The sequence below is a fragment of the Anguilla rostrata genome, chromosome 13 (genome assembly GCF_018555375.3).
Source record: "Anguilla rostrata isolate EN2019 chromosome 13, ASM1855537v3, whole genome shotgun sequence".
Classification (NCBI taxonomy): Eukaryota; Metazoa; Chordata; class Actinopteri; order Anguilliformes; family Anguillidae; genus Anguilla; species Anguilla rostrata.
The window spans coordinates 7,775,198-7,846,103 of NC_057945.1; the positions used below are offsets into that span (position 1 = coordinate 7,775,198).

Consider the following 70,906-nt stretch of genomic DNA (forward strand, 5'->3'; position numbering starts at 1 on the left):
AGCGCAGGGAAATTTAAACGTTCCCAGTGACTCGTTTTTCACGCCACACGCCAGCAGACTGACACATTCGCCCTGTGCATTGTGTGTTATGAGCGAGCTTTAAGACAGCTCACTCATAACTCTCCAAGTTTCAGTTCCCTCTCGCGCCTCTTGTGACATGGGGATGGACACGTCGAAAATTAAAGCTCAGGAGAGCTGCGGTCTTATTGAGCAACAGCCTTGGGCACCAAAACTCAGCAAACTGTTCTTCCTGCCTTAGCATCAGGACACCATGTTTTACCCCCCTCCATATTTCTTTGGGTTTCCTTTTGAATGATGTTGTAGGCATAGCTTTGCAACAGGTTATTTTACTAACCCTTAGCAGTGCACTGAAAGGTCGATGCATCACAATGCAAACGTCACGATACAGCTGCATCGATGTGACGCGTATCAATCGATTCGTATCGCGACAAGTCGCTAATTCTCATGGCAAACTTATCTAGGCAGATTAAGGCACTGAAAGTAACAGCTGCTAACACTGAAGATTATACTGTTACTGCAACGGTCTCTTGAGTGTTCGGTGGGGTGGGGGGGGGGGGGGAATCGGTCAAATGTACTGTTTCACTTTGCACCTAATCGCATCGCGATTACTCACATCATTATGAACTTGCATCATTGCTCAGAGTATCACTGTCATGTCATAGCATGATCAAGTTGCACCATTGCACTTCTCCTAATCGAAACTTTCGTTACAATACAAACTGCTGCGTTAGGTTTACACTTACTTATGATAAGTGGGCCTCTGTGCTTCTTGGCGATACTTAATTCTTGTGTTCCTGAGGGCAACACCGATGTTCTCGCTCTGGCGAAGAGCATCTACCGAATGACTACGATGTAATGCCTGAGGGCGTGCTGGATACTCTATTCAAAATGTCTAACTCATGTGATCCCCCCCCCCCATTCACCAAACTTTTTTTCCCCTTCTCTTTTAAACCCATTTTTTTATTACATTACAAAACAAGTGCTGCTGATAAAGAACAGAACTTTATTTAAAAATGAACTAGAAATTCTAAAATAATTTATATTACATTAACATTTAAAAAATGCTCTGTACAACGCCTTTAAAGCCCCCCCCCCCCCAAAAACAAAAAAGGAAATAAAAATAAAAACCTAGCTGAGGTAGACAACACATGCATTAAACAAACGAAATCTGACTTTCCTGACAGGGTACCTGAGACCACACAAATTTAACAGTTAACTGGTTTATAAAATCGGCCTCATAATATACTCAAATTAAAACAGTACAAAACAGAACGCAGGTCAACCTTAAGACACCTGAATCCTTATTTCTTCTGTTATAATGTGAAGCTGAAATATACTCAACATCAGCCCACGTACAAGTCAGCATACAACTTAATAATGAACATATAAAAAAAATAAAATAAGAAAAACACATCCTCTGAGAACTCTTTCGAACAAGCCTTCGTCAGGTTAACTGTGCAATGATTGATGGACGTAAATCAAGACCCTTAATTAGGATACAAACTTTGGGTCCAGCCCAAAACAAAGTCCCGGCAAACATGCATGTGTTGCAGAAAAAAAAATTAAAATATAATAATAATAACAATAATGATAATCAAACAGAATTTTAACCGTGTACATAGGAAACAAACAGAGGAATGTGTAAGGACCATACAGGGCCTCTGCTTTTCAACCCCAGAAAAGAAAAATTAATCTCCTGAACTATTCGTGTTTTTTTCTGAAGCGATTAATAAACAAACGTGGCATATTTACAGAAGACCTGTTTTTCTAGATGGGTCTTTGGCCGACCGCTAAGACTTGACGACGCTATACAGTGTGCGGGCTGGGAGCCGATGGGACGAGCTACGGGGGGCGGGGGAAGGAGGTACCGCCCCCGCCGAAACCTTACGCAGAAAGAGAGGCTGAAACGGAGGCGCGTGAAAGTCTGCGCTCCGGGGCACGAGTCCGTACAGCGCTCCCGCGTTGGACAGACAGGAGGAAGAGGAGGATTAGGCCGCTCCGGCAGAGTGTGAGTTCGGGCCGCTTCCTCCCCAGCGGGGGGGGAAGGAGGGAAGGGGAGAGGGGGGCTCCAGACTACCTGCGGAGCTGCTCGAGTCGGGCCTTGAGCCGGTCCTGCCGCCGGCGGAGACTGTCGCGCTTGGCGGCCAGCCGGAGCCCGGCCGCCTCCAGGCCGCGGATGCCGTCCCGGGCCTTCTTCAGGATGAGCACCTTGGAGGCCTTGTCGTTGTGGGACAGCTCGGGCACGTGGTCCCGCAGGCGCAGGAAGCAGTTCTTCAGCTCGTTGCGCCGCTGCCGCTCCATCACGTTGTGCGTCCTCCGCCGCTCCTCCTCGTCCTCGCCGTCGCCGCCGCCGCTGGCGGCGGCCGCCGCGTTCTGGCGGGAGCGCTGCTGGGGCTCGCCGCGGTCGCCGCGGGCCCGCTTGTGGGCGTCGGCCCGGCGCGGGGAGGCGGGGCGGGGCGCGGCGTAGTTGTGCTGGAGCTGGATGTCGTGCTGCTGGATCTCCAGGTGGCAGCGCTTGGCCGAGGGGCGGGGCTGTCTGGGGACCTCCCCCTGGTGCGCCGTCTGACCCCGCCTCTTCACCGTCACCACGTCAATCTCCTCCTCTGCAGACACACAGGAATCTCGTCAGGGGGTCACCCGAAATCCCACATCACTATCCTGCTCACACACTGCTGGTTCACACAAGCTCAGTCTCCTGTTTTAGCCTGTACTGCGGATTATCACTGTGCCTTCTCTGCTTCTGAATACAGTTTCATCTATTCTGCTCTCAATTTTACCATTTCCATTTGTATATTACATGTAAATATGCAACTACACATCTGTGGAACACTTAAAGCAATTGTATTAAAAGTGCTAGACAGTCAATGTTAGAATCGTGATTATAAAACGTAACTGATGATGCTCTTAACAGAGTTTCTACAAATTAGTTTAATGCACAAATTTACCACCGACATAAATTTAATGCACCGGTATAAAGATTCGAGACGCAAATATACGACATTAACAATGACTCATCTTGTTCTGCGGTCTATTTTATTGCCGATACTACATTTGCTGCACAACACGCATATAAAGACGGGGAAACAGATCTCACTATTGACTAGGATTAAGCAATACGGTTAGGCTACTGAAGTGCGAGATTGCACACACTCACCGGAGTCGCTGGCCGAAGAGTCGCTAGCTGCAGAGAGGGAGCTGGAATCCGAAGATTCGTTCTGTTGGGACGACAAGTCCTCATTCTGGCACACCAGCGCCGCGCTGTGGCAGTCGAGCGTAGAACCGGCGATCTCCTCGAAAATGCTCGTGTCAATGTCCGAAAGCAGGGGGCCGGAGAGTACCGACGAGAGCTTCTCCTCCGGGAATTTGTCACCGAGGCAATGCCACAAACAGTCGTCGGACACTTCTGGTCGCTGGTCCTTGATGCTGTCCGTTTCCGCTCGGCAGTCTTTGCGAAGCAGGTCGCAGTTCCAGTTGAGCTGTAGAAAGTCCTGTTCCTCCAGCAGCAGCTCCGAAACGAACTCCAGCTGGTCCACCTTGGACAGGGGCTTCTCCAGACCGGTCTTCATAGGAGGAGACTGCGGCGGCGTGGGCAGCGTGTGCAGATCCTTCATCAGGATCTGGCAGATTTCTTCGTCAAACAACAGCGGCTCGGTCTCATAGTCCCAGCAACGGGACGGAGAAAAACTCTGAAGCATTTTTGCAGATTAATCTGGATTAAAAAATAAAGAGAAAATAGTATCCAATTTCTAAATTCTGAATGAAAGAACTGGACAGACTGCGCTTTACGCAGCCACAGTAATATCGGATAGTAGATCCAATGCCGGTGTCAGCAGAGTTGGCGCCGGTAACCAGTCAAAACCCCACTCCCCTCCTGTAGTCAACCTTTTATACATGTTTACACTCCGGGCCCCGCCCCTGCGCCCCTTCTTTCCCCTAAAATATGACGTCATGCGAACAGCTGGAAAGTTCTACCCATGCTGGCTAAATTTGGTTCGGCGCCCCGTAAAGTACACATTTCGGTGTTGGTTGGAGTTTGCCATGGAAATTGAGTGATTATAACAAACAATGGTGTTCTCGGTGATCGCGCTAAATAGGACCCGCAGTCAGCTAGAATTGCCGGTATCCCCACGCTACTTCACGCCATCTACGTGGCTTACCTTAAACGACTGCACTGTACAGCCTATTAAAAAGTCTTCGCCTACTACCGTTACACATGCAAGGCAGACAGACACCTTAAACTTGAGTTTATTTTGAAAACAGATAAAGTAACTGCAAGCTCACTGACCAAGTCCCTCTCCCGTCCACGATCGTAGCCAAGTGAAGTAAAGACAGATAATTATCTTTGGTAATTAACGAGACGAACACAATCTAGCCTAAACAAAACGTACCACTGGTTAGTTCATACTCAAGTAATCTTAGCAAGTAAATGCATTTGAATATGTACAACTTGGTTATATCTGTGTGATACCGCTATAACTAAAGGTGAAGAGGGTAGTTACACGTGTTCGCTTTTTAGCCAGTTCAGTGCAGCATATGCGTGCAGCATATGTTAGACAGCCACTACCTAGCAACCAATGCACATTCCATACAAAACCACTGTGCTCCAGCTACAGAACGACTTAAGTAGCCCTGCTAAATCATGTGGTAGTCATTTTCCACTCAAATATTTTTCTAAGAGACAATTTGTTGATCGAAATAGTACCGCTTCCTTTACAATAAAACTAAAGTTTTTTTCACCTTTAAATGATTATTTCTTACCTTCAAAACGGCGAGGTAGCCACATATAATTTCAGAAGTCACACACTAAATTGCCAAAATTTTTGACAATTGTCTGTCTTTCTGGTTTTCTCCGATATAGTGATCAGGCTATTTAATAAAGCAAGACGTGCACAGACAGCTGGACAGCACTGTCGCATACCGCAGAAACAATACCACGGCTCAGTAGGTGTGGCAGCTCTGACCATTTACATGTACGCGACCACATCACGACGTATCCTTACACGCCGCAAAATCGCGCCAAAACTTAGTGAAAACTGAAAGAAGATAAATATTGAAAATATTACTATATCTAATTAATCTTTATAGTCGGTCGTTTGATATGATGGCGCTCGCAAAATACAGCAAGCGGCAGTGTCACAGAAAATTTGACAGAAGTGCGCGTATAGTCCCTCTGCGCGGATGCATCGCAAGCAAAGAAAAGGATAGTAGGATTTCCCAGAAAGCGTAGGCGGGTACAAAGACCCACGTGTGGTGTCTATATACCGGCTGCCTTCGAGCGAGAGGCAATGAATGCAGCAGAGCTGTTTTTGCATAGGGCTCGTATAAGAGGAGGGGGCAAACACTTCAGGTCACGTTGTTTGACTCCTGATGTTATGTTAACATACCGGTAAGGCTCTGGTCATTTCTGAGCTAAGATAAAGCCTTTGATGATTAGGCTCTGGTTATATACTTATGCACAGCTAACATCGACTCAAGCACATGACTGCATGTTAATTATAGATTAGCTTAACTGGCGAATAATTTGTCCGCTAGACCTGTTCAGTGACTCAGAATGACTCCTGCGGTCATTGCTGCTCATTTTATAACGAGGTTAACATCCGCATAAAAGTAGGGAAATTTAATATGTTCCACTAGGCTAAGGCGTGGGGTGATTTGGACAGAAGTTACATAACAAAGACAACTGAGCCGGTGCAAGTGCATCCGGTACTGCACGTGCTGAGGCATTCCCCAATCACGGCGCGAGGACGTGTTCCACTATGGTTCCACTATAAAAGGCAGTCCCGGTTCACGTGAACAGCGCAACACAAACTGGCGCGAGGCGTAGTGACCCCGTATTCCCCTTGACCGAGAACCATTTAGACATTTTGGTTAAACGGGTTAAAAAAAGCTTACTGTTTACAGAATAAATAAATAAAAAAATAAAAAAATGTGAATTCAGGCAGACATTAAAATGTTTACAGTTATTTTCGCAATGCTTGATTATTACTTCACAAGTCTGTAATCGTAATAGAAATATGAAAACAGAAAGTGGAACTAAGAGAAACCTTGAAGCTATATTATTCATGTGAAGTATTTACATTTTTAAAAACGATTTTAATAATTAGATCAAATTCTTACATATTATAATTATTTAAATTCATGGTTCATTAGCTATTGAGCCTGGTAGTATGCCAGAATATTGTAAACAGGCTATGCTCATTGTTCGCATTAGTTAGCAAGCTCCAAAACTGCAACAGATGCTAAAAGCTTTATTGAAATCCTTGTCTGTGTTAAGATAGCAGTCCTCCTGTTACAGAAATGAGTAGAAACAGGACTGCTCTCAAGCAATGGTAATTTATTGCTGGTAAAATATTCTGGTTAACAGGGGATGACCACATAAAGGCTTGTTCAGTGACACCAACTGATTTTTCGAACCTACGGAGGAGGATATGGCAGTATATGGTATCAAAGGCAGCACTCTGGTCAAGCAGGACAAGAACAGAGATGCATCCACAATCAACAGAGAGAAACAGATCACTCAATACTCGGGCTAGGGCTGTCTCAGTACTATGATTCTTTCTAAAACCAGACTGAAACCTCTCATACACGTCGTCATGCACAAGTATTTCATTGTATTTTTAATACACATGACAATAAAGTTGAACTCGAACTTGAACTTATCCTGTAAGAAAGAAGATAGTTGTTGTGCTACACGTTTTTCAAAAATCTTTGATAGAAATGGGAGATTTGAAATAATGAGCCAGGTCTGTTTGATCCAAATTTGATCTCTTGAGCAGTGGCTTGATTTCTGCCTTCTTAAACGATACAGGAACATAGCCAGATAACAGTGAAGAATTAATTAGATGAAAAATCGGTTTCTAAGAACAGGCAATAGCTCCTTCAGTGTGATAGAACCCTTGTAGCATTTCTGCCACATTCCATTCTACTGCCACTTTACACCAGGCTGGCCAGTGGAAGATGGGCTTCCCCTCTATAGCCAGGTTCCTCTCAAGATTTTTTCCCAGCTGTTGAATGAGGTGTGCTTGGTTAGGGTTGGAGTGAAAACCTACAGGATGATAGATCTCCAGGAATACGGAGGACAGCCCTGCATTATGGTCTGCAACCATAACCTTTATCTAGAGAAAATCCATGTTCAAAAAGTAATTATTTTGTCCCAATCGCCTGGGTTTGCTAATTAGCACAATTCTTCAGTCAGGAGGTGGGGAGCTAATTAGCAAAATCAGCTGGCTGAGTTCATGGGTGGAAGAATAACGGAAGGACTTTTATTTTCTGAACTCTGGGCTTTACACCTCTGTCTTTATCCGGTGATTTGCTCTTAATATGAAGTTTTGTGAACTTGGGGAACCCAATGAGCATGTATTGTGATGCTTGGTTCCCATTGTGGGCAGCCCCTCCGATACACCAGACGGCTCGTCGGGGTCACCAACAGTAAGAATTCAAAACTTGTCTCATGCAGGTCACCAACTGTAAGAAACTCCTCTGCAAACCAAACAGCGGAAGTATCTGAGTGGCGAAGGAACGTGTGTGGTCTTAACCGGTGCTGCTGGAACAGGAATAATTTAACGTCATCTTGATTATCTTTACATTACATTAGAGGCATTTAGCAGACGCTCTTATCCAGAGCGACTTACACAACGTTTTACATAGCACTTTACATTGTATCCATTTATACAGCTGGATATATACTGAAGCAATGCAGGTTAAGTACCTTGCTCAAGGGTACAACGGCAGTGTCCTTACCCGGGAATCGAACCTACGACCTTTCGGTTACAAGCGCAGTTCCTTACCCACTGTGCCACACTCCGTCCTACAGTATCTTACTCCAAAATACTGTTTTAACATTTCCTCAGTGCTAAAAGTTATACATAGATGGAGGAGACTGCTGTCGGCCAGTAGTGTGGTTCTATACGGGTCACTATCTAACTTGGTAGATGTGGACATGTCTCTGGCTTGCGTAGCCTGCATAAATACAATTGTGTATCCTGCTACAACGCTAGTGTATAGGCAAGTGGCTACGGGGTTCAGAGTTCTGTGTGTATGTTAGGACCATAAACTGCTAGGTGTGCAGTGTTAAGAGGCAAGGAGGAATGAAGGAATGAAGTTAAAATGAATGCAGTTTAGTGTTCAGTAATAATGATAGTATACAGCGGTTCAAAATATGAGTGTGAAATGACTATACGCATAAGATGTGTAGGAGACTGTGTTGACGAGTTTCCCCGAACTGTTGCACTACCCTCCTTATATAAAAAAACCCCCAAGTCATCAAATAAAGACAAAAATCATGACAAAACAGTACAACAATTTATCCTGCTTGCGCCACCTCTGTAAGTATATCACACCGGGTTAATCGATGTAGGCCTAACTGAGACATCAAATTGTTCCCCATGACATCGGCTTTCCAACAATACAAAACAATGATTACACTGTTTTATGGAGAACCAAAGGTTTACATAATGCTGATCCAGTCGGATGTTTTGCAACTGCGCACTGTCTCTTAATCACACTTGCTGACTCCCTGTCAGCACAGTAAACTGTTTCCTTTTGGAGTCTGGTAAGAGGCAGACTTCTGTGAACTGGCCTACTCCATTGGGACTTCAGTTGTGGTGTTGGCGTAAAGCAGGGGTGGCCAACTCCGGTCCTGGGGAGCCGCAGGGTCTGCGGGTTTTTGTTTTGACCTTAAATACAACAACCACTTACACAAAATAAACCAGGTGAGGTGAGTTAATTATGTAATCAACTGCTTTAATTGATCAATTAAGTGCAGAGTAAAAACAAAAGCCAGCAGACCCTGCGGCTCTCCAGGACCTGGGTTGGCCACCCCTGGCGTAAAGGCTCACAAACACAAGCACGTGTCCTTTGCCTCGCTCTTGGGCTGCCTCCGTTTCTGATTCACGTCATGGCGTTTAGTGTGACGTTTAAAGCAGGTGTGGACAAGGATAGCTGTATCCATTTTTGGATGTCATGCCAACTTCTGTTCTTGGCTATTTAATTATCCCAATCATTTATTGATATTTTAGTCACGTGAATGCAGAATTCCTGTGTCATAACTAACATCTTATTGCGGCCAAATTTATGGTTACATGGGCATAAGTATATTCAGCTAATTGGCTAATTTGTCCAGTGTAATTGGTGACAATGAAATCCGGACATCCTCACCAGTCTTGCAGGAAAGGAATTGCTCACCCCTGGTTTGAAGATTTGTCCAGTGATTTCCATTCCTGGTCGTGGCGGGCTGCAGGGTCTGCTGGTTTTTTATTTACGCCTTAATATCAGCAAGCAGTTCAGACCCAAGAAACCAGGTGAGGTGAGTTCACTGTGTAATTGACTACTTTATTTGATCAATTAATGCCGAGTAACAACAAAAAACCAGCAGATCTTGCGGCCTGCCAGGTGCAGGAATGAAGATCAGTGCTGTGGTACAAACAAGCTATTAAAAGGCACAGTTAGCAACATAAACTAACCCTTGTTGATTTGGAATATTTCTAGGAAGAACTTGGATAATAGATCAATTATTCTGTTTAAAGTTCTGCTGTAATTATGAAATAAAATTAAACTATTGCCCGTGTGGAAATGTATGCTCACATAAAACAGAAATTGAGCTTGGAAAGTCATACTTTCCTAAAACAAAAATTGTTTCAAAATCAAGCTTTCTTCAAGTTTTCATTGTGATAAGCACTGTACTGATACTGCTACAGTAAGTCAATTTTATGAAATCCGTCGAAAGAATTTCAGAGAAATGTTCTGAATGGCCGGTTGGTTTTGCTGGCAGCTGTTGAACTGAGATCAACTCTGAACTAACCCAAAGGAGAAGCGCTTATGAAAGAGCGCTGCTCTTCGTTCCGTGTCTACAGCAAGATGCTCGCTGAAAAGAGCTTTTCATCACAAATTCCTGCATTTTTACTGCCTCCAGCTCAGCAGCCATAAATGGTGCGTCGCTTTGGATAAAAGCGTCTGCCAAATAAATGTAGTGTAAAAATGTAATGGTGCTTTGCTGCTGATAGGAAATCCACCTAGATTGCTCCTGTGATATGTCTCATGAAGGAATCGTCTTTTAACTCGACCGCCAGTGAAGTTGTCATGCTCCAAAACCTTGGGTTATGGGCGACGACAAAATGCAGAGACAATATTAAAAAGTAGAAGACTCAGTGAGGTCAGTGAAGATGAATGCCTCTTCACTATAAATTGATTGAAATGTTTTAATGTCATGTGGGAAGACGTCTTGATTGATACCATTTCAGTCTCAGATTTCGGCTGCTGACGGTCTCAATCTGTGACTGGTTAAGGCCAGTTGCACACCTGCTGGCGATTTCATCTGCAAGATTTAAAAAATAAAAAAAGTTCAAAACATTCCAAAGAACCTGATGTAGCTGTGATAAAGGACAACACGTTTTCAGATCTCCTTAACCTGTCTCATGCTTGTCACTTTTGTCAGCTGGAAAGTTGAGTGTAAAATATGGATAAGACTTCTTATTTTATGAGTCTGTCAGTCTGCTACTCTTCACAGCTGGACAATTTAAACTACAAAAATGATTCCCTCTGCTAACTTCCATCATAATATGCTTGTAGCTAATCAAATCAAGGCAATTTAATGAGCAACCAATGAATGCTGTAACCTACTGATGGCCTTTTAGGAATGCTGTACTCTGGACTGTTCAGTCTTTAGTGCTTGTTGAAGGTTTAAGCATAGATGCTGAAACTGCTCATTATAATGTACTATGAACCAATGTAAACTGGAGATTAGTTGGAGAGTCACAGTGCCCCTGTTATTCTATCTTAAAATGCACCTCGGGCAATTCTGTGTGGAACTAAAAACCAGGGAAAATATTTGGTTGTTTAAATTCAGCCTTATATGCAACTTAATGCTTGTTTCTTGCTTGGTGCAACAAACTAAAACTCCTTAAAATTACAATTTTAGATAAACATTTCAGTATATGATACACATAATATTCAGTACTGAAAGCTGTGAGCTATAAAAAAATGTTTTATTTTTTGATGAAAAGAAAATGGCTAAGATATTGGACATATGGATTGACGCCATATTCAGCAGTGTTTATACAGTAAAGCCAGTTTTAATCAGGATGAAATTAGGGGCCATATCAAGTATTAATTAAAATAATATTACTTACAATATTTGAAAATACTCATGTTCAGACGTAGGCTGCTTGAATAGCATGCTGAAATGTTACTTCCCTTTTTAGTGGGTTTATTTTTTTAATAAAACAGTTAATTAAATGCTCATAGGCTTAAGGATGGGAGAAAATTGAATATTTTTTGCATTTATTTAAATGCCAAGCAAAATAGTTTCTGCCATTGCTATGTTGGTTACAGTACACGCAAGACTTAATGTTTAATTTACCCTGTCCATAGTGTAAACTGTAATCTCAGTTTACTGGAGGACATTTTGTGCCTTTTGGAAAGTGCTGGTGCTCACTTTAATGTACTATGCTGCTGTGCTATCCTAAAAGAAACCAGAGAGGAGAGACTCAAATTCAGCTCCCCGTCCCCAAAAACGACCAGGCTGGTTCCCCCGTGCCACGAGCAGGAGCCTGGGAGGAGTGCTCCGAAACTCAGCGCCCCCCAGGCCAGGCTGGTTCCCCCTGGGCCACGGCAGGATAGCATGCCCAGGTCACAGAGACGGACCCAGGTCACTGCCGACTGGAGCAAGCCAATCAAATACCCCGATTTGTTTTGCCATTCTGAGTGCAAGCTTTGATGGGCGAGTGACACAGCTATCCAGGCCCTTAAAAACGCAAGTCCGGATTCTGCTATCATTTTTCCAACTTTGAGCTATAAAAAATGCTAATTTATTGTAAAAAATGTAACCATTTTTCTTCCTGAATTTGCAAACCTATGTTTGTCCCAGAGAAAACTAATACTTGAATTTATTTATTCATTTATACAAGTTAGAATTCAGAAAAAAACTACGCTTATTGAAACCAGGTCAAAGCCTATTGTGCTAAAGTGCTCACCTGAATCTGAAGTACTTTAGGTGGACAGACGGACGTGTGTTTGTGGGTGTGGTGACAGGATGGGGTCAGCAGGACCTAGCAGGGGTGGCCTGGCAAAGGGGTGCTTTTCGTTATTAGCGTTCAGGAATGAAACGGTGCATCGGAGACGACAGAGTAGGAGCAGGAGGCGAAACGCTCACTGCGCAGGCATGCGGGGTCCACTGCTACTGGAGTGAGTACAGCAAATGCTGGGTTTGTCTTAGCATAAATCGCTACGAGGGGGAGGAAAAAAACTGTCGGTTTGTGCTGGTTTTGGCACACGACGGTAGGGCAGGCCCGGGAAGAGGAGGAGGAGGAGGGTGGCTGCTCTCTGTCTGGGTTTCCTGGAGAGCTCCCCAGAGCTGCTGTGTCATGTTCTAGAGTAGAAGGGAGTTCGAATCTCCACGGCACGATTTCACAAATTCTGGGTTTAACGTAGCCCTCGCACATCTCCCTGGTGAACTCTGATAACCCCACCCCAACGTGACACAATGAGTGGGCCAGAGGGGACGGAGGGATGGGGGCAGGTGGAAGGTCCAGATTAAAACCAACGGTTAACGTCCTCTCCTTTTTAAGAAATTTGGCATTTCAACACCAGCATCCTAACGTTCTTCTTGGGAGTTTGCGGCAGGGGTAGGGGAAGGGAGGGGGTGGTGGTGGTGGTGGGGTGGGGGGGGGGGGTTCCATTGCCTGGGCTTTCTGATAGGGGGAGGGGGGGGGGGTTTCAGAAACACAGTTTCCCTCAGGAGTGATTCACAGAGAATGGCTGCAGAGATTACTGCCCAGGATTCTCTTATCTCCTCTTCTGTAGCGACCAACTGGTTTCTTCCCAGGAAAGGGATGGGAAGTGTGGTTTTTCCTGGAAATGAAAACAGCCCTCTGTGCCTCTCCCATGTAACGGAGGCAGAGACACCTCCGCACCGTAAGCAAAGGCAACCCACCGCTTCACTGTGCTAGTCCCAGGCCAGGGGTGCTCAGATGTGGCCCTCGGGGGCCAGCAGTACTGCTGGTATTCATTCCTCCCTAATCAGGGACTGATTTAAACCTGATGCATGAGTTTAATCTCTGGCCAATCAGTGACCTTATTTTGATTATGGACTATGGACTATGCCGCTTCACTGCATGTACGGTGCTCATGACACTCATAATACTAATTACTACGGCATTTGCAGGTTTATCCAGAGCGCTACAACGTCATGGTCACGGTGTAGGTGCAAAGAACACACTAGAATACTCGACTCTACTCACTTTTGGTACCAGGTACTTCATTTTTCCACTGCAGATAGTACCCCCGTCAATGTAGCTGGTCATCATAGCGACGTCGCATGAAACGCGTTGCTCTGACCAATCAGTGGTCTGCAGTGTTTTCACGTCACCTTTTGGTATCGCCTCGGCTCGCTTGGAACCTCAACGGAGGTGATACCGAAAAAAGTGCCAGGTACCAGGTACTATCCACAACTTTTGCCCGATGGAAATCCGAAAAGTTGAATAGAGTCGAGTCCAGTTGAGCCGGTACCATGCGGTGGAAGAGCGACTTATAAGGCAGAAGATAAAACCAGCAGTATTCCTGTCCTTGGGGGCCTCTCATAAAGCCTCATCCTGGGCTGCAGTGCTCAAGAACCAGAACCCAGTCACGAGCACTTTTTCTTGTCTTGGTCGCGCTTGGAACTTGCTTGAGCGATTTTTATTTGTCTTGGAATCGGCCTCGGATGATGAAAACTGCAGACTAGCATTAATTCTTATTGGAGGGCACAAAACAAATATTTTTACTTGCATTCAATGCCGATGAAGGTCTGAGACTGAAATGTTCGTTCTTGTTTTGTCAGCAAGTGAGAATTTTTTACGTCTAAATACTAATGGTGGCCCAACACTTTTCAGCTAAGATTGCACGGGAAGTAGGAGAAATAGAAGTTGAAATGTATATGATTACCCTGAAACAAACTGCCGCGGGTCTGGCTCAGTATGAGAAAGAGCAGATTTACGCATGTAGAAATGATGTCATTCGCATTTCCTATGGTCAGCATAGTGTTGCCCTTTGAAAGACACAGCTTGGTCTTGAGCTGCAATCAAACAGCCCTGATCTTGCCCTAGACTCAGACTCAACTACAGGCCTGCAGGCAGAATTATATTTTACCATATAAATCCGGCTCTATTATTCACTGCTACAGAAGTCTCCAGATTAACACCTTTTTTCAAATAATGAAAATTAGCATCAGTATTATGCTAATAAATTATCATCAGTAACAACTTTACATTTCCTGGCAGTATGAAAATTGTGGGTTTTTTTTCCAATTGAATATTCATAAATTTGAAAACTATGAAGCTGCAGCCTGCACCCCCGCCCACCTCCCCCCCCGGCTGGTGGGGCCCTTCGGCCTAATTAGTGGACGAGGCCAGGGGAGCAGCCTTACCGAAACTCAAAACCGTTTCCGAAAAGTGGTCACTTTTATCAGAAGTGCATTCATGAATCGGTCGCCAGGAGGAAGTGGGGCCCAACGTTTTTCCTGTGGTACATTTAGTTCCATAAAATGCGCGTGGAACATCTCAGAAGAGCGATGAAACTCTCACTTCCCTTTTTTTTTTCTCTCTCTCTAAACGTGCGACCCGCGGACCTCTCCCTTTTATCGGGCCCTTCCACGCGTGTGATCTGCTGCGTTTCGCAAGACGCTCTTTTTGCCTCCTGCGTATTACAGTAACATCCATTCAGCAGCTCCTCTTATCTGGCGACACTCTTTCGCTGCCCGCTGCGTATTACAGTGCATTCATTCAACAGCTCCTCTTATCTGGAGCCACTTGCAGTGTGGGACAGTCATTCGTCCGGTCACCGTATTCTTCTGCACGTTTCGTAACGGAAATGCCAGTTCGCCTCAAGGGTGCCTCTGAAGGGCGATTTTGGGAAGGAGCCCTTCAAGGCAGGGGTTCTCAAACTTGGTCCTGGGGACCCCTGTGTATGCTGGCTTTCGTTGAAACCACAATTGCAATACCAAAATTTTAACAAACTGTTCATTTTTCTTAACAAAGCACTTAATTTTTATGTTTTGAGAGATTATTCAGAGATTATTCACCACTTAAAGTACATTATGTCAGAAATAGCTATGCAACGCATGAAGAATAGTCCCATGTTATTATTACATTACATGTTCATTACATGTACACATTGTGTTTATGGCGCTATACTGCAAATGATTACATAAAGTTTAATTGTTCTAGCAGATCAAATTAAAGCCTGAGGTGAATCAAACGGGTCAGAATGAGTGCAAGTGTGGACACCTGGCCACTGAAACTAAGCGTAGATGAAGAATTCAAAGACAATGCAAATAACAAGGAACCAAAACCGGAATTTTGTTAACAAGTTCAAGGCAGAAAAAAAATAAGCAAGAGATTGGCTGTAGGAAAAGCCAGCAAACACAGGGGTCCCCCGGACCAAGGTTGAGAACCTCTGCACTTCATTGAGCTTTACAGAAATATGCCGTGTTTAAATTTGTTCCGTGCAGAGGTTTCCACTTAGAAAATGAACAAAACATCAGGAGTGCCCAAACTCAGGCACATTCAGAATCACAGAGCCCAAAGCCTTCTGAGAGATGGAAGAATTGGGATTGACGGTATTCCGGTTCATCCTTGTATACTTCCCAAAAAACTGTAGGCTGCAATGATGACTTAATCACAGGAAAGTAACCTCGCTGTTGGGGAGTGTTTGCACTGTTATTTTCACACAGGTGCACGTGGGTACCTTAGAGTACCTGTGAGGACACCTTACACCTGTAAGGACTGTGCTATGAGATAATACACCAGTGCTAAAGTGCTAATTTGTGTCAGTGACTTGGCAGGTGAAGTTGGATTGATGTGATTGGTCCATAATGTTGTAGGCTACTGTTTGGGGGGGGTTCGGGGCTACAAGGAAAGACAGACTCCAGCTTTCAGCCTTACAACTGCCACACGCATGCATACAGGGGAACACACAGTCACGCACACAGAGATACCAACATGGTCATACACACACGTACCCACGCAGACACCGACGTACGAACACAGGAACACCTATACACGTAACACACGAAGAGCACACGTGTACGCACTGCACACGCAGGCCCTGGCAAGCACACACGCACGTACACACGCTGCACATTCCTGCACACGTATGCACACACCAAAAATGAACACACACGTCCATACTACACAGTGCTTCCCCCCCCTCTCTCCCCCCCCCCTCCCAGACACATCTGTCTAGATAGCCCTGGCACTCCATCTCTCCCGGCAGAGCTGAGTCTTAATGTAAATCTTCCCCGCTTCTCAGGGACGAGGGAGGAGGGAGGAGCCGGGAGAACCTGAGCTGAGGTCACAGTCCCGCGAACACATGCGCCGCATTTCTGGAACATTCTGTGCAGGCAGGCAGTTTCAGACAGGCCGGCCTTCTGTCGCACGCAGCACGCGAAGCGCTGGCCTGGAAGACTACGCGCACGTTTCGCGCGCACGCGGTGAGGCTCCTGAAGAAAAACGCGAACGCGCAGAGCGCGTCGGAAGCGTCAGTCTTTCCCTGCGGCTGGCGCGCCCGTGCATTCGAGTGTTTATGCGCGCGTGTGCGCTTGCATTTGTGCGTGTATGCGCACACACACGCGTACTTGCACGCTTCAGTGCGTGTGCGTGTTGTGCATTTTGGAAAGGCATCTGTAATCACATGGATCCCACATGTGTGCAGTCGGGGAGAACCTCTTGGAACCGCAGGAGAAGTTTCTAGGAACTGTGTAATGGAGTGTCTCTGCACAGGGGAGGGGGGAGGGGGGAGGGCTGGGGGGGCTCTATTTATAGGGCCGCCGGTGTGAATGAGAGGGGCCGTCCTGTCAGCGCGCACTCCTGTCCCAGCCAATCGCGCGGCTCCTGTCCCATGTTGGGTGGCGGTCTGACCCGCTGGCCTCAGGCAGCTGGGGCCCACACTTGACCTGAAACCGTACACCAGTAACCCCCACCCCACCCCCCCCCGAGACCCTCATTGATTCATTAGATTTCCCAGAACCACCCCCCCCCCCCCACACACACACACACACACATGCTGACACACGCTCACACACGTGGGCTCGGCGGAGTCCAGCTGCTGCGGCCCCTGTCACTCTATACCCCGCCCACTGAACCACACCCACCCACTCAACCTCCACCCTGCCTCCTGCCCAGCCCCGCCCACTCAGTCTATGCCCCGCCCACTCGCTGCACACCTACACAACAAATGTGTCTCGCTGCACCTAAAACCCAAGTACTGATTTGCAGAGTTGTGATTAAAGGGGAAAGCAGTGGACTTTACCTTTTGCACATTGAGCTCTCACATTTGGGGGCGACATAGTTCAGGAGGTAAGACCGATTGTCTGGCAGTCGGAGGGTTGCCGGTTCAAACCCCGCCCTGGGCGTGTCGAAGTGCCCTTGAGCAAGACACCTAATCCCTAACTGCTCTGGCAAATGAGAGGCATCAATTGTAAAGCGCTTTGGATAAAAGCGCTATATAAATGCAGTCCATTTACCATTTACCGTTTGTGCAGCTTGCTGGATTTTAACGTCTGATGGAAATTGCAAGCTTACATCGGCTTTGGGGGGTCAATTCCATTTCAATTCAATTAGGGATTTAAAAAAATGCTCGTAACGTTCAATCACAAGGATGCCAAAACCGTGGTCCTCCAAGGCCTTCACGCTGGCCTGTAACAGGATAGATTATTTAAAAATAAATGATCTTAAAAAGTGATGCAAATGCAAAAAAATATCACACAAAATGCTAAAAAATAAGCACTATTCAAAACACGATTAAAAACAAGAGTAAAACAAGTCATATACATCAAGGAACTTTGCACCATCAACCCCGTCTGAATACTTCATATTGGGTCAGTGCTCCATATTATCAAGCAGAAATTGTGAAATGGTTGAGTTTCACAAGCGAGCGCGTGACTTCCACGGCGGATAAATATAAATACGGCCGTGGGTCGCGAAACGCGCCGTCCTGCAGTTTCCACGCGCGATTCTCATGAGTGAGTCTTCTCTCATTACTCACGACCCACTGAACTCAGACGTATCAAAGCCCCTCACACTGTCAGTGTGATGATTTATAATCGTGTCCTAGGGTGCGTACTGCCGTGGAAACACAGGACCAGTGCGTGTGTGACCACAGGTCATTTACACTCGCTTTGGATCACAGGCTTGAGAGGCCTTCGAATTTAACCTTCAAATCTTTTTACCCTCATTCTGATTTGTGGCTTATCTGATATTTTGAGTTTTTTCCTAATTTAAAAAAAAAATCATTTTTTAAATCATTTAAAACTCTTATGATAATTATTACATAAAACAGCTGAGAGACTATCCATTAAATTACGATACATTACATAACACACAATTGCATTAAAATCGCTCAGCGGGCACTTGGAGAGAATTAGTTGCACCAAGAAAGCACAAGGCTCGTTTACAATCAATAGTGTTAGCGTAATGTTAGCATAACGAACAACAATTTGTATTGTAACAAAAGAACGTTTGACTTGACCGATAAACTCTTGTACAGCTATATGTGTAACAGTATCCAGAAGGGATTTACCTTCAAACGCAGACTAAAGACTCATCTCTTCAGGCTGCACCTCTCCCCACCCCTCCCTAGCCTATAGTTTAGCTCAATGTACCTAGTTAGGCTAATATGATTACGTTAGTTTATTTGGCAGGATTGTTTTTGTCTGATTAGGCGAATGTGATTTCAGTGCTAGTTTGTACTTGGTAGGATTGTTGTTTGCTGAACAGGTTACTCTACAGGGTTGGAGTCCTGATCGATGTGGTCACTGCTGGCACTACGATCTTTACTTCACTCTAGTGTGATTCTTTTGCACCTCTGCACCTTGAACTAATGCACTTGTTGTACGTCGCTCTGCATAAGAGCGTCTGCTAAATGCCTGTAATGTAAAAAATGTAATGTAATCCAGAGAAAGAAAGAGAAAGGCTATCTGGAGGGAGGTCGGGGAAACCCCGGGGCGCTCTGTTGGTGTGAATTTTTGGTCGGCGTAGGAAGACGTCCCAGCTGACTGCGGTGCTGCGCCGCGAAAGAGCAGCTTTCGGTGGGCCTGCTTTGAGTCTCTGCGACTCCCCCCGAACGACCAGGAGCGGTTCCCCCCCCCCCCCCGCGCCGGCCAGTCCCAGCCAACGTTCGGATCAACGGGCGCGTTGGATGTGCCGTCGGTCCCACCTCCCCACCGCCGGGGAGGCTTTTAACGCCCCTTTATTCCCCCGGCGTTCCACACCCGGCCGCAGGCGTTCACGGCCGCCGGTCAGGACTGCCACCGGCGGCCCCGTGGAGGCGAGCTCCTTTTGGGACGAGCGCCGCCCCGCCCTCCCGCCGGGTGGAGAGCCCCGAAGCCCGCGCCATTCCTGAGGGCTTGCGGCAAACGCGGCGGATTAAATCTGCGAAAGGGGTCGAGGGCGCCGGCCCGTGGATTAAAACTAAAGCGACCCATTAATCTGGGTAAAATTCACCCAATTCCTGCCGGTAGCGAGCGTGGGCGCGGATTGCCCCGTGACGGGTTTTGGGAGCGGTGGGGTTCAGACCCGGCACCCCGGCTGTCCCTATGCGGCCCGTTTGGGTCCGGCTGTGCTTTCCCGCCTGTCCAGTTTGGAGTGCAGGAAGGCTCGATGGGACAGTCAGGTTTGAGCGGGGCCTGGGCGGGAGGGGGGGGGGGGGGGGGGGCAGGTCAGTGTGTATGGTTTTCGGAGTGATCACAGCCAGTCCAGTTTGGAGTGCAGGAGGGCTCGATGGGACAGTCAGGTTTGAGCGGGGCCTGGGCGGGAGGGGGGCGGGGGAGTGGGGGGGGGGGTGGCTCGGTCAGTGTGTGTGGTTTCCACGGTGATCGCAGCCAGTCCTGTTTGGACTGCAGGAGTGCTCGATGGGACAGTGAGGTATGAGCGAGGCATGGGCAGGGGGGGAGTGGCTCAGTGTCAGTGTGTGTGGTTTCCACGGCGATCCCAGCCGTCGCCGGCAGGGATAAAGCCTTTGTGATGTAATCATGCCCTTCCTGTACCGGCAGCCTGGCTGCAGCTCCCGCCAATTTTAGCCAGCGGCTAATCCGCGCGAGTTCAGATCCAGACAGAGGAACTCTCTGACCCCCTTTTATGCGGCTGATCCCTCCCTCTTCCCCCCCCCCCCCGCCCCGTCCTCTTCCTCTTCCTCCCACGTGACGGCTTATCATGCGGCTACCCCGGTGACGGAGGCCTGCTTAGTCTCGGACAGAGAACATCCAAAATTATCAAAGCCTTTTTTTCTTCTTCTTTCCTTTGTTCTTCGGAATTATTTTTTTCTTCATTTTTTAAAAATTTAATTTCCCTCCTGTGAGCGGTACAGGCGGCCGGCAGGATGGGGGGAAATCCGGGCTGTTGCTCCCGGTAACAGAGACAGAGAAGGAATCCCGGAGGGCTCCAGAGCGGAAAAGCGCATTCAAAACGACGGTACACTCACGCTCTGGAATGCAGAAACCTTTCTCTCCCTGCACATTTCTCACTTGTGCCACAACCCGCACGAAGGAAATTGCTCACGACGATGCACATTTTTCCATCGCGCATGATTATCGTATTTTAAACTTCCTTCTCTTTTTTTTTTAAATCGCCGGGCTTGTGTCAGTTCCGCCACGGCAGCCTTGTTTGAAAGGGCTTGGGGTGCCCCCTAGTGGAGACGAGAGGAGCAGCACGCTTCCCCAGTCCCACGGCCAGGGGAGGCAGGAACCGCACCAGCAGATTCTCAGCTCCCCAGTTGGCGTGACGCGGCGTTATTTCCGTACAAAGAGAGGCACTGTGCGCGCTGCGCTCAGAGGAAGTCACTGGGGTTGTCACATGCGGTGCTACGCTAATAGCGGGTTCACCGAGATCGCGGACAGCGATTCCCCTCACGGGGGGGTCCCACGTTGCCTGAGCAACCGATCCGTGCAGCGGGCGTTCGGCACAGAGCACACGCTCACAGGGCCGAGGCCGATTCGCTCACTTGGAATTGGACCAACTCCGCGAAGGGAAACAAACACTGAACACACATTTCTTTTACAAGTGAACGTACACAAGAGATGAAGTGCTGAAGGATTCATTTGTTTCCCAAAATAATTAGCAAACACAAAAATAGTTCAGTGAGGTAAGCGTGTATAAAAATGCTCAGTGTTTGTGACTAGATATCCTCTTAAAGCAGGGATCTCAAACTCCACCTGCAGCATCTGCAGGTTTAACTCCAGTCCTGGAGGGCTGCAGTGTCTGCAGGTTTAACTCCAGTCCTGGAGGGCCGCAGCGTCTGCAGGTTTAACTCCAGTCCCGGAGGGCCGCAGTGCCTGCAGGTTTAACTCCAGTCCTGGAGGGCCGCAGTGACTGCAGGTTTAACTCCAGTCCTGGAGGGCCGCAGTGTCTGCGGGTTTAACTCCAGTCCTGGAGAGCTGTCCTTCAGTGGTGAAATACCAACTCCGTCAGACTTAATCAGCTATAAGCTACCAGTTTAAACTGGTATTAAAAAAAATTTAAACAAAGTTACAAATCTTTACAAGAGAATTTCAGTTTGCTTTTTTAAAACAGTTGTTGTTACATTCCATCCTAGTGATGGAAAAATCCTGGTCCTAGAAAGCAGGCATATATGTAAGTTTCCAATAGCATTATCATCAAAAATAAAAACAGTACCGATTGTTTTTTTTTCACATTTATTTAATCATTTTAGAAACGTAAATTAAAACATATGTACATCTCTTCCACACACCTGTGTATAGCCCTTACCTGAGCCAGCCACACCTCCAGACAACACACACACCCCCTGTTCCAGACTGGGGCTCTTCGGGTGCCATAAACACAACAGAAATAACAAACAGGACCACACAGCGACACCTGCCCCCAGCCCCCCTCCCCCCCCCCTCTCCCTGTGCAATGTGGGTTACCTTTGACTTAATGAAAGGTACCAGTGATACTCATAATCATGCAGAATTGCGGACTGCAGTCACTGTAATGAACGACGTAAGCTGCACACTCTTAATTATGGTTTTGAGAATTAAGGACAAAGCGTATTGTGGTTCAACCGAACCCAGACGTGACCCCGTCTTCCCAACGACTCGAAAACACACAGCTTCCAATTATGTCCCAACACCCGCCAAAACCCCCCGCCCCTCCGGGACACGTCCTCCCTCCTCGCGTCTCCAAAACCCTCAATTCGAGACACCGGTGCGGAAAAGGGGCGCACACGCTGATTCGCTGAAACTGAAACGAAAACCCGATCAGCGCAGGAACAAAAAAAATAAGGGCATCGGGATTACATTTCCAGAAGAGAAAAAAAAACGTAACGGAAAAATGTTCAATAAGCCCATCAGGACCGGGAAAGCTGGGGCGATTTCTGGAAAACGAGGAACGGTGTTTTCCGTTAAACCCACGGGTGCACGTGTCCGTGTCTGCAGATGAAACCGGGGCGACGCCTCTGAAGTCGTGGGCACCTCGCGATCCGGCCTTACAGCAGGGGGCGACAGAGAGGCGGGGGCCGTGTCCGTTAGCTCGGCGCCGTCCGTCAAGTTTGGTCTGTGGGTGGGGAAGCTGGGAATCGATCTGTCCATCCGTGTGTCCGTCCGTCCGTGTGTCAGTGTGCCTCTCGGGGGGCGCTTCGTGGAGGCCGCGAGGTAGCGCCCGGGTTCTCTGCGGCGGCTGACGGTCCGGCTCCTCCCCCCTAAGAAGCTTTCCCCAGCTCGATCTTCTTCTGGATGGCCCGCGCCGAATGGTATATCAACGAGTCGATGAGCCCGGCCACTGTGGAGAGAGCACAGAGCACAGAGACGCGTTACAGAGACAGAAGCGTATTCACCTGTACCTGTGACATCACTGTGACATCACTGTGGACAGGGCACAGAGACGGAGGACCCGTCACAGAGTCGTATTCACCTGTACCTGTGACATCACTGTGACATCACTGTGGACAGGGCACAGAGACGCGTTACAGAGACAGAAGCGTATTCACCTGTACCTGTGACATCACTGTGGACAGGGCACAGAGACGCGTTACAGAGACAGAAGCGTATTCACCTGTACCTGTGACATCACTGTGACATCACTGTGGACAGGGCACAGAGACGCGTTACAGAGACAGAGGCGTATTCACCTGTACCTGTGACATCACTGTGACACCACTGCGGCTCACCTTAAACCATCTGCCTCTTATACCAACATTCCCTAACACAAATAGATAAATAGAATATACTACAATATCTGAACTTTATGAATATGTTTAACAGCAGCGCATTAAAAAAAAAAAATTATATACATATGACTAAAAGTATCTGGACACCCCTTGGTCTGGGGCTGTTTTTCACGGTTTGGGCTAGGCCCCTTAGTTCCAGTGAAGGCTGATATTAACGCTACAGCATACAATCGTATTCTAGAGGACTCTGTGCTTCCCCAACAGTTATTGTATCTTATTGCATTTGTATCTTACAAAGTCACCCTAATATGTACATAAAGAGTGCCGTGTCAGTACTGAAGCAAATAACACGCAAGGGACAGACATACCTGTGAATACTCCCCCTATGATGGCACACACTCCTGTAAGGAAATGGGTGAAGGACCTAAAAAAGAGACAACAAGAATCAGAGACCACTCTCTCGCCAGGCAGATACTAAATAATCACACACACATCTCTCACCAGGAAAGCCCTAAAGAATCACAGACATAAAATATTTAAAATAATCTCTGACAGAGGAAGTGTACCTGTTTTTCTCTGTGAACTTGACCATCATGGGGGAGAGTTCATACAGCACAAACACTCCTGGCAACCCCTGGTCCCCAATCAGCCCATTGGCCACTTTCTCATGCCGAGTTACAGAGAACTGATTGGTTTTGACCACCTGTCAATCATACACAGAACATAAGACAGAGAAGATGCTCCCAAAGTCAGGAATGTACAGACAGACAAGGCACAAAGAGGTTATGAACTATGAAAAAGTGAACCTCTCAACCACATTCACACAATCTATCTCAAAAACCTGATGCACGCTATCTCAGTCAAGTATTCTGAGCTCAAGAAGTGGGGGTGAAATATATCACCACAAATATAACTCTGAGCTCAAATAAACATTAATGATATTTTTGAATTATGAAGGTGGAAGATAAACGTTAGTGCATTTTCCCACTGTGAGAAAACTCATAAACAAAATTATTACACGTTACCTTAGCAGTCTACTCACCTCTCCATCTCCTTTTACATAGATGGTTGGTACAATCTTCACAAAATACTGGTACATCATGGAAGCTAAAAGGAGACAGAGTTCAATGAAGGTCTCAGAGAACGCAAGGCAGGCCAGCCAGGTTATGCTAAAGCTCAGCTACAAGAGCTAGTCCCTACAGCTTCAAGCCAAGGCTAGTTGGCTTGTCCATTCATGGAACCTAAAGATGCCAACCTCATATTAATTCCTTCCCATACAATGCCCCCTTGGTGTTAACATCACACTCAAATTTGAAGCTGCCAACTTCTTGCTGCATGCTATAACCACACCTGTTTACCCTGACCACACCCCCTTTACTCTGACTGGCCCAATGAGAGACCAAGGGAATAAAGTGTGATGGAAGCAATGCCAAAAGCCCAGAATTGCCATGGAAAAGCAACAAGCACTTGCAGTAGAGATGGTAGAGGCCTTGACAATATATAATGCAAGTAAATGGCAAATGGTCTCCATAAGCTGTAATTAGATTGCAATCCCTCTAGGAACTTAATGGACGTGTGCTGCGACTGTACAATCTTAAAGCTGCAGCATGTAAATACATCACCTCCCCTCCCCTCCCCTCAGCTCTCCCTCCAAACACATGCACACACACAGCCTGACATCTGCGTATTGGAGAGAGATGACAATTTTCGCTGGTTTTCATTCCAACTTCAACTGCAATCCCAGAATTTTAACAGACTGTTAATTTTTCTTAATTAGGTGCTTTTCATGTTTTAGAGCTGGGGTCCCCAGTCTTATCCGGAAAGGGCCAGTGTGGGTGCACACACCTGAGTCTACTAATCAACCACTAGTCTTTGCTAAGCACATTGATAAGTAGAATCAGGTGTGTTTAAAAAAAAACTTCCTAGATATCAGTAAATCATCATTCAAAAAATATTGCTTATTTATTCTGTAAGCAAAACAGCAACTAAACAAAACAGCACAATGATGCAGTTGTGAACAGAATGCGTAACCAAGGACTATTGATGGTCAATCTCTCCCCGCTGTGGAATTTACCGTTTGTAATTATTCACTGCCGCTTAGCACCAAGCAGAGGGCGCTCCAATAAAACCTGTCGGTTTCCCAGTGCACCCCAACCACGTGATAGGGGTGTAAGTCAACAAGCCACTTCCTTCACGACATGGAGTCCTGCTAAACTGAGCTTTGTTCTTGCGCGAGTGTGTAAATAGTCCAGGTTGAATAAGTGTTGCGTCGAAGGGAGCGGAAAGGAATCTCTAACATTTAGGAAGACAAGGTAAGATTTTGAACTCATAATAGTGGGTGCAAAATAATCGAAAGCGGAGCCGTAACTGGAGTTGTTGTTTTCAAGGCCAGAGCGAGGTGACATGCCTGCTAATGTCGGTAGAAAGCTAATACTAATATACTAGTATATACACGGAATATTCATGAGTCATAAAGGAGTGAACATAACGTTACGCTCGTAAACAAAGCATTCCTGAATTGTATGCGGTGTAAATACATTTAGCACGCTTCCTGTCAATGAAATCGACTTTGAAACTGTTAGCAGACTGGCTAGCTATCTTGCTAACACGTACGTCTACACGCTAATTAGGTATACCAAGATTATAGCTAGTGTTATGAAGTAGTGGGCTTTCTAACCATAATGGAAAGGATCGTGATTAACTCCTTAGGACAATGACACGTAGATGACCGAGCATGCAATTATTTAAATACGCTGATTTATGGCATTTGAGCTTTTGGATTTTGAGAGAATACAATTTGTGCCCTCGCAAACTTCATGCATTTCAGAACGACCAGAGTTGCCGTAATGAATAGTTATGTTCGTTCCCACAGATGCCGGTGGCAGTAGGACCGTACGGACAGGCTCAGCCCAACTGCTTTGACAGAGTTAAGATGGGCTTCATGATGGGATTCGCTGTAGGGATGGCGGCAGGTGCCATGTTCGGGACTTTCTCCTGTCTGAGGTGAGATTTTACTGCGCATTTCTCGCGCCTGCTCATCTGGAAACGAGGCTATAACAGCATAAGCGTCACTGCTACGGTTCACCCAGGTAGACTTGGTTAAAAAACGTAACCAGCCAAATACAGGCAGTTCAGCACGCAAAATTAAAAGCGCTGTATACCTAGCTGGATTGGAAACTGGTTGCAGGATTTCCTTTGCTTTGCTGTTCGCACAGTTCAAGGTCCAAACTCACAGACTGCAAGCTGCCCACTGTGTCAGTGGTGCTGTTAGTCAGCTGCTTCTTCCTTTACTGAAACCTGCTGAACCCACTGTTTCATTACATCACAATTATTTTGCAGATGCTTTTATCTAAAGTGATGTACAATGAGTTTAACTTATGGCCAATGTCAGAATACTTGTAGACTGGCAAAACCCAAAGCGAGCTGTTGCTTTTAAGGCTGTTTAACGTGTGTGGGGTTGACTGTGTGGTCATGTTGAACGTGTGCAGGGAGTGTGTGGCTTTAACTGTGCAGTCTTTTTGAACGTGCGTGGGGAGTGTGTGGGTTTGACTGTGTGGGTTCGAATGTATGGTCTTGTCGAATGCCAGTGGTTGGGCCAGCCTGCAGTGCTGTTGAACGTGTGTGTGGGGAGCGTGAGCGCTTGACAGTGTGGTCGTGTTGAACAGAAGCGCGCGGGTCTGAGCGCGGTCTCATTGAGCGTGCGGCCTTGCCTTTCCCCACAGGATCGGCATGAGGGGCAGGGAGCTGATGGGAGGAGTCGGAAAGACCATGATGCAAAGCGGCGGCACCTTCGGCACCTTCATGGCCATCGGGATGGGCATCCGGTGCTGATGTTACCCCTTCCCAAACCCCCACAGCATGCAAGACTCTGGCACTGCCCTGCACCACACACCACCCTGCAATACTCTCTGTACATGATTGTGGTTTTTGGGAAAAAATCGATCCAATAAACGCTCTGACAAATCGCTTATAAAACAAATATATATACATCATTCACAGGGCTTCGAGCCCTGCTTGGGCCACCCAGCTCTTTTCTAAGGGGGTTAGTAATGTCCCTAATTTCAGATGTCCAAATACAGCGACTCCGTTTAGCGTCAGGGTTCGACCACGCTAATATCATAGCATCCGCTTGGTTTCGGTAGAAAGAGGGGGAGGAAAAAGACGAGTGCAAACCTTGAGGCGCGGCGACGTTTGTCCCGTCCAGGGGGTTGACGATCCCGGGGTAGTCCTGCCCGAAGGACAGGTGCCTGATGAAGTGGGTCATGTTGATCTGCCGGAGACGAGAAGCACATCAGTTAGCCCGCCAAACCGCCTTCGGACCGACCGTACCGTCGGGCGAAATGAAAGTGCGCGTTTTGCGTAGCTACTTACGTTGTCGAGACCGAAACTCTGCAGGTCGTGAACTGCAAAGAAACACAAGCCGTTTCAGTGACGATGTCAATGGTCATTCACGGATCTGTGCTTTCAGGAGTTCAGGAGCAACGAAAGCAAACGTCACGTTTAGTTTTTTTTTGTCCATTGCGAAACGATATCGCTGTCGAATTAAAAACGCAAACTGTGCCGTCGGGCTGAATTGAAATTGGGTGCAAGTGGTGCAGAGAGAATAGGATTTGCCAAGTGTGAAACAGTAGAAAGAGGGTTTTAGTGCTTTTGATTTGTGCTTCTTCACCAAATAAATGTGAACTGCAGGTGAAATCAAACAGTCACAAGCTGATTATTTTGCTAAAGACAAATTTTAAAAGCAACAGAATGCTCAAACAGTTTAGTGGTGTCTTTTTCACAGTTAAGTAACAGGGTAAATGCAGACTTGGTCAGAATGGCATTAAATAATTAAGTACTTTTTGAGTTTTATTTTTTTGAAGTGACTGACAATAATTTGCGGGGGATATTATGGGTTTTTACAAATAATTCTTTTAAAAATGGGAAAAAAATAGATCAACTTACTTTCCACAGCGTGCACTGCGGAAAGAAGAGAAATAAGGTCACTATGAGGCGCACGGCATGGGGAAAACAGAAACCCCCCGCCCAGGAGCACAGTGGGTCAGTCCTGTTTTTACTGAGAATCCCACTGCAAAGGATCCGCCATCATGGCCTGTTCCAATGCAGAGCTGGGGGGGGGGGGGGGCTCAGTAAAATCAGGTCTCTTTATGTCTTCAAGGGCAGCGGGAAGTTTAAGGGGGGCAGAGTGGGGGGGGGTCCAGATTAAAGCTGTGGAAACAGACCATTCCCCTGTTAGCTTTTTGGCAGTCTGCACAAGGCTAGCTTCTCAGAAGAACGGGGAGGTCACCACACACTGGTTAAGCCAGCGTCCGCTCAGACCACGACGGGTATGATGGGTCCACCAGGCTACTGAGTCCGAACTGCAACTCTGTACACTTCGGTGCTTTTGCAGACCAGTTGCTCACTTCAAGCCTTCAGCTTGCAACAGAGTGGACTGTGTATACCTTGTTACTTAATTCAACATTGATTTGAGTGACCCTAATGATTATCTGCAGCAGCCCTTTAAAAAGAAAAGAAAAAAAGAAACCGCACCGTCACATCACAGAGCAGATTCACAAATGAGTAACTCGGCTGGAAGTGGAATCGGATCTGAGGATTTGTGAATAGGATTCAACTTCACTTCTGTCTCTAATTCTGGGGCCCCCAGCCCTGGCCCAGGAGAGCCGCAGGTTCTGTTGGGGCCTCCAGCCCTGGTCCCAGAGAGCCACAGGTACTGCTGGGTTTTACTTCCACATTAAAATCAGACAAACCAAGCCTTAATACAAAGTTGTCCTCCTTTGTGAATCTGCCACTAAGTGACTCATTTACTGAGGCCAGTCAGCATTGTAACAGATTGTAGATTTTAGCCTCTTGTGTTTAAAAGCAGGTAGCTACAAGCTTAAATATAAACACAGTGTTAGGTAGCCCTTTAACTTTAGTGTTGTGTGACGGAAACATGCAGGAGAATCGTTTATTGCACCCTATTAATTTGCGGCGCTGGAATCTACCACAATCTGATTGGACGAACAGCAGAATGTTAGAGAAGCGGATAGGAAGAAGGGTTAAATAAGATTCCTGGGTACTTCAGATATGAACGTGCGGCTTTTCCTAAGATTAATGCTTTCTATCTATGGTGTGTGCGAGAACAGGGCAGTCCACTTACCGCTCCAGAGGAGGGGGGGGGGTTTGTTGCAAACTTTCACACGGCCCGTACCAACGGCCGGTCTGAGCCACGCTTCGCAAGTTAAAGCAAACCTAGTGATGTCATACCCTGAGGCCCAGTGACCAAAACCGCCTAAAGAAGTACTTGAGCCCTCACATAGTTGAAGCCCGCCTGTGCCTTTAGAACACATTTGGGGGGGAGGGAGTCAGATAGCTGGCCTCCCAGTACACTCAGGAATGTACTCTTGAAGGGCCATCAGCCAGGGGGGAGCTCAATAAGTCTAATTTCCCTGGAGAGGATAACCAAGGACACTGAACTTTAGCTAAATTTAAGCTAATGTAGGCTAAGCTAATGTTACGGTAAGCTATGCTAGCGCTATGCTATGCAGGACTTACCATGAACATGAGACTGCTGGAAACTCTTTCCAGGAGCAAAGTGGAAATTTCCTGCGACCTGCCAGATAAAAGTAACCTGTTAGGCAGAACATCTACGTAATATAGCATGTTAACATTTCTAAGTTCCAGCAGACTTGTCCAAAATGACTTTCACAGATCACATTTTTACAAACAATCCATTTACACAACTGGATATTTACTGGGGTTTAGTGCCTTACTCTAGAGCACAACAGCAGTTTCCCATCTAGGAATCAAACCATAAAACCAGTTGCCATGTTTCCTAACCACTCTGCAACACTGCTAATGTAATTATACTAAAATATTATATTTAAGGTAAATGTATATGTACACAGGCAAGTTCACATTACAAGACCAGAAGGGCAAGGTTTAGACAGAAGCACTGACGTGTATAGAAGGACCTAGCCTCTGTTAAACATGCATGTTTAGCATGTTTAACAGACTGGGTCATTTAAGTGCTGCGTGCGTATGGGCTATACCATGACAGTATCCTGTATGATAAACATGCGTGCACAAGCGGTACTTTAAGATGGCTGAAACCGTGTTGAATAGGAGCCAGCGTGTTAGACAGGAGACAGCGTTTCTGCTTGTGGTACCTTGTTCACCTCCAGGAAGCCGTAGACCTGGCAGCCCTCGTTCTTCTGCTCCTGCATCTTCTGGCTGAAGCCCTCCCTTTTGCACTGCTCAATGGTGTCGGGGTTCTTAAAGGCCCAGCCCCTGCGCCTGTACGCCTCCCGCACGTCCTCACAGGAGTTACAGCACCTGCAGAGCACACCAGCACTGCTCAAACCTCCACCCTGAGACTCCTCTAACCTTCACCGTGAGACTCCTGAAACCTCCACCCTGAGAATCCTCAAACCTCCACCCTGAGACACACTTTTCAAACCTCCACCCTGAGACTCCTCTAACCTCCACCCTGAGACTCCTCAAACCTCGACCCTGAGACACACTCCTCAAACCTGCACCCTGAGACACACTCCTCAAACCTGCACCCTGAGGCACACTCCTCAAACCTCCACCCTGAGACACACTCCTCAAACCTGCACCCTGAGCCACACTCCTCAAACCTCCACCCTGAGACTCCTCTAACCTCCACCCTGAGACTCTTCAAACCTCCACCATGAGAATCCTCAAACTTCCACCCTGAGACACACTCTTCAAACCTCCACCCTGAGACTCCTCAAACCTCCACCCTGAGAATCCTCAAACCTCCACCCTGAGAATCCTCAAACTTCCACCCTGAGACACACTCCTCAAACCTCCACCCTCACACACTCCTTAAACTTCCACCCCAACAGACACAATCCTCAAACCTCCAGGTTTTATTTTATAAAAAACAAATATTTTCCACAAACATTTTTAAGGGCTGGACCCACTGCTCTACCACTCCATGTTTTGCAGTGACAAATGCCTCAGGCTGAACTGAACAGACCACTCTATTTCCCCAGTGCAACAGTGGAGCAGGAAGTGAAGTTCCCTTCAAGTCTATCTCCTCTGCCCTACAGCAATGACCAGGGCCAAGTTAATGAAGCATCTCAGTCCAGGAGAGCTGATCTAGGACCAGGTCTCCACGGTCCATGTCCCAACCGTTCTCCACGATGAGCCCAAAGATCTAACAGCTCCTGGATCAGCAATCTCACGCTCCCACAGGCTGCCCCGCAGACAGGACACTCACTTCAGATCCTCGGTTTCAGCTCCATAGCAACTCTCGCAGCGTTCCGGATCCAGCTTGCTGGGATCGAACACTTCCCCATCCTCCTCCTTCCCCAGGACTGCAAGAACACAGGAGCCTCAGAAGTGTCCAACATCTCTGCAGGCAGTGTCTGCCAATTACAGCATCTGCTAATAAGAGTGTCTGCTAAATGCCCAAAAATAATGCCAACGGTGAAAACAAAAAAGTCAGAGTGAGGCCAAGGGCAGGGCTACCGTACACTGCCAATCAAAAGCCACTGCCCTTCGCTCTGATTGGCTAAAATCAGCAAATGGCCAACAGGACAAAATGGTTCAACCTATTCTGTGATTCAAAGAGCCGCAACAATAAATAGATCATTTTAAGTATGAAACATTACAAGATCATAATGTGTAGTAGGGAGAAACTCTAAACTGGGGGGTTTTCAAGACCAGGCTTGATATGGTGCTTGATACTATCTAGTTTGCAGGTAAACTAGGCACACTTTAGTGGTGGGAAAATGGCAAAAATTGTTGGACTGCTCTCATCATTATGTTATGTTATGTAACGTTATGTTAGAAATTTTGGTCAAAAGCATGATCAAGCATTTGCAGACTTTTACAAGACAGCTTACAGTCCATAGTTTCAACAATAGAAAAACTGTAAACCTTAAATCTAGAAATGGCAATTACATTAATGAAAGTAAATCTTTCATGATATCTTATGCATTATTGTTTTATGTGAAGAACTTCCGGCTGCAAATGAGTCTTATGAAAAATGTTGTTTAAATACATTTTACAATTTTAATATGAATAATAATCATCATCATCATCATGCTTCTCTCCCTACTGAACCCCATAAATCACTGTGCTTCTCTCCCTACTGAACCCCATAAATCACTGTGCTTCTCTCCCTACTGGACCCCATAAATCACCGTGCTTCTCTCCCTACTGAACCCCATAAATCACCGTGCTTCTCTCCCTACTGAACCCCATAAATCACTGTGCTTCTCTCCCTACTGAACCCCATAAATCACCGTGCTTCTCTCCCTACTGAACCCCATAAATCACCATGCTTCTCTCCCTACTGAACCCCATAAATCACTGTGCTTCTCTCCGTACTAAACCCCATAAATCACCGTGCTTCTCTCCCTACTGGACCCCATAAATCACCATGCTTCTCGGCCTCGGAGGTGACGGGTTTCCCGTCCTTATCCAGCCTCTGCTTGAGCAGGTTGTGCTCCACGTCCAGCTGCTGCTCTCCCGCCACATCCATGGCGTCAATGCTTAGGTCTGCCAGACAAACAAAATGCAAACATTTTACACCGGCATTATAATATTGACCCAGCGAGACTAGCCTCCACTGAGAAGTCAAACACACAAGCACACGTAAAACACTGAGAAAGTTTTTGGATTCTGCAGGATTCACACAGTCAACATATGACCGTTCAAACAGGGTTTCCTCCCTAACCAGTTCCACGCTTACTTGGACTGTGTGTTTTTGGGTGTAGGGCTACAAAGTCAGGTTATGTTTTCATTGACATCGCTGCAAAAACATGTAATGCTTACATGCGCAAGGCATATGGGGGAATATGACATCAACATTGATTTTCAGCTTATCTCCACGTGATGTGTCCACATACAATTCTGGATGGACCTACAAAAATAAAAAAACAACATAATCAGCATTGACTATGGTAGATTGAATTTTTACCACCACAAAGTGTCCCAAGTTCCCTACATGCGTACACATTCAAATATAGATAAACTACCTGCGTTTACGTTAACCTAAATCCACAGCTCTGAGAAGTGCAAGTCTTGTTCGTGTGAAACTCAGTAGCTTACGATCACCAGGACAATCTTTTAGTTTGACATTACATCCATGTGAGCTAAGCGATCAAACTTCTCTAGCTACATACATAACTTAGTGTTGGGTGTGCAGCTATGTCTGTGGTAATTTTGATTATCAGACGATCAGGTTTCAATGCGATGTTCATATTCTATATAGGGCTAAAGCTGTGTTCACATGCAGTCCAAACACAGTGACATTATAATACACGAATTATTAACTGTCCACGCTAAGCATGCTACCTGACAACGACCTACCTCCTTCGTGAGATAATACTGCAGCTCCGAGAAAAACAGGAACAACATGATTAGCCCGCTAATGATGGTTACTGAAAAACAGGAAAACATGTATCAGCTTATTGCTCATAAGTTCATTCATAAATAGCGTCATATTTGGGTCTCAATAACTGGTAGGTAGCGATGATGTTGATGGTTAATTCTCTCCGCACTAGCCTGATAGCTCTACACACACTGCAGTGTTGCAATGATAAAACACCGGGTAACCTAACAACCCATTGGCTCACCCGTGGCTCCACCGCATGTTTTGATCCTGAAATCCTCCAGAGTTTTGGGGTAAGCGTCAAACTGTTTAAGCTTATTCAACGCCTCCATCTTTCCCCTGTTTCACACAGCTTGGAAGAAACCCGGAAGCATGACCGATCTCACTTTCGCACTTCCGGCATTGAATAAGCCAATGAACTACCACCGCGTATGAGGTCAACTTCGACCGTGGTCCTTTTCCGTATGAACGCAAAGCGACCAGCTGTTAATGTTTGGTTATAAGTTGTAGGATATGACATAATAAATTATTAGCCTGACTGTTATTTGAAACCAGGCCATAAAACTACAGCTATACTTGTTTCTTATCCTCGGAAAATACCCTCGCCCTTGCCATTGGGTGACCTAGATATTCAGGACTTATTTTAAGCAGTTAAGCGAGGTCACGGAACTCTCATTTCATTCATGTTCAGTACAAGAGGGGCAGTGCATTAGGTTTATAATGTTATTTTTATAATGTTTATAATGTTGTCATGTAAAGCACGAAGATACGGTTGCTGACATAACGCGTTCCGGGAGAGCGCACGCTTGTCTCTGCTCTCCGGAATCCTGAGATCGCGATGAGTGGCACAAGTTTCACCACCGAGTGAAATTCAATGCATAAAATACACGTTTTATACGTCTGGTTTGCAGGTAAATGATGAGCCAAAACTGACTGAATGACCAATTCTCACAATTACGCGTTCTTATCTTCTCATGTTGAACTCTGAATAAGACGTTCTAGATGGGTTAATAGCGTTTTCCACATTATGCATTCTTATGTTCTAGATGTGTGGAATGGCCAGTAGTGCTTTATCTGCAAGGCATAAGAGCATGTTTTTTTTTTAAGGGCAATAGATGGACAGTCCCATTGGCTAGAATCCTGTTACAGCCTAATTTGTCAAACCAGTGCCTTCAATAAGTGTTACCTTGTGCCTGCTGTAAAAATAGCTAAACTGAATTTCAGTACACCCCAGTGAAGTTAATTCTTGAAGTGAAGATATCGTTTCGTATGTACCCTCTTACCCTCATAACTAGAGCAGTCTGTAATTCATGTGACAAAACCAAATCTGCCAGGCCATTTGAAGTGATGTCATTGGGATTCAGGCAGCTCCTCCTCTTCTTATCACTGAATAATTGGAGAACACTGTGAAGTCACAATCACAACATTTAAGAAATAGCGGAAGGTTCAGAGTGTTATTTTAGCTAAATCTGAGCTGCAGCCTCCACTAAATTTTCTGAATATTTTATTTACAAATTGACTCTCCTCTTCCCATGCGATACTTGTGAGTCAGGTCTGAAGAATCGTTTATGCAGGACTTCCCTCACCACCTGCTCTACACAGCTCCTCGTTCAGGTATTGGAGCTCTCAATCCTAGGCTATTTTGGGCCAGGACCATAAACCCAGGCCAGATCCCCCCTGCTTTGCAAACTTGCGGTGTCTGACTCCGCCTTCCTAACAAAGGTCACTTCTTCCAGGTAGCATCCGAATCAGCGCATTTGCCTACAAAATATAAAAGTTGCACACTGAATAGTATGCAAGCTTGCTGATTCGGACACTGCCCAGTCATGATGCCGGTGTACTGGCTCCCCCTGATGGTGGAATTAAGTTCCCCATGGAAATTCAGACAGTAGAAACACCAGACATTATCTAATATCATGCTTTATGATTTCACATGAATGTCAGATATATTAATTCATTATTTGTATTATGGTTCCATGTTTGCTTAAGTTCACTTCAATTTTGTGCTTTAATGATGTTGCACTTGCTAGCTTTATGTTATTACGCAGGTCAGGCACCGGTGGATGCACATGCATTCTATTTTACTGTGGAGAAGAGCATCCGCTAAATTAATATAAACAAATGCAATGTCAATGTGAGATTGAACTGGCTCACTCTAGCCGAGTGAAACCCCAACGGAAGTAATTTCAGGAAGGCTGGGTTAAATTATGTCTTTATTAGGTATACCACTGTATATTAAATATTTACACAAGTGAACTCAAGAAAGGACAGTTCACGGACTCAGGAAGATTGCATTGACTCGAGTTACCCTCAACAGAACAGATGCCGCCTACTGACAATGTCGAATGGTTGTCTTTTGATGATTCATTTGCTTTACAGTGAAACAAGTACGCCGTTGCCAGTAATGCTTCCTCCCCCCCCCCCCAGCAGAGAAGAACGTGGTCTGGAGAGACACCCTGACGCTCAAAACCGCTACTCATTCAATGTGCACAAAGACCAATAAAATACTCCAGGAGCTGAAAGGCGTGGGCGAGCGTGGCTGCTCTATTTGGGCGGTCTGTAGGCGATCTTGCGGCTCTTCAGCACGGACCACCGGTGCCTCTTCATGTAGTAGACCAGTGGGGTCAGGATGGCAGCACCCAGGATCAGCTGGGTAGAGGAGACATGGGTTTAAAGGGCGATGAGTCACTGAACACACCTGTTTCTACTGCACCCGTGATCAGTCACTGAACACACGTGTTTCTACTGTGCCTGTCATAGTGATCAGTCACTGAACACACCTATTTCTACTGCACCTTTCACCGTGATCAGTCACTGAACACACCTGTCTCTACTGAACCTGTCACAGTGATCAGTCACTGAACACACCTGTTTCTACTGTGTTTGTCATAGTGATCAGTCACTGAACACACCTGTTTCTACTGCACCCGTGATCAGTCACTGAACACACACTTTTCTACCGTACCTGTCATAGTGATCAGTCACTGAACACACCTGTCTGTACTGCACCTGTGATCAGTCACTGAACACACACGTTTCTGCCGTACCCGTCATAGTGACGAGTCACTGAACACACCTGTTTCTACTGCACCCGTGATCAGTCACTGAACACACATTTTTCTACCGTACCCGTCATAGTGACGAGTCACTGAACTCGCCTGTTCCTACTGCAGCGCTCATGGAAATCTCACACTGAGCACGCTCTCACCTTCAGGCCCATGCGCTTGCGCTGGTCGTGCTCCGGCTCGGCTGCCCAGCGTAGGAAGGTGCACACATCCTTGGCCACCTGGCTCATGGTGGCCGGAGTCCCTGCGGGAAACACAGCGCCATGTGACTGCAGCCGCAGCCGAACGGCCCAATAGCACGCTTATAACCCAGGATCCCCCCTCCCGCCCCCCCCGCAGACCCCCGCCGCGCACGCTCACCATCGTCGTACTCCAGAACCTCGTTGTAGATGGGGGGGCCCATGCCGATGGCCTGGCCCGGGAAGTAAGGGTTGTAATAGAGCCCCTCCCTGACCTGAACTCCTGCGGGGGGGTCGCAGTACCCCGTCAACAAGGAGAAGACGTAGTCCTCCCCCCCGTGCCTGCAGGGAGCCCGTCAGAAACAACAGCGTGAGTAATAATAATAACAAAAAATAATAACAATAGTAATAAAAATGTTATTAACAACGCACTGTTTATACATTTCTTTCACTCTTCAGACAAAGCGCCTTCCAAATAAACAAAGAAAGCAATAAGGAGACGTATGGAGACGTGGAGGACGCGGACACTCGAGCCGAGTAGCGTATTTAGCGAGCGCAGCACCTGGCGTTGACGATGTAGCTGAGGTCCGGCGGCAGGGCCCCGTTGTTGGCCGCGCGGGCGGCCTCGCTGTTGGGGTACGGTTTGGGGAAGTAATCCGACAGCTTCCCTGGGCGGGTGAACATCTCTCCGGTGTCATCCGGACCATCCACCACTTCGATCTGAGAGGAGCACGGTACAGAGACTGAACAGCAATCTCCCGGACGTACTAACTGTAACTGAGCAGCACAGAGACTGAATAGCAAAGCTCAGCTCAGCCCAGCCCAGCCCAGTCCAGCCCAACCCAGCTCAGCCCAGCCCAGCCCAGCTCAGTCCAGCCCAACCCAGCCCAGCCCAGCCCAGCCCAGCCCAGCCCAGCCCAGCCAGCCCAGCCCAGCCCAGCCCAACCCAGCTCAGCCCAGCCCAGCTCAGTCCAGCCCAACCCAGCTCAGCCCAGCCCAGCCCAGCTCTGCTCAGCCTGGCCCACTGTAGCTTCACAATTCAAATCCTGGTCAACAAAGTAATGGAAATTGCACTCAGTAAGACCAGCATCTAATTGGAACAGTTCGGATATTATGTCGTTTTTTTCTGTTGCATAGACTGCTGTAATCTTCTGGGTTACAAAACAAAATGGCCCTAGAATTTAATTCAGCGAAGTGCCAGAATGAAACAGTGCTTCTGATATCGCCATACTAATCTGTACCAACACCCCAATTCAGACCTGACAATCTTTGTTTTTTTTTTACGCATTTGATGGCATCGCAGCTCACAGTACAAAACTGAAGACGCAAATTCTATTCAGTCCTGTGAAAATGCGCAGCTCTTTAAAAAGAGAACTCTAAACAATGCCAGTGAACCTATGGAGGACAGAATCAGTGAGCAGGCACTGATATCAAAGACAGACAAATGAGATCACGTCGCTTTGCAAACCATTTGCAAAATCTTAAATCTCCAGAACTTATGCTGAAGAATACTGAAGAATCACTGCCCTTATTTGTATACACTGCAGGATGTTGTTAACGACAAAGACAGAATCACACCACTTCTAAAATTGCAAGGACGTAAGCCGTCTGTAGTCCATCCGCAGTCCAAATATACTGTAAAGTCTAAACTACAATGGCGGTACGAGGTTTAAAATGGACACTCTATTTGATATATGAAGGACTCTCTTCCTGCCTGTTCAATTGACTCCGCCCATTCTATGTCCCCCCCACCCCATTGGTCGAGTTGAACAGAACCCAACTCCATCACGAGGAGGAGTGGCCAGAGGCCGGTCCGGCGCTTACCTCTTCGGCCAGGGTCTTGACCTCGGCCTCTGTGTGCGACACGCCCACCAGGTTGCGGAAGGCCAGGTACTCCATGCTGTGACAGGCCGAGCACACCTGCTTGTACACCTGGTACCCTCGGCGAATGCTGGCAGGCGAAGAGGAGCACAGGTATTACCGTCGGGGGTTTCTGCTGATGTCTCTGAACAGACAGCGTGAGTCCAGAAAAGGCTCCGTAGAGCTTTACTCTGGACGTTTGGCTGGTGGGGTAAGTCCGGGTCGATTCAATACGCTTTTGGGCCGCGTCGTCACAAATTTGAATGAGATTTGGCAGGTCGGTTTGGTCTCTCAAGAAACCCCTGGAACGGAAATCGCACTCGTCGCGGATCTTTAATCGGGGAGATATCGTCTAACGAAGTTTGGGCTAATTAGCGCGAATCCCGTGACTTTGACTCGCCATACCTACATCACTGTAGGTCACAGAGCAATGGCCGGTAAAAATGGGTTCAGATGACTATGAGTAGTCTACATTTTGAGCATGACACCACTAAATATACAGCGTGAACAACACATGAAATGTGTCGACTCTGATGCGTTCGGCCCACCATAACATTATCGGGGGCCCACCGCATCAGTTATCATCTTAGCATCAAGCCAATACCGATAAATTTGTCTTAAAGTATTATCGGCCAGTGCTGCTGCAATACCGATATTATTCTTCACCCTTCATTTACAGCTATTCAAAAATAAGGCCACTCTAACTATATACTCCAATCGATAAAGTTTTCAGATTTTGTCACCATTTTGCATCACTAGCAAAGTTAGGAATACGTTAGTGTTCAGGCCGACCTCCATTCCCCAAAGCGATCACATGACGGCGGTTCTAGTGTAGCTGCGTGCGTTGCGAGGAAGGAGGGGCTACCTGGCGTGGTCCAGGGATGACAGGATGCCCGCGTGGCTCCACGGGTACGAGGGCGGGTGCAGCTCCAGGTCCGAGGCTTTCACGGACTGCTGCAGTGCCAGGGCCAGACCAGCGCCCCCTGCTGCCAACACCCCCAGGGTGGACAGGGCCACCTTCTTTCCCCGAGACAGACTGGAAAACGACATGCTGGCCTGCGCAAGACAGAGACCCCACATGAGTTAGTTCCCCATGGTAACCAACAGGGTTTACTACAGCAGTAAAACAAAACCAAAAGCACTAAAGGAAAGAAAAGGATTAATTAAAAAGCCTTCATTATAATGTCAAATTGTAACAATAATGATGAATAGTAGCCATTATAATAATGGTTTTTAAATGAATCCTTTTGCTTCCTTTAGTACTTTCAGAGTGCCTGGAGGGTCATCTCAGTTGTGTTTTACTATTGCTTTGTTCCCCTAGTTCCAAGAGCACCTACCTTACTTCTCCGCTGTTTTTTTTTTTACAATAGGACCCAGGGCTTACTGTAGTATTGAAAACAACATAAAACAAGAATAAATATCTAACTTAAACCTTTAACAATATATTTAAAAAATTAAAGGAGTTCAAATGGAAAGAAAGATTTTTATCCAACATAATGTTGAAGATGGGCAACAGTCAGAATTAAACAAATGAACTCGGCATGGTGAACGTTTTACTTTACGCTGTACAGCGCTGTGAAAACGTATTTGCCCCCTTCCTGATTTCCTCTACTATTGCATATTTGTCACACTGAATGGTTTCAGATCTTAAGACAAAATGTAAAAAACCTGAGTAAATAGACAACGCATTTTTAAAATTATTATTTCATTTATATAATGAAATACATTATCAAACACCCATATCACTCATATGCAAAGTAATTTCCCCCCTTGAACTTTATAACTGGTCTCACCACCTCCAGCAGCAATAACTGCAACCAAATGCTTTCTATAACTTTGCATCACTCTTTCACATTGCTGTTCAGGAATGCTGGCCCACTCTTCCTTGCAGAACTGCTTTAATTCAGGCCAACTGGTAGGGTTTTGAGCACAAACTGCTCATTTCAGGTCCTGCCACAGCATCTCTACTGGGTTCAAGTCAGGACTTTGACTACGCCACCACAAAACTTTCATTTTGTTTCTTTTCAGCCACTTGCATTTGCATTTGTGTTTTGGATCATTGTTTGCTGCATAACCCAGCTTCAGCTCATAGACAGATGGCTGGACATTCTCCTTAAGAATTATGGTTCATGGTTCCTTCAATAGTGGCTAGTCATCCAGGTCCAGAGGCAGCAAAGCATCCCCACACCATCTCACTACCACCACCATTTTGTCTGTAGGTATGATGTTCTTGCAGTGAAATGCTGTATTTGCTTTATGCCAGACATAATGGGCCCAATGTCGTCCAAAAAGTTCCACTTTTGACTCATCTGTCCATAGAACATTATTACCAAAGGCTTGGGGACAATCCAGGTGATGTTTGATAATTTTTTCAATAAATAAATGAAATAGTCTTATACAGTATGTTTTTGTGTGTAGTGTGCAATAATAGAGGAAATACTTTTTCACGACACTGTATAATCCAGTGACCTTCCCCATATTGTACAGGAAGCACTAACTGCTTTGGTCTGTAAATCAAAACTCCAAGTTACCTTTTTCCCTCATTTAACACCTGTCCTCTATATTCCAAATCAATTTGAGTCATGCATTGTCTTGAAACGGCAATACTTTGCTATCACATACTTCAGATAATGCTCCTTGTCCTAGTAAGGTTAGTGATATAATCCGTTGCACAATGACTGAAATCATTTGACAGGTGTTCCAGCAGTAGAATTCAATTATACACCTATTTTCTCATGTCATTGATATGTCAGCTGTTATCAACTTTGGCCACTGTCAAACTTGCCGGTTTATACATTGCTATCCCACCATTCATAGCAATTGCTGAATCCTAAAAGCTACAACAGTGTATAAGATAGACAGCTAGGGTACGTCAAAATCAACAAAAAAAGGGCAGTTAACATCTGTAGTCATAGAAGTTATGGTACGTCTTAATAATTTCAATTATTAAGTGCTAGCTGACAAGGCCAGCAAACGAGTAAAATTCAATTTTATTTGAAATAATGTTAGGGGGTCTGTATAACGTTAGGTTCCAACGTTAGCTTGCAAGACTACGTTTTCATACCGTCAATCAAAACAACTAGTCTAACGTTGTCAGGGATTCTTCACAGTAAGAATAAATTTCATGCAACGTTACCAGCAAGCTAACCACATACTACCTACTAAATACACTACGTTATTCTACACGTAGTAGCAAATACAATCATGTCGTTTCCCTTAATTTTGATAAGTGGGAATATGACATATCATAACCGATAACTAGCTATCTTCTGTAACTAGTAGTAACTGGGAAAGTAGGTGTATTTTGGGGGATCCTCAAATGACCTTGTCCCGCCACTATCCTGACTCAGAACACGTATGGTACAGTCATTTTCCCTGTTGAATTCCGAAAACAGACACTTCCAAGCATTTTAGACAACCACATCACCGAGGTCTACACAATCTTACCCGGGAAGAATGGACTGCTTTCGGCGCGGCCAGGAGAGTCCTCCCGGTACCGGTCGACACCACCGCTCGCAGGGCCGCCATCTTCTTCTCTAACGGAGTGAGGGCTTCCGCCGCTCAGGTCGCGCCCTCCCCCAATGGTAAATTACACAACCTTACAAGAACGTTTTTATTTTTCGTTCTTAAATTCTGAAACGTTGTGAAATACATACATTATACAATCTGTGCAATTTTAACACGATTTCCTCCAATATATTATTTTCCTAAAATATCTCATTTTCGACATTAAATAACATATTATTTAGAGATCACTACCTAGTGGTTGGAGGACGTAATGGTAAATTATCCTACCCATGCAACCGAGTTTTTTCTCCACACTTGGCTAAGTGCACTTATTCGACATTACTTACGCACTTTGGTGACGTATTGTGATGTGAACGTAAATTTGCATATAGTGTGCAAGTATGTATTAAGTGTCCAATTGCTCAGATCTTTTTATTTAATTTAATTTATTTTAAACAATTGGGACACGTTTTGTGCCATGGTCCCTATTTCAAATAATTTATTGTAATCACTGCTATTAATTGCTAGTAATAGCAGTGGAAGGCTTGATGTGGCTTGCTAACTACAGACAAGTTAACCAAGCTTGGAAATGTTATATTCACATTAACAATACCATCATAATGCTACCGTATGAATAAAACATAAAGTTACAACATTTGCATCTTTGCAAACATCTTTCTTGCATTGATATTTCTTCAGTAGCATTTTCCTCCAGTAAAAACACAAGCCGATACATCATAACTGGCATCAACAATAAATATTGCCAACTTGGGGCATTGTGGGTCTGTGTACTTGGCCAAATGCTGCTCTGGAGCAGTTTTAGCGTAAATCTGGATAAAGTGTACATCAAGCGCACTACACTTTTGATTATTCAACAAATGGGACGCATCTAATGCACTTATGCTAAGCACATGAGTGCACACGCCAAGTAATGTTCTAACTGCACAAGTTTTTCCACTTTACACTTAACGCTGCTCCTGCATTTCCGATAATAACTGTTGAAAATGTCTTTTACACTCAAGTGTTTCAAGTGCACTGAAGAACACCTTTAAGTTAATCAATCTACATGCAGGGCACAACCAGCAAGTTGGAAAAGGGAAATATGCATTGTAAATAAAAATTTAGTTACCCATAGGTTTCTAGTTAAGGTAGACACATGTGCATAGCTAACGTTAGCATTAGGGTTTACGTTAGTGTTCTAACTTAGATTGTGCACACTGTCCATCATTAGCTTCGTGGTGTGATGTGTGTTGAATCCATTCATCCATCAATTATCTATACCTTATCCTGGGCAGGGTCGCGGGGGGTACTGGAGCATATCCCAGCATGCACTGGGTGAAAGGCAGGAATACAATCCATTGCAGTGCACACACACCATTCATACCTATGGACAATTGAGAGTATCCACCGTGCTGCACCGTGTGTTGAATATTGTGTGACTGCATTACAGTACAGGCATTTAGCAGATGCTCTTATCCAGAGTGACTTACACAACTTTTACATACCATTTACATTGCATCCATTTATACAACTGGTTATATTCAGAAGAAATGCAGGTTAAATGACTATATAGTGTACCACAATGTTTTTGTTAATGTTCACCAGCGTCAAACAAAAAAGCTGACAGGTAGTTCCCGCTGTCGCTACAAGTCTATACAGTTTTATTCAAGGTAAGATTAGACTCAGGGTTAGGGGTTGATGAGGTGTATTTGGAGACTCAAGTCTTGACGTAGTTTGTGGTTCTCTCAACAGTTCTAGCTCTGTTCGCAGCTGGCAAGCAATGCTGTGACATATAAACAATTCACCTCCTAATCGCTCCGCCTACACACTAACACTCATTTTGCGTGTTCACGAGAGTCATCATCTTGTACAAGGGTTGTCCCAGAACTGAGTGAATCAAATTTTAGCAAGGGGTAGTGGCTGTTCCACCCTCTAACACTCCCTCAATAATGAAGAAATTACGAGTGCTGTCTTAAAACCCGAATGCTCACCCAGCAGGCATCGCTTGCTTAATGTCATTACTAGAGTCATTAAAGCATGGCAGAGCTAACCAGGTTTTGAATGACTGCCACGTAATATATTTCCAATTAGAAAATTGTAATTTACCATGACAATTACCATGGCCATCACAACATTGTCTTGTTTGCAAACACGTGTTGTCTCAAATGATGAAAATTCTGTCAATTAAAGTGTTCTGATTAGACTAACCTAAATTGCGATGATCATTATTTGTAACGCAAATGTGGCAGTTCAAAATAGCCCACTGCACCCAACTGTTAAGCTGTATTGTTTTAAGTGGCGATGATTTATTACTGATAACAATTCATTCTTAGTAAATTCCGACCAGGGTCACCAGAGCAGAGCAAAAGTGCATCCCACACCTGCTGCTTTTTATGTTCCCTACTGATCCAGTGTCTGCCCTCGCTTGATAGTGCCACTCACAATTAAGCGCAACTCAAAACAGAGGAGGAGGAGTGATCAGGGACGGATATTAGGACCAGGGGACTGTGTTAAAGAGGGAGTGCTCTTGAACAGTTGCTAACAGTGGAAGACTTAAGGGATCATTTTTATGTTTGCACATTGTTGTGCGTGTCTGTTTATTCTTCAGCAGTTAAATAAAGTTATTTTGCCCTGACGTAAGTTAAAGATCTATTTTGTTTAAGAGCTGATTCAGCGACAGCAAGAAGAATATGTACATGGTTGGAACAATGTAGAATGTGCTATGTATATACACTACAAGGCCAAAAGTATGAGGGCACCCCTTCTAATTAGTGGGTTCGCCAACTTCAGCCACACCCATTGCTAACAGGTACATAAAATCAAGCATACAGCCATGAAATATCCATAGACAAACATTTGTAGTAGAATCGGTCGTACTGAAGAGCTCAGTGACTTTCAACATGGCACTGTCATGCCACCTTCCCAACAAGTGAGTTTGTCAAATTTCTGCCCTGCTAGAGCTGCCCCGGTCAACTGTAAGTGCTGTTATTGCAACAACAGCTCAGTCGCGAAGCAGCAGGCCGCACAAGTTCACAGAGCAATAATAATAATAATCTCTAAAGCTAACTAGACGGAAGGGAATAACTAATAGAACAAGGTGTTTAAATATAAGACCAAAATGATATCACAATTTAAAACAAATGTGCTAAATCAGTTGCATGAGTAAAAAAAAAAAAAAAAAAAAAAACATCTAGTCATTACAATTATTGCATGGATTTAGGAAAGCCTGACCTTTTTGTTCTACACCCTTTTTAATCCCGCTGATTTCAGCTGTCTATCAGTACCATGTTATGACTTAAAATGCCCCTACTCGTGTTGATCTAATCCCTTAAAATCTAATGTGTTAGTACCACGATGCTTTAATGCAGCCCTAAATGCCAAATAACAGATATGCATTTTTATTTTTATTTTTTATTTGCCGGAAGCTCTTGTCCACGGCTGCTTAGAATTGGGCGCATAGTGGGAATGGGAATGTTTTTTGATTTCGAGTTGTAAAAAAAGAGATGTGACATCCTTTCTCCTCGCCAGACAAATTGCTCTTTGTAAAAATCAGAAGGAACACAACTGTAATTTGCTACAAGTGAGCCGTCTAGCCCACTGCCCCTCTTTGTAATTAACTTGTTTTTAACGACTGGTTAAAGTCTCTTCTGACTACCTATGCCCATATTGACCATATATGTAAGTCATGACTGTATTTAACAGCTGGCTAGTCACAGTAGTGCTGCTTTGTCTGTGTTAGTCACAATATAACTAAAAAGAGAATGTAAATTTGACAACCTTATTAGCCCAGTGCAGAAAACAATTAAGAGCCATAATACAAATTTAAGATAAATTCTGTTGGCCGCTCCTAAAAAGAAACAGTCGCACCTAAAAATGTTATAATTTTTTTCTTCCAAAAGGTCAGAGAAGTATTGAATCGGATATGCTAAGTTTTCCTCTCCAACATGTAGCCTGTGAGCTAAGATCTGGTTAAAATAATGCATCGTAGAAGCCAACGGTCACATTCTCTACTCCTGCATGCTAGCTGGCCTCGATGTGTGTCTACAATCTTTGGGAAATAAGAATACAGTTAGTTCTACAATGTGATGCAAAGGCAGCAGATTGGCTTGTTTAGTAAAATATCGCATTTATTGTTTGTGCTCCTCACAGCATCAGTCAGCCAGCGGAGATCCCGCCATGGAGAACAAATGCTTGATTTCCTGTACGGAAGGCCGATGTTTTACGATCCTGATAAATGGTGCTATTACTTGAAGTTCCTCCAGGATTTCGCCGATTTTTTTTGTGTTTGTTGCGATCAAAAATGCTTGATTTTGCAGCGGCTTTTCTCAAATATTGCAATGCAATTTGCGAGGTTTTATGTGATTTTTTGCGGTTAAATTGCGGGAATGGGCAAAAATAGCAAGTCGAGGAAAAAATCGCGATTTTTGGTAGCCTAATTGTCACGATAAGACCATATTTCCCATAAACGCCGTCACTTCCTGTTTTGCCGTTTGTTTTAATGATGAGAGGAGAGGTTGAAGAGCCTTGCTAACTGTAAACGAGGAGTTATTTTAATACAATTTTAATACTTTTGGAGTAAACCAAGTTGTATGCAGTGATGAATGGTCTTTCCCAGAGGAGCAACAAGTAACGTTACACAGGTCGAGCTTCGCCATGCTTGCTAATTATGCTAGATAGCAGTGTTGATAACAGAGATTGTCACAAGGAGCCGTCTGCCAACAAAGATATTGTTTCTTCAGAGAACAAATTTATTCACAAAATGGATCACCATTCAACGTTATTGAAGACTCCTGTGACAGATAAGTACTTATGATTACTTTCCCTATCCATTTTGTCATGCATTTCTTTATGACCGCAGAACCTACAGACGCATTTTGCTACTTATTTTTTATACGCGTTAACGCATATATATGGCTCTTTATACGGCTCTGGATTTGGACATTTAATGCGGAGAAATCGCGGGAATTTTGCAAAATTGCAAGCACCAGCAAATATTGCGAGTTTGGTTGAATTTGCATTAATTATTGCGATCGCAAGTTCGCGATTTCCTTTCTGGAGGGGATGCTCTTTAGATAAAAAGCACTTTAAAAGTGTTCTCATCACAGGTGAGGAAAGAGGGAAACCACAGGTACACTCTCTGAGTGAGATCAGACTTTCATTCCAGACCGGAATGAATGCATTGTTGTCAACTGTCACATTGCCTTGTTACCAGTGGCAACTGTTTGTGTGTGCGCATGCGCGTGTGATACTGGTCATGATTATTATGCCCTGATTGTACACCACTCTTATATATACTCAGTACACTTTGTGCTGAGCCAAACCTGAGGGATTGCATAAGCTACTCGAGCTCTGCAACAAAGTTCAACCGAAAGACTGCAGAGCCTCTGCCCTCAAAAATCACATGAACTGTTGGAAAATGTTCTTGCATTCTATTGACATTCTTTACACTTTGCACAATTCCAGTGTCTGGGGTAGTCCTGTGTGTCGCGAGCTACGTGTGCATATGTGTACCACCTCTCTGTCTGTGTGCTACCTGTGTATCTGTGAGATACCTGTGTGTATGTGAGCTAACTGTGTGTCTGGGAGCTAACTGTGTGTATGTGAGCTGCCTGTGTGTCTATGTTTCTCATCCAGGAGCTTACACAGCTACTTGTACAAACTCTTGTAATCTCTCACCTGGACTCCTGTAAGGCCTCCATAATCTCTCACTTGGACTCCTGTAAAGTCTCCATAATCTCTCACCTGGACTCCTGTAAGATCTTGCTTGCTGGCCTACCAGCCTGAGCCAGCAGGCCCCTGTCTCTGTTCTAGGATGCTGCAGCCCACCTGATCTCCAACCTGCCCAAATTCACACATGCCAACAGACATTTGAACACCCTTCACTGGCATTTGGTGGCTGCCTGCATTCAATTCAAATCACCAAGCTGTGAATGGTGCTGCCTCTTCCTATCTGCACACAATGGTTCCCACCATATCATCCAAACAGACCTTTCTGTGCAGCATCCATTTCCCATCTCTTCCAGCTCCCAGCAGCCTCTGCCCCCAGTCCCCCTCCTCTTCCCCCTCCTCTCCCCTGCCTCGATGGTGGAACGACCTTCTCTGGTCAGTCAGGAAATCAGATTCAAGGGCTGTTTTCTGCAAACATCTAAAAAAAAAAAAAAACCCAAGTTGTAAATCGTTGTTTTGCCTGCAGGTGGCAGCATAAACCAGGAAGTATAAAGTAGCGCCAGGGCTTGGAGGAGGCATGTTGTGTGCATGAAGGCTGTTTCCTGTATGAGGACAGGGGACTAGTGTATCACTGCAGAACTTTCATGTCTTCCTACATACTTTTATATGTAGGCAAATGAAAACAGTTTAACATTAAACCTAGAATTGCGATACATATTTAAATATTTATTATTCCAAGTTACAGCTGGGTATCACATATCCCATTTTGCTACTGTATACTATACTTTTATTTTTATTTTATTTTACCTTTATTTCACCTGGAAGATGAAAGATAAGGACTTCCCATAGCTGAGTATATTAACAGTACTTTGATATGCTATAATTTGTTATTCAGTACCTTTATGTTGTTAGATATGAATGTGAAATTGTTTCAGTTAATGCCTGCTATGCAAATTCTATATTATAAATTATTGGGTTTGTAATACAGTTTTAAAATAAGTACCCAAAAGCTCAAAGTAAGACCTGTAGAATATTTTCTCCCATACGGCTGATGTTCTTTCATTGGGCTGAAGAAAACTTCTGCCTGTGGATGAGGAATCCTGCCTAATAAGGATATGAAACGTATCAAATGAAGCGAGAGAACATATAAATCTCATCTATAAAAATGTGTTTTTATGCTGCGAGAGCAGTGGTGTCGAGCAGGGGGTTGTGTGCGATTGATTTGGCATGTATTTGAAACACAGTGTTTTTGCAGCAGGAGTTTAAATATTAATAGCTGTGGCATTTCCTTAATTCCGATGGGAGCGTGCACCGCTCTGTCTTCGTGGCTGCCTGGCTGACGGACGGGGACCGTGATCGGTATCCCGTGGAAACCAGAGCGGACAGAAAACCCCCCCCCCCCGCGGGCCAGCTGTTTGGGGTCTGCCGGCCACACAGGGAGTAACAGGACCTCCGGCTAGGATCAGCCAACAGCTGCTGATCTTCTGAGACAGGATCGGCACTCGGGCTGATCTCAAGGGTCTGATGTGTGACTTTAACCAAACATTTACTTTAAAACACCCATAAAATTGGATTAATAAACACATGTCCAGTAATAGCTAATCAATATGGGCTTTGTGCTTTTAGTTGTCAAAGAGCTACAAGGATTAAATATTAAAATGTACCGATAAACTATGTATAAAAACTTGTTAATTAGCTTTATAAATAACCTGCATTTGCATCTAGTTACATAGTATTAATTATAGTAAAACCAAGATGGCAATTAGCAATGAGTAACTTCTGATAAAATACACTTCAGGACACTATCAGTCATTAAGTATACTGTAAATGACACTGTTTACAGTTTTACTTTCATTTTTGGGCATTTAGTTGATGCCTATCCAGAGTCAATTACAAGCAAGTGTCTGTAATAAGGCTAAAATACTAGCACTTCACCTGTAAAATTAAGCTACAGACAAATGTGAATCAATTGTAGATACAAGCACAAACATAGCTTATTACAATTATTCTAAAGACCAGCTTGGCACACATCATCGACAGCTAGACAAATCTATACTATTATCCGAAGAGAGTGTTCGCCTGCCATTAGCTACTTTTATGTTCACAGCATTGAGGCATTTGGCTGGATCCATGCTGATATCATACGGTGCAATCCTAACTTTTGCTTTATGGTCTTGGTCTCCTTAATTGCTGCTTGCAGCTATATGTTGCTGTTGTTCACATTCAGGATGTTCACCTCCAGGTCTGACAGTGCTGGGTACTCTACAGTCTGTAGGTGAATGATGAGCCAAGATGGGCTGAATTATGTATTCTTAAGTTCTAGAGGGCACACTTTACATTACATTACATTACAGGCATTTGGCAGACGCTCTTATCCAGAGCGACGTACAACAAAGTGTATAACCATAACCAGGAACAAGTATGACGAAACCCCTAGAGAGAAGTACCGGTCCAAGTACAGGGAACAACCGCATAGTTCAACTTGGCCGGTTCTCCTCATTATGTGTTCTTATGTTCTAGATGGGCTGAATGGCCATCATGCATTCTTCTTATTATTCTTTTTCTTTCTTGTTCTTGTATAAATATAGATAGGAATAAGCCTGTTTAAACTCAATAAGGTGTAAGCTCACAAATATGTGAATTAACACTACTGGTGACTGAGAGCAATGAAGTTCTAGAACACTGACTAAGAATTTTGAAAAAAAACATTTGTTTAAAACCCACTCTTCAAAGGGTTGAAGATACATGCACGGCTTCCGATTATGGGTGGACGCCTTCCCCTGTCTGCGACTGGCCCACAGGAGCTGGTCTTTGTCAGAGCAATCCGCAGGGAGACCCCAGAGCTGAGCGGTTGCCCTGGGCGACCCCGGTAGTAAAGTCTCTGGCGCGACTAAGCAGCTCAGCTCAATACCAATTCAGCAGCCCAGGCTCCGCTGACTCTAAGGCTACTCTGAAGGTGAAGTTCACAGATCACAGTCAAGGCTTGGCCAGGACTGAGGAGGATCTGGCCATGGGTAGGGCCGACCCAATGAGACGGGACGTTAATCTCTCCGCGGCACGCTGCCTCTTCGTAAAGGGCCTTCTGCCCAAATGTCCCACGAGTGTCGCCAAGCAACCGGATGGAAATGCGCTCCAGTAAGACCCTTTAAGGCTTTAGTACACCTCGCTGGCCTTGTGGCTAATGTGCGTACTGCGGACCCAGAAGGGTGGGAGATAAACCCTGAGCAGGCCCAGAGCACAGAGGCAGTGCGCTGGCGCTGTGCGTTAAGAGCGATGGATTGTGGGTGATGGCCTGTCGACAGGCCCGCGCCGGCGCGTCGGAGCGCTCGGCGGCTCCGGGGCGGGGATAATCTCGCGGCGCTGCGGGCCGCGGCGGCCTCCCGGGCTCCGACGTCGATTCCGCTCAGAAATGGCGGGAAATGGCGCCGCACCCTGACGGGATATCCCACAAGCTCTCCGGTCCCGCGTCCCGCGGAATAAATCCCTTGCATTTTGAAATATGGCGGGTGGTCTTTATTTTTTTTTTTAAATGTGAAAAATTCTACAGGTCCTGGAGCACCTGTTCAGATAGGCGTCATCGTGAACGCCAGTACGTACCAAGATATTTGAATAACAAAACAATGTGCCCCCCCCCCCCAATGAGCTTACAAGATTATTTCCATTTTCATTTAAAAATTAAACTTTTGAATGCAATTCACTTATGATTATCTGCTTATATAAGTGCAGATATCATACAATGAAATATTAAGTGTTTATAGACAAGTTTATACAGTTTAAAGCATTTTTAATCATGAAAAAACTGGTTTAAGCAGGTGTGTCCAAACCTTTGACTGGTACTGTATATCAGTCATTCCAAATAATCTTTGTCCAATTGACACTCTTTCAAATTGTATTGCAGACATAAATATATGGATGACTCAGAACTTTCTAAATTTGAACAGATAAAACTGAAACAGCAGTCATGGTTATTGCTGATAAGATCAAGAGAGAACAAAAATTGTATCTCTCCTTAAAACTAGAGCTTTAAATATCATTTCTCAGGAGAAAAAATTGGGTGTCTTATTTGACAGCAACCTGGATTTTGACGCACATATCAGAAATGTCACCAAAACTGCTTTTTACCATCTAAGAAATATTGAAAAAGTTTAACCTTTCCTTTCCGAAGAAGATTTAAAAAAAAAACTGATGCGTGCATTTGTAACAAGCCACCTGGATTATTGCAATGCTTTATTCACTGGCCTTCCATGCAAAGCAATTAATAAACTGTGACTAGTTCAACATGCAGCAGCCAGGGTACTAACTAGAGTCAAGAAATGTGCACATATCACTCCTATTTTAAAATCATTACACTGACTGCCGATTGATTTTAGGAAGTTCTCTAACTGGTTTTTAAAGCTACCCATGGATTTGCCTAAAACTAAAACGTATGGGCAGGCAGCTTTGAGCTCATAATGCTCCCAGACTGTGGAACAAGCTTCCTTTGGATCTGAGGACATCTGAATCTGTGGAGAAATCTGAAGACCTACCTTTATCAATGTGCTTTTCCTTAGGAACTATTTTTAAAAAACTTATTTTAGCAGTTTAATTATTTAATCTTATTAATTTTAATTTTAAAAAATCCTGCCATCTTATTGTTATTTGTGTTTTTAAGTAATATATTTCATTTACTTCACAGTTATTATATATATATATATTCTACTGTTTTATTCTTGTCCTCCTACTTGTTTGTTTTTACTTCTGTTACTTTTTTGTAAAGCACATTGAATGGCGCTGAAGTGTTTGAAATGTGCTTTACAAATAATGATAATTATACTATTATTATATTCAAAACAATTTCAGAATAGCTTCTCATTTTCGAGAAATACCACATTCATCGTGGTTTTTGAAGGCTGCAAATATCACCCCAGTGCATTCCTATTGGAGCCCTGTCTGTGGATGTCGCTGAGGGGTAGCACACTCAATTCTGAAGTGAAATAATGGTCTCTACTATTCACTATCATCCCAGACTATCTGAAAATAAGGCATAGGTTCATAAATACAGAACCCTATCCTGTACCCTGAGAAAATATACATTTTCCATTGCATGACATAAGCAGTTGTTTGCACCATATTTGAATAGCTGCTCTGAAAATATGCGTAACTTTGACTAAGCAAAGAATGATTAAGGAGGTGCATAAATCTCCCAAGTCTGGATAGGGCTTAACATGTGAATTGTAAGCAAAGCTTTCTCGTTATATTATACGGACTCGTCAAATTTAAAGAGCTGTTTGTGTTTATATTCTTGGTATTATGAGCCTGTACATTTCCCTTGTTTTGTAGCTTTGTAAAAGGAATAAGAAATCCTCATTAACCAAAACCTGAAGCGACATAATGAGTGTATTGCTAAATAAAGAAAGTGCCATTTATTAGTGAAATGCTTATTTTACCCTGTTCCTTTTGGCATACCCCTGCTGTCTAAGCCATATAGGATGCTTTAAGATCATTACTTTCACACATAAGAAGCACAAAGCATTAACACAAATTCCAACAATCAGATTTCGACCACTATTCCGTCCACAAATTCCGACCTACGCATGAATCGGTTTCAAATGAAATAATGAAATCAACCTACAATTCATTTTTAGCATCAGCACAGCAGGGAGGTTCTCGGCTTACCTTAGTAATATGCTACCACAGAGTTTTCGTAAGGTAGTTCTGAAAACATACTGGAGAGGAACAGGAGCTGTCACTCAACCCCCCCGAAATATGTCTTTCATGGTAAAAAAGAAGAAATGGCAAATCTGTGTCATTATACACAGTAAGGCACTCCAGGAGATGTACTTATGTCAGACAAAAAATGGAAAATAATTGATCCTGTAGTGTTGCTCTCGCTGTTGAGGCCGCGATGATTAACACTAGTGGTTTCCATAGTAACGCCCGCGCATTTGAGGGGCAAAGGGAGTAGTGGAATGGCTGTTGCCAAGGCCAAGATTCAATTTGGTTGGGGTACTCCTGGGGAATAGGCTAAAGCCAAGAAAATGTAGCAACGTGCATCTTCTATGAACTCCACTCTACCTGCAATTGCACAACATGTAAAGGACAGACTTTAACACATAATGGGATGGCTTCCCAGGCTGGGATTAAGCCTGGTCCCAGATTGAAATGCCTTTTTAGACCGGATTAACAGTAATTTACTTTCTAGGTCATGGATGTAAATTGTCCTTTAGCTTAATCTAGACATGACTGATCTGATTTCCAGAACAACGATTAGTTCTAATCTAAGTCTAAATGAGAGTTTAAAATAAACCTCCAAGAAGGCAGGTTTAATTTCAAATCAATGGTGCATGTCAGGGGAGACACGTGGATTATCTGGACTACTTCAGTGAAGACCAATGAGCACCACCAGTCAGACAGGCACTTATGCAGGACATCAGTTCTCAAGATTGTAAATTGCATACAGTAGATGAGATAGTGATCATCTCATTGTTGGAGCCCAGTCTTACATCTTTTTCCCAATGAGGAAAGCCTATAACATCTTGTCTCCAAGTGCTGATCACTTTAAGATTTTTGGCACGTGGCACCTCTCACCATGAATTTACTTAAATGCTACAACAGCTTAGCAACGGTGGTACAACCGAGGTCTGATCTGCCCCAGGGTCTAGTAGAGCACATGCTGGATGTGCGGAAGAGTCGTTTCCAGCACCTTCAGAAGACACAGTGTTTTGAACCAAGATGATGTTTCATTGTCAGCATTGCAAGAGCTGGTCTTCACAACTACCTGAAACAGCATGGCTGCACAAATCACCCAAAAGTATCGGAGGACCGTCCAGATGCTCCCACAAAGGAAACAGACGATGACAAAAAAGAACATGCATACACAAATACTTTTGCATTGCACTAATTTTCTGACTACTAGATGCATTTTGATTCTTTTGGTCTAAAAAAACAAGAATACAGACTTGATTTTTGTAAGACAGCATTTATTTAATAGATTGAGCTCTTTTGCACTGAAGCTGGTAATGACACAATGACATTCAAAGCATTTTTAGACATCCTTTGTTGCATCTCTCTGTTCTTAATCTTTGTGTCCAATTCAGCCTGCAGTATGTCCATTTTCATTTCATTTCCTTCTCAAGATTTTTCTACTCACGCTCATCAAATTTAATGACCAGCCTTTCATGGATAGTCAGTACTTGAACAGTAGTGGCACCAACCTTCCTCCTTGCTTCTGCAGATGTGGAGGTTAGACTGTCTTGCAACTCTTCCAATCTGTTTGTATAACTTGCCTGTAGAAACAACGGGAATATGTGTCCAATAAACAGTCTAAAGCTGCTTTCACATGGATCATAGTAAATAAAATATACAGACAAGTGATTAGAAGAGGAAATTTAAGGAAAAACCTGAATAAATGAGTGGAGAAACATAATGAATGCGGATGCTTCCATACAGGTGTACTGCATGCTACAGTTAAGCAATTAACATCCCATCATGCTCTGTGGCTTGAAAAAAAAAAAAAGCCTGAGCAGGCCCACTTGACCTTGATTTTGGATCAAGATGGCAAGAGGAAAAGATCGAAGTGACTTTGACAGAGGGTTAATTATTGGGGCATGGATGGCAGGAGCTTCAGTCTCAAAGACTGCTCAACTGGCCAGTGTTTCAATTGGACTAAAGTGACATCTGCTTTTAGATCTATGGGAAAGACATCAGTAAATAGGGCCGGAAATTGTGGTTGAAAGTCATAAGACTTGTGACTGTGATGCCTGTGCATTAGTGCGATATGTAAGGAAAAGAGCAGCTCTTTCTCAGGTAGCTGAGAATGTCAATGCGGTTAAGTGATCAGACTGTGTCAGCAAGTACTGGCCATCAACAACTACATAGAGAGGAATATTATAGTAGGGTTGCTGAATATAAACACCTAATTACAAAGACAAATGAACATTTGAGAGTTCAGTGGTGCAGAAACCATAGGCACTGGTCTACAGAGCTGTGGAAAAAAATGTTATACAGTCAGATGAGGCCTTTTTCCACCATATTCACGACAACTGTATGTGGCGTAGACCAAGAGAACTGTATAGGCCTAAATGATTGACCCCTACAGTGAGGGGGTCCGGTGGCTCTGTTTTGCTGTGGGGGGAATTTTCCTAGCATGGTTTGGGTCCACTTGTCCCCTTAGAGGGAAGGGTCACTGCAAATCAATACAAAGTTATTCTGAGTCATTACCTTTATCCCATGACGAAACATTTCTATCCTAATGGGAGTGGTCTCTTCCAGGATGACAATGCCACCATCCACAGAGGGGTCACTGAGTGGTTTGATGAGTGTGAAAATGATGTGACTGATATGCTATGGCCTTTGCAGCCACCAGATCTCAACCCAATTGAACACCTATGGGAGATTTTGGATGTGTTAGACAGTGCTATCCACCACCATCATCAAAACACCAAATGAGGGAATATCTTTTGGAAGAATGGTGTTCCATCCCTCCAGTAGTTCCAGAGACTTGTAGAATCTATGCCAAGGTGCATTGAAGCTGTTCTGGTGGCTCATGGTGGCCCAACACCTCACTAAGACACTTTATGTTGGTTTTTCCTGTAATTTCCCACCCGTCTGCATGTTACGGTGCTCCTGCTCGGTGATTGTACTGTCATATAGGTCATTTCCAACACAGATAGGAAAAGGATGTTTGCGCTTGGTATAAATCTTTCCCTAGGCTATGTTAGAGAAAAAGGCAACAGAATGAATTTCTTGTTTTCCATGTCCGTGTCATGGTGGTTGTGTTGTGTCCTGTTGCACCACATCCGATTTGTAATTCCGTTGAACACAAGGGTATAAAGTTAAATCATTTCAACTTCAACAGCAAGTGCAGTCTACCGTTGCCATCGACAGCGTTCCTTGCTGTCTGAACCAAATTTTACCGTTGTGCTCTCGTCCACTATAATGAAGTCCAGTTTGTCGTCTACCGTTATCCATATTAAGGCGGCATAATACTGTAAATAAAGATGGAATGACAGGAGGACAGTCTGAAATGATGGAAGTGGATTTGGAAGGGAGTCCCATCGTTACATATGAACAATACAGGAAGTGTCAGAGGAGAGAAAAATAAAGGGAAGGAGAAATATACTTGTATACCCAATGTAGGTTCGCTCTGTCTCATCTGAACTGTCCAGGTGGTCATAATCTGCTATATTCTCTCCATTATTCCTCACAGCAAGTCACCCAACTGGCCAGTCTCTTTATTTTGAGGCCCAATCCCAAGCTTTTTTTGGTCTGTTCTTGGTTTCATAAGCACCCACCATTCAGTATTGAGCGAGCTAGAACTCCATAGTATAGAAGTAACTAATCTGAAGTTGTGCTTCAGAACAGCACTTTTTAAGACATGATTAACAATTCTGAATTAAAGCGTACTCCTGGCCTAATTAAAACCCTCTCTGGGAAACCAGCCCAACGTGTATAACTCAAGGCCTTCTCTAAAAACATAAATAAAAAGTGCCATCACAATGTCAGACTTATAGGAATTATTGTGCAATAAATCAACATTAAAATTAAAAATTTTTTAAACTTATATTATTGTTTCCTAAAAACAAATTTGCTAATTGCTGCAAAATAATGAATTAAATCTAGCTGCATCATCAATGTAACTCACCTCCAATGGTAGCAATATAACAACCAGTTTTGGGCAGAAGTTTTTCCAGTAGTGGTCATAGTGTCACTGTTTCCGAAATCAAATAGCTTTCGCTGTAGCTAAACTGTTTTTTAAAATATTTGTTTTGTTTTTTTAATCAAGTCGCACAGCAGGCAGTGTTCACAAAAGCTATGCCATTACATTTCCCAACATATTTCCCTGACTCAATACCAATGAACAGTTCAGTGCTCAATACAAAGGAAAAAAAAACAGCATTAATGCAGTGGTAACGTGTCACAAGTCCTGTGTTCTCTGGTTGTTTGGAATTGGGAAATGTGTTGAACTTCAATAAAGCCCTTCAGGCATTTGTGACTGATTTATGCTTTGCGTCAGGCTTACTGCCTTAAAGGAAAGAGAAACCAGTGTGCTGCGAAATATTGCTCATGGGGGCTTCGTGCCTGAAACTGGTCTCTGCCAGTGTAAAAACACATGGAAAAGGCAGACTTTTTCAATTTATCACATTTTACTGATCTGAAATGTATTATTGAATGCTGTGCAGCAGCTTTGTTAGCTTTGTTTGTGAAGTTGGCTATGCGTAACATTAGCTAGATAGCATGCATGCTTTATCAAATTAATTTCCCCCGATTGAAGTAAATGCAGGTGAATTATCGAGCTAGCTGAGTTGCAACTATAAACAGTAACAGCAGTTACCAGTGGTAAGAGTCAAAAAGGAATTCCAGGTTAAAGTGAATGTAGTTTATTGTACAATGTGTTCAATAATGGCGATATACAACGGTGTAAAATGTGTGCGTAGTTGGATGGCTATATGCATACGATGCACAGGAGATCATGTTAACGAGTCTCCCCAAACCATTGGACTTTTCCCCTTATGCACCCAAAAATGAAAGCAAAACCCTAAGTCATCAAATAAAGACACAATCATAACAAAGTACAGTACATCAGTGATCCTGTTTGTGCTATGTCTGTAAGCACACCACGCCGGGCTAACCTTTGTATCTGCCTGGGTGCTTTCGGATGTCTAGTTTTTAGATTATCGCCTTTAAGAATCAGGCGATGTATGTTGATCTGGCAAACGTGCTCTGTGTGTCTGCAGCAATTTGATCTGTTTCTTTGCTTTGTTCATTTGTCTCCCTTCCCCTTCACAAACACCAAAGCAATGCATTGGGGGCAATTACAACGTCTTGGAATTTTCTATTTTGATAGTTTAATTACTTTATTGCCTATTGAGGGTCAGCGACCTTGCGTGGCTATATGCTGCAGAAAGATCCATATTCCTTTGAAGTTTGAACGCAATCTGTGATATTTAATTGAAATCACTGAGTGGAAATCTCAATGTCTGTATCAATAAGGATTGTTGAGGCCTGACCACTGGAATGTACATTACCAGCAAAGGAATGCGTGTAGTCTTACCCGGTGCTACTGGAACGGGATTCATTTGATGATATCTCGGTTATCTGACTCCAAGATAATGTGCAAAACCTTTAAGCACCTGCAAAACTAATAAAACAGCCAATGAATGGTGCAAAACAAATACCACGACCAATCATTAGTCATGTTATTGGTTTAGTGTGTGCTAAAATGTTTCGCATGCGCCGAGGGTCTTAGTAAATCAGGCCTTTAGCCTGTTCATGCATACGTCTACCTCTGGCTATGCGCATCCATTAAATGTATTCCGATCTTCTCTTCCATAACACCCGGCTCTTGCACAATTTCTGCGTGAGCTGCCCCACTGTGCGGCCCTCTGGGGAGCGCTCACCCCCTCTCGCGCTGCCGTCGGAGGTGTCGGACACTTTAGTGAGGATTAAACACGATGTCTGAGACGCGGTGACGTCCCCCTAGTGCCGAGGCCATCGTTCATGCATACACGATTAAGCTGCTCCGCGAGATCCCCCCAGCACCTCGACATTTCTGCACTTGTGACCACGTACTCATAGAGAGATATGTGTTCAAATCCCCATACAGAACCAAGTCATTTGTGCAGTCCTCTCGCCCTTTAGCTTTGTTGGGCCCTCTGGACGCAGGGATTGACATGGGTTATAAAAATTAAACACTAACACGGCCCCCTAGTATAAATCTCTAACAGTGCATTGCAATTCAGTGTTGATCTACAGTTCCCAAAACATGACTCCCTGTTTTATAAGTATGCCACATCCACCTGCTAGCCCAGGTTCTCCATCTTGCCTTATTGATTCATGTTCCTGAAGTACACAATCTACCTGTGGTTCCAGCCATATTTCCTGTGGAAACACGCTACACCTGGCAGTACGGGGGTGTCAGACATACATTTTTAAACTCCTCCCCCCTTGGAATTAAGCCAGTCCGCATTCCACTGAACAATTTAAAGACACATGATGCTAAACAGAAAGATTGACTGAGGGCTTCTCCATCCTGAGTCCTTAGTCTTTCACATGAAGGAGATGTCAGTGTTTCAGCAAAATATGATCGTTTCAAATGTACGATATATAAATTGTCTCGACAGTACAGTTGATAACTGATGCAATAAAGCTGCAAAAAAACTACATACATGCTACATATTTAAAATGTTAGAATCTACAGCAGACACATTTTTACCTATTTTATTTCTAGCCCTACCACTAGAAAAATATGGGATTATCTAGTTTTTTTAATATCTTCACCATATCATGTCGAACAAAAAAACAAAACAATAAAACCGTGTTGGTACACATTTGCGGTTTTTGTTGCCACAACGATATCGAATGCAGCTGATTGTGATGAGTTTGTTGATGAATATTCAGTGGGTGGGCGTGGCACAGGGTGATGACAAAGTGATGTCCCAAAACAAATCTTTTGTTCAGACACTCACTGAGGTTTTTTAGATCTGCCTGGTCACATGTCAAATTTCTAGTGATGCACAGGCGTGCTCAAATACTATTGGATGATTTTATGCTCTCTGGACCCTCTAGTGACTGGACTCTGGACCCTCGAGTGGCTTTCTCTTCCCTTCCCCTCAACTTGGATCAACTTTTAAAAGCAAAATAAAAATACCGATCATTTATTGAGCTTCCTTCTAGACCTGTTTTAAATACATATTTGTTATGGATTTTAATAATTTATATGCTTTACTGAGCTTGTCTGGTGTATTGGAACCTGTGAAAATATTCTTAAAAGTGCAAAACCTGCCTTCTGGTCCTCTTGGCAGGCTCAGCTGCACCAGGCAAGATCAATAGAGCACAGAAAATTATTCGAATCCAAAACAAATACGTATTTGACCCAGGTCTGGATCCTTGTGCTAGTATCAATTTGAAATATAATATTGGTCTTTCTCAAGATTTGTTGCTGGTGACATGAGACTGACATTTCAAACAAATGTGGTGGAAACAGGAAATAACACAGTGTTAATTACTTTTTCATTCTTGGCCTCCAGTGAGATTCAAAGCCGGGCACTCTAACAAACTCAGAAATCACAGTCAGAGCCAGTTATACTGTTCTTAGGAAACTGTGTTCATTCAAAAGACCCAGAACAAATGATCAAAAGCACAATGCCTACTGATTTATTCATTGCTCTCCAACAATCAAACATTTCAACCCAATACAACATCCCAACCACATTTTCCAAGAGTGCCCAAAATGTTCCCCTACAAAGCTACTCATTAATTAAAGTCCAAATGGAACTGTCTTCTTCAAATGGCCAAAAGCAACAAAAAACTGAAAAGAAACCCGATACAATTGTTTGTGCTACAATGCGGCACAAAAAAAACAAACATTCACTAGCTCGCCCAACCCATCTTTGGAGGGTTTTGTTGCAAGATCCTTTGTTGCTGTAAAAAAATAATAATAAAAATGGAGTCCAAATGTCCAACCATCCAAAAAGAGTTAGGTTACTGTCAGGTGTTTTCCTGTGCCCACTGTGGTCCCAGTACACCCTGTACAGTAGTCAGTCAATTAGCTGTGGACCTTCGTGTCCACACCATTATCAGCCATTTTAGATCTTTATTGTGCGCCATTTTAGACTGCCTTTATCCATTTCCCCTGTAGCGTCCATTTTGTTTCATTTGGTTTCTTCCTCCTCATTGCCATTGTCAGATACCCTCTACCTTTTAAAGAACCAAATTACTTTTTATGCTGTCCGATGGCACACATGAAAAGCAAAAGGAACAACAATAGGTCCATATATAGAAGCAATGGTTACATTGCCAGGATTATATATATATATATATATATATATATACTCTATTATGCTAACAATTACATTCTTTGACACTTATATTATTTATTTTGTGGCATTGTCACAACTCCGTGTGGGATCCCAGTGTCAGACGGCTCTGGCCGAAGCCATTTTCACTAGCCATGCGAATGAAAGTGTGCGCTTGAAAGGTAAAACTTGAATGAGCGAGCAGAGATTTGCATGTCAGTGTATGGAAGCTGTCTGTTCCCGTGTGTCTACTCTGTGCTACGTTCCTTTAATGCCCATGTCTGCCTCCGCTGAGCTCGGTGAGCAAAGCTGAAGTATTTCCGTAACCGGTAATCATCTTAGCACCTGAGTTTTTATCCACTGCAGCCAGGTTTTATACCTGTATATGTGTTTATGTGGCGTCTGACGGAGGTGGGAGTAAGTCACACATGTGCAAGTCTCAAGCAAGTCCCAAGTCTTAACCTTCAAGTCTCAAGCAAGTCCCAAGTCTTAACATTCAAGACTCAAGCAAGTCCCAAGTCATTGTGTTTAAGCAAGTCAAGTCGAGTCACAGCTAAACGTCAAGCAAGACAAGTCAAGTCATTGCTCAGGTGGTCAGTTCAAGCAAGTCACAAGTCAAGTCACCATGAAAGAAGTGCTTAAAACAAGAGAGAAAGGGCAAGCCATGTCATGAGAAAACTGCACCTGTTAGTTAGTTAGTTAGTTAGTTCGTCTCTACAACTAGGGATGGGTATGGTTAGGATTTTATCAGTACCAATACCACTATTGATACTGCTTATCAATACCAATACTTATCAATACTCTTATCAATACTTCCTAATTTTGAGTGCAAAATACATGTTGTTAAAAGAATTATCAGTACTACTTTTATATTAGTTTGGGCAAAAAATATTTAACAAAATAGTTTTGTTGATAAAATTAAATAGATTGTTTTGTCAAACAAAACATGATGATGGGACCAATTGGTATAGATACTGTAAATGTCTGGTAGTTGTTGATACTTGAGAAATTTCTGTTTCTGTTCGTCTTCACTTACTTAATGGGAATATGACTGTAATAAGGACGGAGTGTGGCACAGTGGGTAAGGAACTGCGCTTGTAACCAAAAGGTCGCAGGTTCGAATCCCGGGTAAGGACACTGCCGTTGTACCCTTGAGCAAGGTACTTAACCTGCATTGCTTCAGTATATATCCAGCTGTATAAATGGATACAATGTAAAGTGCTAAGTAAAAGTTGTGTAAGTCGCTCTGGATAAGAGCGTCTGCTAAATGCCTGTAATGTAATGTAATATAGTGTGTCCACCAATCACTAGTTATTGCTACCTTTGTGAGCTGCAGGTATGTTTTTCTTTCCACCTCCTTCCTAAAAATATAGGCTGCTCTGGTTACATTAGGTAACACTACTGACATTTTAAAGTCACTTATTACATTAAAACAGACATATATGATAGCATATCATTTTGGTATGCTATTTCATCTCTAAGCATTTTGTCATTTTTCCTTTATTTAGGCCTTCCATTGACAGTTTTCAACTTAGAGGATAGTGAATGATGTTAAAATAGAGAGTTGAAATGACTGATATTATAGTGTGGAAGGTGACTAGCATGTCTGGATGATCATTATAGATTATTATACCCGCAACAGTTTCCCACTTTGTATTTATTATGCGGCACACGCGAGTACCTACTGTATAGGCAATTGTTCAAATTGCGCAAAGACGAAACATAGTATTCTATCTGATGATTACTATTTTCTGCTGTGGATTGTGTAGGCTGATTGATCTAGAACACTGAAATTTTAATCCTCATCAAGGAAAAATACCATCTTGTTTGCCTGATCTCGCAGGATTGCATTTGTCACACAGTTGATTAGAGAGAGGGAGAGACCATTCTGCTGTGGTTGAGTTGTATTGACTTTGAACTAGTGAGGGACCACAAACAGAATGATGAAGCTCTGTCTTGAAAAGCCGTCAATTCATAAGCTGTCTTGTGTGAATCAGAAACGGTCTGGTAATAGAATGCAGTGTTTCTTTCTTTCTTTCTTCCTCCACACTGTTCTCCTCCTCTGACTGTTCATGATGCTAAACCTCATCACCCCAGACTCACACCTCTTCTCCGAATCTACAGGCTAGCACATGTTTGCTCTAGGCTAGCATATGTTTGTACAACAGCCGACATCACCCGGGGATGCATTTTATTAATCTAATTATTTTTGATTGTTTCTGTTCCAGGGAGCAAGGGAGCGACTGTATTTGTGTATTTGTCACATCTTTGCTTTCTGCAGAAACGTGCATGATTTTTTTTCTAATTTCATCAAATAAACTTTATTTACAAAACACAGTTGACAAAAAACTTCTGCCACAATACGCTTCATGGTAAACCCTGACCTGAGGTCCCGCAAAGCCAGAGGCACCTGTGGCAGGAAAAGCTCACTGGAGGACATGACGTGAGGGACCTTGGGAGGAAGCAGACTCAGCAGGGGGCCCGTCCTCCCCTGGCTGACTCAGGGCGTGGCTTTCTGTGCTCTCCATTTGCCACTTAATCTGCTTTAGCATCGAGCACGAATCAGTGTGAGGACGCTTCGGATGCCAAGTTTGAACCCTTTTGCGTTCAAACTTGGCAATGTGAAAAGAAAAAAATGCACATGATTTTTTTATTAGAACATTGTGCATATTATATATTGGGCGATGAATATTTTATATTGCACAAGTTTCAATTATCTGCTGCTACACTGCAGTGCTGTTGGATATTTGCATGCGACTATGTATAAGACATTAAAATACTTACGTGGTTAGCAACAGTCCCGAATGGCTGATTGAACCAAAGGTTGCATTCATTTTTCTCTCTTCACTCTTCTGAAGGCAAGGGGATAGCTTAGCTGGCGTAATATCTGGAATGATTTGCATATGCATCTTTACTGTAATTGAATTGAATTACGGAAGAAGCAATGTTTCTCTTGGTTTATACCAACGTTTACTTAGCTGTAATTGGACCTCAGGTACAGACATTTCCAACACTGCCTGTAATTAAAGTAATTGGCCTTCAGAACACAGCCCACAACCGCAAGGTGCAGAGGCGCTTTTTTAATTGCACACCCTCGCAGTGCCGCTATTTGCTCAGCAAATGAGCTGACATACTAAATTATTCTGCACCAAATCCCAGAAGGCGGCAGCTCCAGCCGGGAAGCCGTAATCCTCAGAAAAGAAAGTCTGCTCTCTCTCTCTCTCTCTCTCTCTCTCTCTCTCTCTCTCTCTCTCTCTCTCTCTCTCTCTCTCTCTCTCTCTCTCTCTCTCTCTCTTTCGTTCACAGAAGGTGCTCTGCAGACAAATGCCCTGGAAAGGCGGGTCCGATCTCGAATTCTATGTCTGGAATCTTCCGGATAGTTTTTTTTTCCTCCCTTGTAAATCAGTTGTATAAAATTACAGGTCACAGGTTTCTGTGTGAGATAAATCCGGGTCTTTTTAGTTATGGAGTGGTCAAGTAGTCCCGGTTGCTGAAGTTATGAAACCCCCATTTTGGTTCCACACGGGCGTCCTTCGTCAGTCAGGGGTGAGTTAAAGATGACAGACGGAGGCCGTTTCCCTTGGCGTTCACTGGAACGGAGCCCTGGTGTGCGCACACAAATGGTGGATGTGCTGCTATCCAAATCTGAGGATTAGCCCGTTAGCGCATTCATAGCGTGCTAGCCAATTAAGCACCGCTGTGTTTGAGTTGACTGCATTACGAGAGCGTATCCTGATTTACATAAAGTTAGGCAAGAGATGCAAGTGGGGATAAAAAAAAAACAAAAGAAGCCTGACCTATAGCAGCTAGCAAGCTGATGTGCTGACACTGATACCCGACAAACACAAAGTTTAGAAAGTTCTACCGGTTAACTGAGAACGTCTTCAGGAGATGCTGCGGAAGTTACTAGAAGGCTTCTGCTATTTCAGGACGTTTGATGCGACTTACGGCCAACTGAAAAGTGCCGGTGCATTATTCTCAAACACAGCGGCTGTTTACAGCCATAAAGGCCTTGCAGGTGTCCTTTCACCCCAACCCGGCAAGACAACAACGGCCAAATTAAACAGTGACCTTTACCGAACGGTGGGTTGTCGAACTCGGTCCTGGGGACCCCCGTGTTTGCTGCTTTTCACTCCTTCCACAGTTGCACCCCTGGACCGTAATGAGATGTAACGCCTTCACACACTCTCAGTATCTATCGAGGGAAGATCTACTCTCTTAAAGTCACATTACTTCAGAATGATATCATGGCTCGGCTGGATGCCCGCGTCTGATGGGTCACTGGCTGTGACTGCTCAATGGGGCGAACGCAGAGCCGCCACAGCAGCAGCGGGGATGGCCTTATAGACTCATGAGGGATGGAGCTGGGGTGGGTGGGAGAGGGGGTTTAGACTGGCAGTGTACGGTCAGCATGCATGCGGGGGGAAGCAGCCGAATGAGCAGGGGGAGGCTCTTTGAATTCCATTCGCTGTAAACGGACTGTGATAGTCAAACGTCACCAAGCAGCCGAGCCACCATCCGATTCAGCCGGAGCCGGGATTGACTCTCGTGGCCTGCCTTAACTAAACGTTAAATTAAAGAAAGAAGGACAAAGGAAGTTGTTAAAAGCATTACATTACATTACATTACATTACATTCATTTATCCAAAGCGATAACGTGCATATCATGGTCGTAGACAACTGCTGAACATGGGTTCAGTAAGGTACAAAAAGCCTGTTGTGATGCGTGAACAGCTGAGACTCCAAACCAGAGCGTTCGCCTATTATCTATACCCGCTTGTTCCTGGTCAGGGTCGTCGGAGCATGCATTCCCAGCATGCATTGGGCAGGAGGCAGGAACACGCCCTGGACAGTTTGCCACACGAACGCAGGGAGAACGTGCAAACTCCGCACAGACAGGCTGCGGCTGAGATTTGAACCAATGACCTTCTTGCCGTGATGTAACAGCGCTACCCACTGCACCGCTGTGCCGCCCCAAATTTACGTTTTGAACTAGACTTTTTGGTGGTTGCTAGGATACTAATAGTTGTTCTTGTTTGTTGGAACCATTTTTTTTGTGGCATAAAGAAATCCATTTAAACATGATTTTGAGACAGATAATTAATTTATTTGGCAAGCAGCCATGGTGTAAGTGGAATAATGTACATTACAGCTGCTTAAGGATGGTTTACGTAGGGGGTCACTGTCTGGGCTAATTGCTCAAGGTTTTCATATCTGTGCACTAAATCTAAGCCATTTGTGGAAAATAAACAGTTAGAAGCCAAAGCAAACTGCAATGAGCAAATGTTACATGTTGCATTTTGTTACGGTTAAAAAGGGAAAAACAAAAAAGGTTAATGAGCACATTATGCAAGATCTTAAGCACATACCAAAACTCAGTGTAATTGGCTTCTCCAGGACTGGAATTAAACCTTCAGACACTGCAGCCCTCCAGGACTGGAGTTAAACCTGCATACACTGCGGCCCTCCTGGTTTGGAGTTAAACCTGCAGACGCTGCGGCCCTCCAGGACTGGAGTTAAACCAGCAGACACTGCGGCCCTCCAGATTTGGAGTTAAACCTGCAGACACTGCGGCCCTCCAGGACTGGAGTTAAACCTGCAGACACTGTGGCCCTCCAGGACTGGAGTTAAACCTGCAGACACTGCGGCCCTCCAGGACTGGAGTTAAACCAGCAGACACCGCGGCCCTCCAGGACTGGAGTTAAACCAGCAGACACTGCGGCCCTCCTGGTTTGGAGTTAAACCTGCAGACACAGCTGTTAACAGGTATATGTACTGGTTGTGCATTTCCCTCATGCAAATGCGTATGAATTTTCCACCAGCTCTCAAAATTTAATTCAGTGAGGTTGTGGCCACGATGGACCTTGTTAGTTGTGCATCACAAGTCTTCACATTGTGAATCCAAATTCAATAAATTGAGTGTGCCTGTCTTCTGTCATCAGTGTAGCTGGGTCCTTTATTATTCGTGCTTCTTCAGATGGAGCCTGAGGCTCAAACATTAAAATTCTCTCAACAGAAGAACTGAAAACAGTTTTTTTTCAGCCACCCATGTGTTGCTCTATAACATTGAAATGATGTTATTTTACCTATAAAACTCTGACGAGTGAAACCCTGAGGATCAATGAAACACTCTTAGCCACTTGAAGGACAAATGGAATTTAATCAAACAAAGTTTGCCACTTTAAGTGCAAATCCAATTCAATGGCCCACACTATACCACTTTAAGGGCAAGTGCAATTCAATGACACACACTTTACCACTTTAAGGGCAAGTGCAATTCAATGACACACACTTTACCACTTTAAGGGCAAGTGCAACTCAGTTAGACACACTTTATCACTTTAAGGGCACGTGCAACTCAGTTAGACACACTTTACCACTTTAAGGGCAAGTGCATTTCAATCAAACACACAGTAAGCCACAGGAAGTGCAAAAGCAATTCAATCAAGAGAAACCTAAATGTATTCACATTCAGTCAAACCACACTTCCTGACTTATGAGAAACAGGAAGAACTGTGTCCTGCCTAGCAGAAAAACACACGAAATCTGCATGTGCACCACATGCTGTCATTTTGCCAGGGTATCACATGTGGACCACATGTTCTCTGCACGGTAACAGGACAATCTTCTGTCCTGCACATGTTATGTTACATGAAGTTATGTTGTCACATGTGGAGCACATGTTTTACCATGTGCTCAACATATGATGCTATTATGTGTTTTCACTTATGTGTTGTGGCTTCCCTTGACAAATATTGAACGTTTTCAGTGTCACCTTAACATTTGAACAAAGTGTCATCGTAACATCATGTGAACACTGCTAACAAACACAAAAGTCCTGCCACAATGAGAAATCATGCCAGTACATATTGAATCAGCATAGTATATATATATATATATATATATATATATATATATATATATATATATATAAACCTTAAAGGTACTACTCTAGCTATTGAGAACTGGCATAGAAAAGTAGACTATCATTCAAAATGTGAAGTCAATAACAGGGTTTAATGTGACTTTGTCAGAGTGAGGTAGTGATGTCCAAATTATGAAATGGGATCCTGTTAAGCCAGCAGCCATTCTACCATGTAATCTGCTCTTGTTGAATGGCTGGAGCTAAGCAGGTGTGGGCTTGGTTTGTGTGGGCAGGTGTGGGCTTGGTTTGTGTGGGCAGGTGTGCTGGTTTGTGTGGGCAGGTGTGCGCTTGGTTTGTGTGGGCAGGTGTGGCTTGGTTTGTGTGGGCAGGTGTGGCTTGGTTTGTGTGGGCAGGTGTGGCTTGGTTTGTGTGGGCAGGTGTGGCTTGGTTTGTGTGGCAGGTGTGGGCTTGGTTTGTGTGGGCAGGTGTGCGCTTGGTTTGTGTGGGCAGGTGTGCGCTTGGTTTGTGTGGGCAGGTGTGCGCTTGGTTTGTGTGGGCAGTGGCTTGTTGTGTGCGGTGCTTGGTTTGTGTGTGCAGGTGTGGGCTTGGTTTGTGTGGGCTGGTGTGGGCTTGGTTTGTGTGGGCAGGTGTGGGCTTGGTTTGTGTGGGCAGGTGTGGGCTTGGTTTGTGTGGGCAGGTGTGCGCTTGGTTTGTGTGGGCAGGTGTGGGCTTGGTTTGTGTGGGCAGGTGTGCGCTTGGTTTGTGTGGGCAGGTGTGCGCTTGGTTTGTGTGGGCAGGTGTGGGCTTGGTTTGTGTGGGCAGGTGTGGGCTTGGTTTGTGTGTGCAGGTGTGGGCTTGGTTTGTGTGGGCAGGTGTGGGCTTGGATGGGAGACTGCCTGGGAAAGCTAAGTTGCTGCTGAGACTGGTTTTGTTGGGCAATCATCCCTCAATAAACCCCAGTGCAGCGATGGGGACTCAAGCATCGCACATTATCTGTACAATTCATTCTGGCTCACAGTATCTCTCTGTTAACTGCACTATGCTGGCAATGGACGAAAACACATTTCCAGTACACAAGTTATTTGCCCAATACTTATTTATGTATGCAATAATAACAGTACTGGTGCTAATATATAAAATGTACAGACTTGCATTTGTGATGATGATGATGATGATGGCGAAGCACTAATGATAATAAAATCACTTACAGTGATGAAGTGATGATGGTGACTTCCTGTAAAATGCTTACTGGTGCTCTACTCTCTGCTCTTTCTCTGTCCTGGGCTGATTGGCAGCAGATTCAAAATAATAAAACAGAGAAAAAAGCTCGAAGTCGGAGGGAAAAATCCAACTCGGCTCGAACCTGAAGCCAAAATAGCCCCGCTCACTAATCTCCTTAATGTGTTTTGAAGTGAAAGCATATCTGGGTTTCCGAGCTCGGAGGACTTGGAGTGTGACGGGGGGGGGGGGGGGGGTGAGGTGGGAGGGGGTGCTTTACGAGGAGAAGGTGTTTGTAAACATCTTTCTGAAGGTACCGCCGGAAGCTCCATCTCCCTCCCTCTTAACCCCCTGGCCGGGAGCTCCGTAGAAGGGATCCCGCTGAAATATTTCGGGGACGAATCGTTTGCGGCGTCCGAGGCGACGGGGCGCCGAACCCTCCGGAGCGCTGGCTCAGCCGCGGAGCGGCACCGCGCCGAGCCGGACGAGCGCGGGCCGGCGCAGCCGACCCTGAATACTCTACGCTGCGCCCGCCGAGTCAGCAGAAGACGGGAGTTTCTTTTACGGCCTGTTTCAAGCGCGCCGTTGGCCAGAGCAGTCACGTGACCTCCATCCACACATTTTATGGATTCTAGGCGGCGCCGAGAGGAAGAAGTCTTTGACGCCGTCGTTAAATACAATTACCTTCACCGAGTTAGAATGGGGAAGAGTAGATGTGAAGTATACAGGTCCGTCATACGGAAATGCAAGCACGATACAAGGATCCCGGTCCGGCTGGTTAATGTAAGATGCGAGCTAAAGCGGATGCTAAAGCACCAGTAACCATCATAAACTGTCATCTTCTCACGCGCGGTCTGGCTAGCGGCTAAAGGTCTGCGAGGGGAATGTGCCGTATGGTGAAGGGACTGAGTGCCTGCCTGATTGAATAAGCGCTCTTACTGCGGGGATTAACCCTTGAGGAGACGGTGAACACCCTGTCATGTCCCTGTCGCTCTGTGCTTCTCCTTCGCAGGCCTCACACCACCTCGTGAATTATTTAGCCGCCCGACGCACGGCTCTCTGCAGTTTTGTACAGTGTTATGCAGATGTGATAGATGGGCGCTGCTGTTAATATAAAAAAGTGTTTTACGGCCCGTCTCCCCGTATTGTGTTAACTCAGTTCGGGTTGTTCGGGGGCGGCTTTTGTGAGCCGTCAGCAGTATCTGGGCCTCAGGTGCGGTCACATTTATATTGATAAATTTTATGCTTTTGTTCTTGCTTTTTTACGA

The 70,906-nt window shown here is 44.6% G+C and overlaps 4 protein-coding genes and 1 long non-coding RNA gene across 7 annotated transcripts; 2 read left to right on the forward strand and 3 right to left on the reverse strand.

The window, feature by feature from the left end:
- Positions 1-966: 966 nt before the first annotated feature.
- mych (myelocytomatosis oncogene homolog) lies at positions 967-5,012 on the reverse strand. Of its 2 annotated transcripts, XM_064306361.1 has the most exons (3): positions 4,780-5,012; positions 3,176-3,730; positions 967-2,624 (listed from the first exon to the last, which is right to left on the reverse strand). In XM_064306361.1, the coding sequence occupies exons 2-3, from the start codon at positions 3,714-3,716 to the stop codon at positions 2,095-2,097; spliced, it is 1,071 nt and encodes a 356-aa protein (XP_064162431.1). In that variant the 5' UTR covers positions 3,717-3,730; positions 4,780-5,012; the 3' UTR covers positions 967-2,094. The 2 variants fall into 2 exon arrangements, with proteins under 2 accessions (XP_064162431.1, XP_064162432.1); XM_064306362.1 differs by lacking the exon at positions 4,780-5,012 and having other exon boundaries at positions 3,176-3,890.
- Positions 5,013-21,662: 16,650 nt separating this feature from the next.
- On the reverse strand, positions 21,663-33,915 carry ergic3 (ERGIC and golgi 3). Of its 2 annotated transcripts, XM_064304442.1 has the most exons (14): positions 33,747-33,915; positions 33,481-33,551; positions 32,944-33,031; positions 32,548-32,667; positions 31,382-31,478; positions 30,303-30,468; positions 29,689-29,746; positions 28,096-28,110; positions 27,523-27,554; positions 27,325-27,421; positions 24,194-24,258; positions 23,718-23,854; positions 23,520-23,575; positions 21,663-22,763 (listed from the first exon to the last, which is right to left on the reverse strand). In XM_064304442.1, the coding sequence occupies exons 1-14, from the start codon at positions 33,832-33,834 to the stop codon at positions 22,684-22,686; spliced, it is 1,170 nt and encodes a 389-aa protein (XP_064160512.1). In that variant the 5' UTR covers positions 33,835-33,915; the 3' UTR covers positions 21,663-22,683. The 2 variants fall into 2 exon arrangements, with proteins under 2 accessions (XP_064160512.1, XP_064160513.1); XM_064304443.1 differs by lacking the exon at positions 28,096-28,110 and having other exon boundaries at positions 33,747-33,913.
- On the forward strand, positions 25,301-27,130 carry romo1 (reactive oxygen species modulator 1). The gene is made up of 3 exons (XM_064304445.1): positions 25,301-25,463; positions 26,024-26,154; positions 26,874-27,130. The coding sequence occupies exons 2-3, from the start codon at positions 26,024-26,026 to the stop codon at positions 26,980-26,982; spliced, it is 240 nt and encodes a 79-aa protein (XP_064160515.1). The 5' UTR covers positions 25,301-25,463; the 3' UTR covers positions 26,983-27,130.
- Positions 27,415-29,214, forward strand: LOC135237355 (uncharacterized). The gene is made up of 2 exons (XR_010324802.1): positions 27,415-28,820; positions 28,862-29,214. It is a non-coding gene; the product is annotated as an uncharacterized LOC135237355 (long non-coding RNA).
- Positions 33,916-35,702: 1,787 nt separating the features above from the next.
- On the reverse strand, positions 35,703-42,212 carry LOC135237818 (cytochrome c1, heme protein, mitochondrial). Its single transcript, XM_064305307.1, has 7 exons — positions 42,054-42,212; positions 39,472-39,662; positions 38,571-38,697; positions 37,309-37,466; positions 36,928-37,088; positions 36,711-36,811; positions 35,703-36,151 (listed from the first exon to the last, which is right to left on the reverse strand). Exons 1-7 carry the CDS (start codon positions 42,132-42,134, stop codon positions 36,047-36,049), a joined length of 924 nt encoding a protein of 307 aa, XP_064161377.1. The 5' UTR covers positions 42,135-42,212; the 3' UTR covers positions 35,703-36,046.
- Between the last annotated feature and the right edge of the window lie 28,694 nt (positions 42,213-70,906).

Bases quoted from the DNA above. Each gene is read 5' to 3' on its own strand.
- mych (XM_064306361.1), bottom strand. From the start codon at position 3,716: ATGCTTCAGAGTTTTTCTCCGTCCCGTTGCTGGGACTATGAGACCGAG. The intron at 2,625-3,175 runs GTGAGTGTGTGC...GTGTGTCTGCAG, and splicing joins CTCTTCGGCCAGCGACTCCG to AGGAGGAGATTGACGTGGTG.
- romo1 (XM_064304445.1), top strand. From the start codon at position 26,024: ATGCCGGTGGCAGTAGGACCGTACGGACAGGCTCAGCCCAACTGCTTT. The intron at 26,155-26,873 runs GTGAGATTTTAC...CTTTCCCCACAG, and splicing joins GGGACTTTCTCCTGTCTGAG to GATCGGCATGAGGGGCAGGG.
- ergic3 (XM_064304442.1), bottom strand. From the start codon at position 33,834: ATGGAGGCGTTGAATAAGCTTAAACAGTTTGACGCTTACCCCAAAACT. The intron at 33,552-33,746 runs GTGAGCCAATGG...CCTGTTTTTCAG, and splicing joins AACATGCGGTGGAGCCACGG to TAACCATCATTAGCGGGCTA. The intron at 22,764-23,519 runs GTATGTCTGTCC...CTCTCTCCACAG, and splicing joins CATAGGGGGAGTATTCACAG to TGGCCGGGCTCATCGACTCG.
- LOC135237818 (XM_064305307.1), bottom strand. From the start codon at position 42,134: ATGGCGGCCCTGCGAGCGGTGGTGTCGACCGGTACCGGGAGGACTCTC. The intron at 39,663-42,053 runs GTAAGATTGTGT...TGTCTTGCGCAG, and splicing joins AAGCAGTCCATTCTTCCCGG to GCCAGCATGTCGTTTTCCAG. The intron at 36,152-36,710 runs GTGAGAGCGTGC...TCCTCTACCCAG, and splicing joins GCAAGCGCATGGGCCTGAAG to CTGATCCTGGGTGCTGCCAT.